The 72,089-nt window shown below is 40.2% G+C and overlaps 2 protein-coding genes and 1 long non-coding RNA gene across 8 annotated transcripts in view; all 3 read right to left on the bottom strand.

Moving 5' to 3' along the window:
* The window catches only part of LOC144616114 (uncharacterized), a 2,216-nt gene extending 1,644 nt beyond the window's left edge, over window positions 1-572 (bottom strand). The window contains exons 1-2 of one of the 2 annotated variants that reach the window (XR_013555060.2): window positions 328-570; window positions 1-94 (exon numbers count right to left, since the gene is read on the bottom strand). The exon at window positions 1-94 is cut by the window's left edge and continues 138 nt beyond it. This is a non-coding gene — a long non-coding RNA (uncharacterized LOC144616114). The other variant, XR_013555061.2, reaches the window with a different exon arrangement.
* A 19,186-nt stretch (window positions 573-19,758) lies between these two features.
* GINS4 (GINS complex subunit 4) lies at window positions 19,759-31,113 on the bottom strand. The gene is made up of 8 exons (XM_060653485.3): window positions 30,944-31,113; window positions 30,140-30,254; window positions 26,315-26,401; window positions 25,357-25,470; window positions 23,826-23,923; window positions 23,572-23,660; window positions 20,839-20,929; window positions 19,759-20,756 (listed from the first exon to the last, which is right to left on the bottom strand). Exons 2-8 carry the CDS (start codon window positions 30,233-30,235, stop codon window positions 20,660-20,662), a joined length of 672 nt encoding a protein of 223 aa, XP_060509468.1. The 5' UTR covers window positions 30,236-30,254; window positions 30,944-31,113; the 3' UTR covers window positions 19,759-20,659.
* Window positions 31,114-44,470: 13,357 nt separating this feature from the next.
* Window positions 44,471-62,165, bottom strand: GOLGA7 (golgin A7). 5 transcript variants are annotated; one of them, XM_060653490.2, is made up of 6 exons: window positions 62,014-62,146; window positions 61,673-61,804; window positions 56,496-56,648; window positions 49,672-49,773; window positions 48,534-48,601; window positions 44,471-45,881 (listed from the first exon to the last, which is right to left on the bottom strand). In XM_060653490.2, exons 2-5 carry the CDS (start codon window positions 61,781-61,783, stop codon window positions 48,563-48,565), a joined length of 405 nt encoding a protein of 134 aa, XP_060509473.1. In that variant the 5' UTR covers window positions 61,784-61,804; window positions 62,014-62,146; the 3' UTR covers window positions 44,471-45,881; window positions 48,534-48,562. The 5 variants fall into 5 exon arrangements, with proteins under 5 accessions (XP_060509473.1, XP_060509472.1, XP_060509470.1 ...); XM_060653489.2 differs by having other exon boundaries at window positions 48,534-48,596; XM_060653487.3 differs by lacking the exons at window positions 48,534-48,601; window positions 49,672-49,773 and having other exon boundaries at window positions 62,065-62,165.
* Window positions 62,166-72,089: the final 9,924 nt, after the last annotated feature.

Below are 72,089 nucleotides of genomic sequence, written 5' to 3'. Positions count from 1 at the left end.
GCGGGGGCCGCAGGGGCCGCTGCTGGGAGGTGCTGTGGCTGAGGCCGAGGTGCATGGGGGCGGTACGCAGAAGCCAGGCCTGCCGCGCGGGGACCTTTGGCAAACCGGGAAGGATGTTCTGAGGACGGGGCAGAAGGCCCTGGCGTTCTCCACGGCAGCCCAGCCCGCCCTTCCTCCTCCCTGCCACGTCACTGCACCTCTTCTCCCTCGGGGTCCCCTGCCTGCAGATGTCTGCAGAAACCGGGTCGAAAGCAGCACCGGCAAGCAGTGGCAGTGGGCTGGGCGCCGAAGGAGAGCCGGTCGGTTCCTGGAGACAGGGGCACTTACCCTACGTAGCTCCAGGCAGCAGCTCCTTTTCTCTGAGACCACTTTCTCGGCAGGAGCTATTTATGTGCCCTTGACCCCTAGAGAGCCAGCAGGCAGGGTGCACTGGCCCCTGGGAGGCAGCCAATCAGAAAGGCCTTTCACGTGGGACCCACTGGGGGAAATGAAAAGGATGTGACAAGAAGTGTGACTCAGGCACTTTGCCCTGGGCCGCCAGCCCTCTGCCCCCGACCGGGCACCCTTAGGCGTAACGTCACGCTTGGGTTATCTGTAGTTGTGGTCTGCGCTGAGGAGAGGCCGACCAGGAAGCAGACATACTCCAGGGAAGAGAGGGTTCCCACACGCTGCATGTGGTTTCCCCAGGGGGTGGGGGTAGGAACAGACTGTGCCTCTCCCTCCGCACCTCTATGCAGTGACATATTGCCCACTTTATGGCCTCTCTTAGCCCCACGTCATGGTTTCTTCCCAGCCACACTTCTGCCACTGCCTTCTTTCTGTGTTTCTGTTTCTGTGTTCATTTACTGCTCTGTACCCCTGTGGTGTGTGTGTGTGTGCGCGCGCGCGCGCGCGCGCGCGCATGTGTGTGTGTGTGTGTGTGTGTGTGTGTGATCCAGAGAGAGGAGGGTCACTGGGTGGGGCACTCATTGGCCAATATAGCTCCTACAGGGCCTTGGGCTCAGACCTCTGGTTCGGTCAGTTGTGGACAGAGTGACAGGGTCACAGGACACAAAGCACCTCCATAAGGAATCCCACCTGGTGTGCGTCCATGGCACTCCAGTGCTGGACACGTTCCTGTTGTCTCAGGTGATGGACAGCTTTCCTTGTGTTCTTACCCCTAGCATCCTGCTCAGTCTCCTTTGCAGATCACTGTATTCTCTCTATCCCTTAAATCTTTTTTTCAAAAATTTTAAAATGTTTATTTATTTTTGAGAGAGAGAGAGAGAGAGAGACAGAGAGAGAGAGAGAGAGAGAGCATGAGCCGGGGAGGAGCAGAGAGAGAGGGAGACACAGAATCCGAGGCAGACTCCAGGGTCCGGGCTCTGAACTGGCAGCCCAGAGCCGGCAGCAGGGCGGAACCCACCAACTGTGAGATCATGACCTGAGTGGAAGTTGGAGGCCCAACCCACTGGGCAAGCCAGGTGCCCCTCTATCCCTTAAATCTTAATTCACCCCAAGTCCTCAGCCCTCTGCATTTTCACTTTCCATAAAACCTTGGATTGTGATTAACTTGTTCTGCGAGTATTACTCAAGATGAGTAAACATTTCTAATAAATTTTAACTTGATAAACGAGCAATGTCTTGCAGTACAAGTGGTACCTGACGCGGAAGTCCCATGATCACAACCGAGCCAATGGTTCTTGAAATTTGCTTTGATATGCAAGTGCTTTGGATTATAAGTATGTTTCTGGAACAAATTATGCTCACAAAGCAAGGTTTTACTGTATACCTTTTCCTTGGAGATCTTCATCCAATTTTGACAGTTATTCAATTACTTTCATATGCTAAATACCACATCTGTATATAGCTTAGACTCCCCCCACCCCTGCACACCAGACTCCTAGATAATGGTTCTACTTTTGATCTGAGTGGTGGGACCACAGGTGAGTTCCCTGTGTAATTTTCTGTACCTATGTTCTACTTCAATCAAAAGTTAAAAAAAAAAAAAAAACTTCAAGAAGGTAAATTGTTAATTATATAGTGGTTTGGAGATTTGGTTCTTTCAAAAATGGCCTCGGAATGAATATATATAAAGGCAACGTGTATTTTTCACTTAATATATACAGCAGTGAACATCTTTTCATATTATAGATGTGACTCATTTTTCATCCATGGTACATGGTATTCCATTGTATGGGTCCACCATACTCTACTACACACATTTAGGTGATTCTCAAATTTTTTTTTTTTTTTTGCTAATAAAATGGTGCAGTTAAAACTCTTGCATACATACATTTGTGTACATGTGTGAGAATTTCTCCATGACAGATACTTAGAATGAGGACTGTTAGTTCAAAGGGTGTGTGCATTTAAAATTTTGCTGGTACCACCAAACTGCTTCCAGAAAGGCTGTGTAAGTTTCTAATTTTACCAGTAACCTTCAAGAGTTGCCCTATTTCCATATCTCCGCCATCACTAAAATGATCACATTTTAAAATATTTTTCAATATGATAGGTGAAAAACAATATGTCATGATTGTTTTGATATTTTTAAAAGAAAATGACATGTAGTATTTTCATATATTTACTTGCCATTTCCAGTTCTTCTCAGTTAAGTGCACAGTCAAATCTTTTGCCAATTTTTACAGTAAGCCATTTGTATATTTTAAAATGAAGTAGTAGTTCTTGGGTTAATAACATTGGCACCGTGGACTATCTATCTGAAAGAAAACAAAGGTAGACCGCTACTCCACACCAAACTAACTGAAGACGTTAATTTAAAAGTGATATGGGGCGCCTTGGTGGCTCAGTTGGTTAAGCCTCTGACTCTTGGTTTCCTCTCAGGTCATGATCTCACAGTTTCAGGAGTTGGAGCCCCGTATTCAGCTCCCTGCTGATAGCACAGAGCCTGCTGGAGAGTCTCTGTCTCTTCCCTCTCTGTCCCTCCCCCATTCATACTGTCTCTGTCTCTCTCAAAATAAATAAACATAAAAAATTAAAAAGAGGGCTATAAATTATAAGGAAGAGTTATAGGAGAGTATTGGTATATTTTGGGTAGGAGACATTCTGCATGGTTAAACCATAAGCAAAATCAACAAACAAGAGACTGGGAAAGTGTGTTTGTAAATATTGGACCACCCAAGGTCATGTTACTCCTTGTCTCAATTTTGATCATTTGTATTTTCTTTAAAAATCAGCCATTTCCTCTAAACTTGAAATTTAACAACATGAAGTTAAGCACGGTGTTCTCTCAATTTTTAAAAAACCTCCATGCTGTCTACAGTTCTTTTATTATTCCTAATACTCTTCGGTTGTGTTTTCTATTTTTTTCACGGTAAACCTGAGGTTTTCTTCTTTAGTTTGTTTGGCATATTGATTTTCTTGTTGTCTAGTCCGTTATTTTCTGTTTTCACAGTATGGTTTACCCCTTTTGTTTTTCCCCTTTATGTTTGTGCCTTTTTCAGTGGAATGCTTTTATTTCATTTATTTTCAATCTTTTGTGTTCTCTAAGAAATGCATTTAAGGGGCACGTGGGTGCTCAGTCAGTTAAGTGTCCGACTTCGGCTCAGGTCATTATCTCACGGTCCATGAGTTGGAGCCCCGCGTCGGGCTCTGTGCTGACAGCTCAGAGCTTGGAGCCTGCTTCAGATTCTGTGTCTCCCTCTCTCTCTGACCCTCCCCCGTTCATGCTCTGTCTCTCTCTGTCTCAAAAATAAATAAACATTAAAAAAAATTCTTTTTAAGAAATGCATTTAAGATCATACCTTTTCCACAAAGAAAACCCATATGCTTTTAAACACAGTGCTCTTATTGTCATTTATTTCTAAATAGGTTCCAGTTTTTATTTTAGTTTTCTCTTTGGTGCAAGACTTATTATTATTTTTAAGATTTTATTTTTAAGCAATCTCTACACCTGTCGTGGGGCTTAAACTTACAACCTTGAGATCAAGAGTAATATGCTACCGCTCTACCAACTGAGTCAGCCAGGCACCCCTGATATGAGAATTATTCTTAAGTGTGTTATTGAAATTTCTAAAGGATGATACTGGGGGAGGGTATGTTTTTCATCCTTTCTCCCTTATGCAACCAATACTCTGGATCCCTACAGCGTGGTAAGTGATGAGTTAGGTGCTGAGGTACAAAGGTGAACAGAAATAGCAAGGTTGCTGACCACATGGTTGTTTAATTTCTAGCATTCGGAAAATGTTGTCTTTATTACCTTTATTTTGGGGAATTTATTGAGATTTGCTTTGTTGACTAATATGTGATCCAATTTTCTAAAAAAAAAAACTGTTTTCTCATTTTGTTAAATTAAAGTCCTTCCACTTGAATTTCAAATACCGAGAAATGAGTGTTCAAGTCTTCTATGATTGCATTTTTCTCAAATTTGTGTATTCTCTGACAACTATGTTATATATTATTGCAATACTACCTTGTTTGGTGCGTGAAAGCTCAGTGCTATTGTATCTTCTTAGTGAGTCCTGAGCTGAAATCAAGAGTTGGATGCTCAACCAACTGAGCTGTCCAGGTGCCCCTGGACTGTTTTTTCTAGATTTTTCTTCTTTTCATCTTGTTGGTCCTTTCAATAAGCTCTAGGTTGGAAGAACATATTGAAACAAAGTTGGAAGTGGAAAAGATCTACCACAAGCTAAGCAAGCTTGCTACCTAACACAGAACACAGAAAGTGGGCAGTGGGGTAGGCATTGCCTATGTCAGTGCTCTCTGAAAAGCTCAGAGCTAAAACAGATTTCTACTGGCCAAGCAGTGTGGGGTCAGGAAAGAGAACTGGCTTTCTGAGTCCGAAGTGCAAGGTTCCCATCTTGGATAAATCATTTCCTGGAAATTATGAGCAGCCATGACAGTCTACAAATGGGATAGGGATCTCTGTCCACATTAATGTATTGTAGAAGAAGACAACAATAAATGAATAATTTACATATGGTTAATATTTTAGAATTTTCCAAACCCTTTGAACACCTTTATCTCACTTTTTCCTTGCAACAACCCTGTAGGTTGGTGTTACCATTCTCCTTATTTTACAGATAAGGAAGTGATTTCTCCAAGGTTCCTGAGTTAGTAAAAATTCAGATTCAGAACTTGAACCCAGTTTTGACTCCAAATTTCAGCATCATCTCCTGGTAACCTGTTACTTGTGAAAACATTTTGAAAACCAGAAAGCACCTTAAAAATGTAGATTTAGTGTTAATTTTCTGAAAGAGGCACTTGTGGGACTGTGCACAAATCTGCAGAAGGCTGCTGGGCTGTAGGCAGATTGAAAACTGGAGGGCAACTTGAGAGATTTTCTAGTCCAATCCTTTCAGGTGTGAGGCAGGTAATATTGAAAACTTACAGGAGCAGAAAAGTATCTATGACTCTTTTTGAATGTCCAAGACCATAGCTTCTACAACCTTCTTTGGTAGACCCTTTCAGTGTTTTATTACCTGCATGACAAAAAGCCTTCTCTTCATGACACCGTGTAGGTCTCTTTCCTCTTTGTAAAAAGTTCTAGGTTTGGCTTTCTTTGTCATTTGTCACTTTTCTGATTCTTTTTTCTTTATATATGCTTCTGAGTGTGCTGACTTATACTTTAGAAAAGCAGCTTGATTTTTACAAGACTCCATTTCTTTTCCATTGTTTTCCTCCTGCTAATCATAGTATTAGAGAATTTTGGTCCCTTTAACATTCATTTTTTTTTAAACTGCTTAATTCCTTCCTTCTTCCTTTTAATTAAATAATTCCCTAACCATTTTCTCCTGCATTTTTTATCCCATAAAACTAATTGTCCCTTAAAAACCAAGATCAAATTGGTCATCAGGTCGAGTTTATGCCTCTAATTACCACATGCAAATTGATGGCTTCATCATCAGTCATCATGTCTAAACTACTATTTGTTCTGTTTAATTCACTAAAATTAAGCAGTTTCATTTAAAAAATTAATTCCAGTATAATTAACACACAGTGTTATATTAGTTTCAGGTGTACAGTATAGTGGTTCAACAATTCTATACATTACTCAGTGCTCATCATGATAAGTGTACTCCTTAATCCCCATCACCTGTTTCACCCATCCCTCCATCCACCTCCCCTCTGGTAACCATCAGTTTGTTCTCTATAGTTAACAATCTGTTTTTTCGTTTGTTCCTTTTTTTCTTTGCTCTTTGTTTTTTTCTTTGTTTTGTTTCTTAAATTTCACACATGAGCAAAAGCATACGCCATTTATCTTAATCTGATTGACTTATTTCACTTAGCATTGTACCCTGAAGATCTATCCATATTGTTGCAAATAGCAAGATTTCATTCTTTTTGTGTTTGGGTAATATTTCACTATATATATATATATATATATATATATATATATATATATATATATATATATTTCCCACACCCTCCCACACCCCACTCTCATCCTATGATCTTGCCATGCCCAGCTCCTTGGAGTGCCCATGATGCTGTATGTGCCCCATGGCTCTGTGCCTTTGCTCATGGTATTTCTACCCAAAATAGCCATCTTCTCTTTCCTCCTCAGCCTGGCTAATTTCTCTAGTGTTTCAAGTCTTGGCTAAGCCACCCTTTCCAGGAAACTTTTGTGATTTCTTGTCTTTGGATTCCTTCCTGTGTTCTTTTGTACCACTCCATGCCCATTCTTACTTTTAAGAAAAGCATATTATTCCATGATTGTGTTCTTGTTCATCCCCCCTCACTGGATGATACACTTTCTTCCTCTGATGCACGAGTTACATACAAGTTACACACCACAGTGTCTGACCTTAGAAGTTTGCTTACCAAATGGAGTGGAGTTATACTTGGCATACTACTATTTTTTTATTTTAATTTTTTAAACTTCACATCTTTTTTACTATTGAATTTAAATGCAGCACTCAGCATACTACTATTTTGTGTTGTGTAATGTATATGATCTGTTCACTCTTTGTCAAGTTCTAGAGTGACAGGACACTACAACTCTTGCCTTCATTGCCTGTTTTGCTTATGTTCCTCACCTAGCAATTTGTATTTCATGAAATGGCTCATTCCTACATGTTTTAAATACTGGGAACAGCAGGTTACTAGTATATGCCTAAGTTACTACTATGTACTACTCATTCATTCTTAATTCTCCTCAAGATTTGGGGTAGCTTTTTAAATTAAGACAAAATAGTAAAGTTGTAGGTATAAAAAGATCAGAAACTATTTAAGGAAAGACCCAAGGCAATGTTATGGGAAACCATGGCGAGGTAATGAATACAGTAATTGGTTCTGAGCTCCATGGTAGGAAGGCTAAAAATGGGAACCAATAGGACTCCTCTGTCTGATACAATGAATCATAGAAGTCTGAAGAGGCACACTTTTACTTGTACTAAATTCTGAGAAAAATTTCTTACATGGATTCTTATAAATAAAACAATAGGTAATATAATTGAGAAAGTCCTCAACGATACTTTTTGGGAGACATGGAGATGCGATTCACATGGCCATTTCGCTAAAATCAAGGAACAAATACATTCCCATTAGTCCAGGGGTACTGCCTTCTGGGATCAAGTTTGATGCAGAAATAAAAGTTGTGGGAACCAAGAGAAAGAGACTGATATGGCTTTTAGTATCTCTCTTGTTTCGTTTACTAAGCTGTTGACGGGCCATGGTTAGCAGTCTATTCTTCATGACTGAGTTCACCCAAGGGTCCACGTGTGATCTTGTTGATGGAGATCAGAAAGCTTCAGATGCCGGGAGATGGCACAGTTGATGCTCTGTTATAAAAATGGAGGAGGTGGGCTGCAGTCTCCCCCAGACTGAGGACCAGCTGCCATGTCTGGAGGATGAGGGCAGCCGTGCCTGCAAATGCAGCCAAGTGGGTGTGCACGCACCGTGTGTGCTAACGAATGAAGTTAAATGAGGCATATGCCATTTTGCATTGTATTACTTTCATGATCTATTCAGGAAATTAGATTGCAGTCATGCCTAAGTCATCTTGTTTGTTCCAGTGTTCCTAATAGAAAATTCTTTATACCTCCCTTAATTCCCCACAGAATTTTGGTGGGATGTTAATAAACATAAAATAGTAAAACTGCAAGCATAAAAAGAAGATTAGAAGCCATTTAGAGAAAGAGAAAGAGCAATTTAAGCAGGAAGACCGGAGAGGGTTGTTATGAGGATTACACAACGTAATTTGTGGAGAGCAATTCATACACTGTCTTCACCCCAGATGCACACAAAAATATCAACCTCCTTTACCCCCTTCCTTTTCTGTAGGCAGTGGGTAGCCACTGAAGCTTTTTGAGAGAGGCAATGAAATGGTCAGAATTATACTTAAGGAAAATTGCACCTTCAAAGATAACAGAAGCAGCAATTTGAAGCTTTAAAAAGTTCACATTTGAGCTGGGAACAACTTTGGGTCCCAAGGAATACCCCACTCAAGAGGCTTAAAACATCCTCTGATATACAAAGCTTTGAATCCAAGCAAATCATTTTTTTTCAACCATCATAGTCCTGGCTCTTAAGAATTTTTTCCCTGAGTTAAATAATCCTGTATTTTCAGATTTACACTTAGGGGGTTCTCTTAGGATTCATTGTAAATTCCTCAGAGGTAGAAATTGTCATTCACTTTTATTCTTTTTTTAAAAAATATTTATTTATTTTTGAGAGAGACAGAGACAGACTGCGAGTAGGTTAGGGGCAGAGAGAGAGAGAGGGAGACACAGAATCCGAAGCAGTCTCCAGGCTCCATGCTGTCAGCACAGAGCCTGACGCAGGGCTCGAACCCACAAACCATGAGATCATGACCTGATCTGAAGTCTGACGCTCAACCGACTGAGCCACCCAGGGGCCCCAAATCCTATTCTCATAGAACCTAGTAGAGCTGGACACGAAGCAAGGCTTGGGTAATTGTGTGAATTTATTTTGAATAGCTTTCCTTAACAAGTTAGAAGAATTTGTCAGCATTGTGATATGCAGAACAAGATCCGCTTAAAGCAGAGAGCACTCTTATGTTAAGGAAAATGCCACTTCCTCTAAAATAATGTGAATGGCAGTGGTTATTCCCTCAAGGGCATCTTTTTGGAAGACGTGAACTTACTCCAGTACAGTTCTCATTTCTCAAAACATTTTTGGATCTTCTTTCCTTTTGTGGAGACGGTACTGCAAGGTATTAAGGGGCTGGACTCTGGTGCTCTAGGCTCACTGGGTTTTGAATCCATATCCTCTAATAGCTATGCGGCCTTCGCAGATTAGTGTGCTTTCTCATCTATCCAATGGGACTATCAGTGTTACCTATCTTATAGTAAAAAAAATTAAAATCTGTTAACAGGTGTAAGGTAGGGACTGTTGCCTCTCAGACAGATGTAAAACAAACATATGGCAAAGGTTTTCTTTAATTCACTATTTAATGAGAGGACCAGGAAAATGTTAAAATCAGTTCAAGTGAGGATTTGACACTCTACAGGACAAAATTCATTTGCACTGCCATGGATAGGAATTCTTTGCTTCAACAGTCAGGAGATATTCACATTATCAGTTCTCTATAAATTAACTTCTACCTTCACAGAGTTGTAAAATAGCCCAAAGACATGGGCACACACTCTACGTAAATCAGATATCCCACTTGCAGGATATCCAGGAATGTCTTTTGCTCATTTCAAAAATCTCAAGTTTTTCTCTTCAAAAGTTGCCGTGAAGATTTACAAATTTATCCACTTAACATATAGAATAGTATGACTCATAGTAAATACTTGATAAACATATTATTATCATTGTATTCAGAATCTATACTACATTTCTTTGAATACCCTGTTAATCTTAAAAAAGTAAAAATAGTTATTTTACCAGCAAAAATGGGTTTACTCAGGAATGACAAGAGAAGTATCATTTGGAACATGCAAACTATGGGAAAACAATAGGCATGTCCGACAAAGAAAGGAGAGGAATGTGGTATTATGAAGAAGGAGAAAGCTGGAAGGGGTTGTTTTGAACGAAAGTCTATTGGAGAAAAGCAAGAGTTCAGGGTGATGACAGTTCCTCGTCGGCTGAGTTGCAGGGGTAGATTTCTTGTGGGAGATGCAGTGTCCATCTTTCCCTATTGGGACTTGGAATTGATGATTCTTTCCTGCTGGGACTCTTCTGTTGGTGTCTATAATTGATGTTACATGGTACTGCTCTTTTTCCTGGCCTCCCAACTCTGCTTCAGTGAGGTTTTCCTTTATTAATTTTCACAACACTCAGTAGTTGTTTTTCAGCCATGGGAGGGATATTCACTTGAAACAGCTATGTTATTTGAAACGAAGCTGTTAAGTAAAGAATACTGATTTTGGTTTTAAAAAAATGAAGTTGTTTTGACAAGTGAGGGTAATTTCAGAAGTAGTTTATTAGATACATTTAAAGAAATCAATCCTCAGAGCATTTCTGGGAAGATCGTGAAGTAAGAAGCACCAGGAAACTGTCTCTCTGCCTAGACAACTATTGCATGGGCAGAATGGATCTTTTGTAACTATTTGGAACTCTGGGGACTACTGAAGGCTTGCAACTTCCAGGAGAAGACTTGGATGGTAAACTGTAGTTGATTTTGGTCAGTTTCAGTTCTTAGCTCAGTAGCAGCTACCCATCCTTCACTCCTAGTCATGTGGTAGGTGGCTGTACAAATGTCCCTGGAGCAGCTTGCACTCAGCTGATGGGAGCTAGGATGGGCAAAAAGGACCCTGAAATCTAAATATAGGGGGCTCTGTGCTCTGATGGTGATTGGTTCTTCTGATTCCAGAGGTACAAAGAGGCAGGCAGCCATTACAGAACCTCCCCACATTGTTGCAAGCCCCTTTCCCTCTGGTTGAGGTGACTTTCCAGGGATTTAAAGGGCTGATACCTTTTCTTTCCCCTTTTATTTTTCACTTTTTCCCTGTTAAGGAGCCAGACTTAAAGACTAGGGCATTAAAAACTAATTGCATATACAGGGAAGATTAGAAAGTGACCACACATGCCCAGGGGAAGGTTCAGAAAAGACCTGAGAAGACCTAAAGTTTACACCCCAGGGTGCTCCCTGGCACTGAGACAGCCTAAAACAAACAGAAAAGCAAAACCTATAAAAACAAACAGTAACAAAACTAGCAAACCTTGGGGAAAAGAGAGAGTCTGATTTACAGAGTCGCCACATCTTTAGTTTCAAATGTCCAGTGTTCAACATGAAATAACAAGGTATACAAAGAAACAGGAAAGTATGACGTATTCAAAGGAAAAAATAAGTTAACAGAAACTGTCCCTGAAAAAGACCTAATGATAATCTAGCCAAAGACTTTAAAATTGTCTTAAAGGTGCTCAGAGAACTAGAAGAAGATGTGTGGAAAGTCAAGAAATGATGTGTGAACAAAATGGAAATATCAGAGAAACAGAAAACTTAAAAAGAAGGGTGCCTGGGTGGCTCAGTTGGTTAAGCCTCTGACTTTGGCTTAGGTCATGATATCATGGTTCGTGAGTTTAGCCCTGTGTCGGCTCTGTGTTGACAGCTCAGAGCCTGGAGCCTACTTCGGATTATGTGTCTCCCTCTCTCTCTGACCCTCCCCCACTTGTGCTCTGTCTCTCTCTCTCTTTTAAAAATAAATAAACTTAAAAAAAAAAAAAGAAAATAAAACCTAAAAAGAAGCCAAAAAGAAACTCTGGAGCTGAAAATTTCAATAACTAAAACGAAAAATTAACTGGCAGATTCAAAGTCAGATTTGAACAGCAGAAGAAAGATTCAGTGAATTGAAGACAGGCCAATGGAAATTATTGAGGCTGAGGAAGAGGAAAAAAAATTGAAGGAAAGTGAACAAAACCTAAGGGACCTGTGGGACATGATGCCATTGAGAGGACCAATGTACATATCATGGGCATCCCAGAAAAAAAGAGACTGAAATGGAGAGAACATTTGAAGAAATAATGGCTAAAAACTTCCCAAATTTGATGAAAGGCATAAATATCAATATCCAAGAAGGTCAACAAACTCCAAGTAAGATGAATTTAAAGAGGCCCAAACTAAGACTCATTCTAATTAAACTTTCAAAGGCCAAAGACAGAGAATCTTGAGAGGTGCAAAAGAGAAGCAAATCATCATATAACAAGGGATCTTCAATAAGATTATGAATAGATTTCTCATCAGAAATTTCAGAGCCAGAAGACAGTGGGTCAACATATTTAAAATGCTAGAAGAAAAAAAAATGTCAACCAATCCTATATCCAGCAAAACTGTTCTTCAAAAGTGAGGGAGAAATTGTGACACTCCCAGGTAAGCAAAAGCTGAGGGAGTTTGTGACCTCTAGACCTGCCCTGCAAGAAATGCTCAAGGGAGTCCTGCAAGGTGAAATGAAAGGACACTAGATAGTAACTCAAAGCCACATGGAGAGATAAAAATCTAATAAAGGAAACATGGGCAATTATAAAAGCTAGTATTATTGTGATAATGGTTTATAACTGTACATTTTGTTTTCTACATGATATAAGAGAGATATATTTTAAGAGAAAACCTGAGTTAGGGGTGCCTGGGTGGCTCAGTTAAGCGTCCGACTTCGGCTCAGGTCATGATCTCACGGTTCATGAGTTCAAGTCTCATGTTAGGCTCTGTGCTGACAGCTCAGAGCATGGAGCCTGCTTCGGATTTTGTGTATCCCCCTCTCTCTGCCCCTCCCATGTTCATGCTCTGTCTCTAAATAATAAATAAATGTTAAAAAATAAAAATAAAAAAAACCCTGAGTTCTAGTGTAAAAGCCAGTATTACTGTAACTTTGGTTTGTATCAACAAATCTTGCTTCCTACATAATTTAGGAGACTAATGAATTTAAATGAATTATGAGTTTATGTTTTTTGGCACACAGTGTATAAAGATGTAATTCTGTGACACCAACAACTGAAAGGGATGAGACAGAGCTGCAAATACGCAAAGTTTTTATGTTATTGAAGTTAAACTGGTATGAACTAAAATTAGAGTATTTTAACTCTTGGATATTAAATGTAATCCACATGATGACCACAAAGTAGCTATAGAATATACACAAAAGGAAATAATAAAAGAATTTATTTGTTTTTAATGTTTGTTTATTTATGAGAGAGAGAGAGAGAGACAGAGCATGAGTAGGGGAAGGGCAGAGAGAGAGGGAGACAGAATCCAAAGCAGGTTCCAGGCTCTGAGCTCTCAGCACAGAGCCCGATGCGGGGCTCAAACTCACAAACCATGAGATCATGACCTGAGCTGAAGTCAGATGCTTAACTGACTGAGCCACCCAGGTGCCCCTAAAGGAATTCAAACATTTCATTGCAAAAATAAAAAAAAAAATCAACTAACCACAAAAGAAGGACAGGAAATAAAGGACAAAATGGCTGCAGGGCATATAGAAAACAAACAGCACAATGATAGAACTAATCAGTAATTACTTTACATTTGTAAATAGATTAAAACCTCCAATTGAAAGATTGGCAGAATGGATAAAAACACATGACCCCCAACTATATGCTGTCCAAGAGAAGCTCACTTGAGGTTCAAAGCCATGAACAGGCTGGAAGGATAAGGATGGAAAAAGATATTCCATGTGAATACTAATCAAAAGGGAGCACAGGTGGCTATGGCAATATCAGACAAAATAGAGTATTTTTATATTTTTTGAGAGAGAGCACATACATACACACAAGTCGGGGAGGGGGAAAGGGAGAGGGAGAAAGAGACTCTTAAGCAGGTTCTATGCTGGGCATGGAGCCTGACATGGGACTTGATCTTATGACCATGAGATCATGACCTGAACTGAAATCAAGAGTTGGACGCTTAATAGACTGAACCACCCAGGTGCCCCAAGACAAAACAGACTTTAAATCACAAAAGTTTATGAGAGACAAAGAAGAACATTATATATTAATAAAAGGTTCAATACAGCAAGAAGATGTAACAGTTAAAAATATTTGTACATCTAATGACTGACCATGAAAAATATATGAAGCAAGAATTGAAGGGAGAAATAGACAGTTTTACAATAACGGCTGAAGACTTCAGTGCCTCCCCCCACAATAATGAACAGAACAAACAGAAGTTATGTAAGGAAACAGAGGACTTAAACACAATAAACCAACTGGATCTAACAGACATATACAGAACACTCTACCCAACAGTAGCATACATATTCTTCTCAAGTACACATGAACATTTTCCAGAATAGACCACATTTTAGGCCACCAATTAAGTCTCATTAGATGTAAAAAGATGGATACCATACAAAGCATTTTCTCTGACCACAACAGGATAAAGTTATAAATCAATAACAAAAGTGAAGCTGAGGGAAGCCTGGGTGGCTCAGTCAGTTAAGTGGCCAACTCTTGACTTCAGCTCAGGTCATGATCTTACGGTTCTTGAGTTCAAGCCCTGCATTAGGCTCTGTGCTGTGAGACTCGGATCCTCTGTCTCCCTCTCTCTGCCCTTCTTGCACTCGCATTCTCTCTCTCTCTCTCTCTCTCTCTTTCTCTCAAAAATAAGTAAATGTTGAAAAGAAATTTTTTTAAAGTAAAGCTGAAAATTTCACAAAATTGTATAAGTTAAACAATACATGATTAAACAACAAATGGCTCGAATTAAAAATCATAAAGGAAATTAGAAAACAGATATAAGTGAAAAGTGAAAACACAACATACCAAAATTTATGAGATGTAGCAAGAGAAGTGCTAATGGGAAAATTTATAGCCATAAATGTTTACATTAAAAACAAAAAAGTTCTCAAATCAAAAACCTAACTTTACAACCTAGGAAACTAGGAAAAGAAGAACAAACTAAACCCAAAGCTGGCAAAAGGAAGGAAATAGTAAGGACTGGAGAAGAGAGAAATTAAATATAGAGTAGAAAGCAACAGGAAATCAATAGAACCAAAAGTTGGTTCTTCAAAAAGATCAATAAAATTAACAAATCTTTGCCTAGATGAGAGAGAGAGAGAGAGAGAGAGAGAGAGAGAGAGAGAGAGAGAGAAGACTCAAATTACTAAAATCAGAAAAAGAAGTGGGGACATTACTACTGATTCTAGAAAAATAAAAAGGATTATAAGAGAGTACCTGAATAATTGTACACCAAAATTGGATAACCCAGATGAAATGGACACATTCTTAGAAACACAAAATCTACCAAGACTAAATCATGAAGAAATAGAAAATCTGAACCAACTTATAACTGGTAAGGTGACTGAATATGTAATAAAAAATCTTCAAATCAGAAAAAGTCCTGAACTTGATGGCTTCACTGGTGATTCCTACCAAACAATTAAAGAAAAATTAATACTGGGGTGCCTGGGTGTCTCAGTTGGTTGAGCATCCGACTTTGGCTCTGTGCTCAGAGCCTGGAGCCTGCTTCAGATTCTGTCTCCCTCTCCCTCTGTCCCTCCCCCGCTCATGCTCTCTCTCTCTCTCTCAAAAAAAAAAAAAAAAAAAAAAAAGTAATACCAATCTTTACCAAATTTTTCCAAAATATGGAGGAGGAGAGAACATTTCCTTACTCATTCATTGAGGCTAGCATAACCCTGACTAATGCCAGACAAAGACACTACAAGAAAAGTACAGACCAATACTCCTTACAAACACTGATGCAAAAAGGATTATATACAACGACCAAGTGGAATTTATTCCTGGGATACAAGAATGGGTCAATATATGAACTTGATCATTGTAGTAGGCCACACCAACAAAATGAAGGAAAAAAGCCATAATATCATCTCAATTAATACAGAAAAAGCATTTGACAAAATTCAACACCTCTTCTGGATAAAAACACTCAACAAAACAGGAAGAGAAGTAAACTACCTCTGCATAATAAAAGCTACAGCAAACACCATATTAAATGGTGAAAGACTGAAAGCTTTTCCTCTAAGATCAGGAACTAGACAAGGATGACCGCTTCTACCACTTGTATTTAACACGGTACTGGAAGTTCTAGCTGGAGCAGTTAGGCAAGAAAAATAAATAAATAAATAAAAGATAGCCAAATTAGAAAGGAAGAAGTCAAATGATCTCTCTTTGCAGATAATATATTATATGTAGAAAACCTTAGACTTCGCAAAAAAGCTGTTAGAACTGATACATGAATTCAGCAAAGTGCAGGATACAAAGTCAGACACATTTCTATACACAGACAATGAAAAGTTATAAAGACAGTTCCATTTACAATAGCATCATAAAGAATACAATACTTAGGAATTAACCAAGGAGATGAGAACCTTGTGTAATGAAAACTAAACAGCATTGCTGCAAGAAATTAAAGACATAAGTAAATGAAAACACACTCCATGTTCATGGACTTGAAGACTTAATATTGTTAAAATGTTAATACTACCTAACGTGATCTACAGATTCAATATAATCTCTATCAAAATCCCAACATTTTTTGCAAAAATAGAAAAAATACATCCCAAACTCATATGTAATCTCAAGAAAACCCCAAATAATGAAAACAGTCTTGAAAAAGAACAAAACTGAAGGATTCACACTTCTTTGATGTCTAAACTTACTATAAAGCTGTAGTAATCAAAATAGTGTGGTATTGGCATAAAGCCAGACATATAGACCAGTGGAACAGAATACAGAGCCCAGAAATCGACCCTCACATATATGGTCAAATGATTTTTTCCATTCAATGGGAAAAGGACAGTCTTTTCAATAAATGGTGGGGGGAAAACTGGATATCCACAAGCAAAAAAAAAAAAAAGAAGTTGAACCCTTACCTAACTCCATATATAGAAAATTGACTCAAAATAAATCAAGGACCTAAACATAATCCCTAAAACAATAAAACTCTGAAAACATACAAGAAAATCTTCATGACATTGGATTTCACAATGATTTCTTGTATGTGACACCAAAGGCACAGGTAACAAAAGAAAAAATTGACAAAGTAGACCTCATGAAAATTTTAAAACTGTGTGCATCAAAAGACATTATTCACAGAGTAAAAAGGCAACCCATAGAATGGGAGAAAAAGTTTGCAAATCATATGTCTGATAAGGGGTTAATATCCAGAATACATAGAGAACTCCTAAAACTCAGCAACCAAAAAACCAACAACCCAATTAAAAAATGGGTGAAGAGGGGTGCCTGGGTGGCTCATTTGGTTGAGAATCCAACTCTTGATTTTGGCTCAGGTCATGATCTCATGGTTTGTGGGTTTGAGCCCCTCGTCAAGCTCCATGCTGAGAGTGCCAGCCTGCTTAGGATTCTCTCTCTCCCTCTCTCTCAAAATAAATAAATAAACTTAAAAAGTAAACTAAAAATAAATGGGTAGAGAACTTGAATAGCCATTTCTCTAGAGAAGATACAGGAATAGTACATGAAAAGATGTTCAACATCAATTAGGGAAATGCAAATCAAAACTATGAGATACCACTGCACACCCATTTGAATGGCCATTATAAAACAAAAATGGAGTGGTGCCCGGATGGCTCAGTCGTTTAAGTGTCACACTCTTGGTTTCAGCTCAGGGCATGATCTAGTGGCTCAAAGCCCCATATGGGGCTCCACGCGGACAGTGTGGAGCTTGTTTGGGATTCTCTCTTTCTCTCTGCCCTTCCCCTGCTTGTGCTCTTTCTCTTTCTCTCCCTCTCTCAAAAGAAATAAACTTAAAAAGATAAAACAAAAAATAAAACAAAAATGGAAAACAGCGTGAGGATGTAGAGAAAGTGGAAGTCTTCCACACTGTTGGTGGGAATGTAAAATAGTACAGCTGGTCTGGAAAGCAGAATAACATTTCCAAAGTGTTAAATAGAATTACCATATGATCCAGCAATTCCACTTCTGGGTATACAGAATTAAAAACAGGGTCTCAAAGAGATTAAAAAAAATTTTTTTTAATGTTTATTTTTGAGAGAGAGAGAGAGAGGGAGAGAGACAGAGTGTAAACAGGGGAGGGGCAGAAAGGGAGAGAGAGACACAGAATCCGAAGCAGGCTCCAGGCTCTGAGCTGTCAGCACAGAGCCCGACATGGGGCTTGAGCTCATGAACTGCGAGATCATGACCTGAGCCGAAGTCAGACGCTTAACCAACTGAACCACCCAGTCACCCCTCAAAGAGATATTTGTACATCCGTGTTGTACAAATTGGCACAAAGTAGAATGCAACGTAGTACAAAGTAGAACAGTGGTTTTCAAGGGCTGGGGGGGGGGGGGGGGGGGAGGGGATAACAGGGAGCTGTTGTTAAATAGGTATAGAGGTCCAGGTTTACAAGATGAAAAGTTAGAGATGAACAGTGGTGATGGCTGGACAATATAAATGGATTTAATACACTGAGTGGTACACTTAGAAATAGCTAAGATGGGAAATTGAATGTGTATTTTACAATATATAAAAAAAGTGAATTTCTGAGGAAATCTAGATATTTGGAATTTTAGCCTCCCATGAAAAATTAAGGAACATTATATTAAAATTGATATATAAGGTGCTTGCCTAACAATGTGCTCTGAAAGCTCTGTGGTCAACTCGTGTACATCACAGAAGGAAGTTTGATGCATATGAGGATGGCACTAAAGTCACGTTGCTGGCTGGGGCCTGCACACAGAGTAACTACAGCTGACCTCGTCGCAAGGTCACAGCTGAAGCATGAGTATTGCTGGCAAACTGGCTTTTCCCGAGAAGTGCCTGCAGGTCTGTAGGCACTTCTTGGGAAAAGCCAGTTTGCTAACAAGCTTAGGATGAGAGATGCTGCAATTATTTGAAGAAAACACGTCATGCGTCCATGATGAGTTTTTATCAGTAGAGCAAAATACGAACTGGAAAAGTTGAAGTCAATGTCACACTAAGCCACTTCACTTCCTTTGCTACTTGGTTTTGAAACCGAACTTCCCTTTACCTTCAAATGACTGATTTAAACCAGTCTTCCTTTAAAGAGGGGGCCTATGAAATGGAGCAATTCACTCTGTGGCTTTCGTTGAGACCTTGAACTCCTCCGTGTGGCCTGGCACGTTCAGGGCAGGAGCCAGTGATGACGTAGAGCCCTGCTACTCAAAAGCGTGGCTCCTGGATCAGTAGCAACAGCATAGCCTGGGAGCTGCTCAGGAAGGCAGAACTCCAGCCCCACCCATCTTCCTGAATCGGAGTCGGCATCTAAAATGATCTCTGGGCAATTGGTGTTCATATTAAGGCTCCGGAGGCACTGTTCTGGCTAATAGTGTCATAGCCCACATCCCTCTGTAGGCTGCTCAGAGCAAGGGAGGCAATGGGGAGTGAGCCTGTGTACATGTGATCAGGAGGGGCACATGGGTTCTAGTCTCAGACTTACCACTGAACATCCACTTTCCACCTATGACTTACTACCAGCCCTGTCTCCTTCTCAGGACTGCTGTGAGGACCAACAGGGATCCTTGCTAACAAAGCCCTACATGATCTGGGCCCAGCCTGCTCCTCAGACCCTCCTGTGTACCATTTTCCATTTTGCCCATTGTGTTCTGGGCACACTGACTGCAGCCAGAGCCCATTTCTGCCTCAGGGCTTTTGTACAATCTATTTTCTCTGCTGGGAATGACCTTCCCTTTGATCTGTGTGTCTGGCTCCTTCTAGGTGTTCAGGTCTCAGCCTAATTCAGTGAGATTAACTGAATTCGGTGAGAACCTCTTAACTCCAATCTAGATACTCTCTAGGGAGTCACCCTGTTCCAACCCTCTGCAAAGCACTTATCCCATGTGAACAGTGACAGTGACTGTCTTATTCTGGGTTGGAGCCTCAGTGCCTTGAACTGTGCTGGCACACTGTATGCTCAATACATATTTGTTTTATAAATGGCTGAAGAGGGTAAAGTCACTGTGGAAAAAAAGCACCGCATGAAATAGAAAATGTTTTTATTAATGAATAAAACCTTCCTTGCTTCCACTTTGTGATTTCTCTCGGAAATGATACCCATATTACATCGATTACTCTAAAAGCCTACATCATATAAACGAAAATCTGCTGCCTTCTCGTCAGCAAGAAAGGACTGGAATGCAGGTTCCTTTTTCTCATGTTTCAAGGAAAAGACGATTCATTCACTGTCTCTACATCCTCCCTTCAGGTATCCCTGTGATACTCACCCCTCATATTAGTTTAATTTCATCCACTTCCCTTGAGAAAGTAGAGCTAAAAACAGAAACGCTGCTGAGGTCACAAGATAGGATAGTTAACGTTGCTGTTAACATTCCTGGCCAAGAATGGCCAGATGGCCTGGAGGGTGGCTTGGCCAAGCTGCCTGAGATTCAGGGAAGGGCTGCAGCTTAGCAGCAGGGAGAACATCCTTCATTAGGCTACAAAATGAGAACTGCCCCGAGGCTCCTTCTGCCACAAAACAGAAACTTAATAATGGTTTATTGGTTTAGTTGTGATTCTCAGTTAGCCAGGACAGAAACTGTTATAAGTACAATATGAGAGGTTTCAGAAGGTTACTTCACACAATCTAGTGAGATACCCTAGAAGATATTTTATCTTCTGTTGGAATAGGCACATAAAGGGAGAATCTCCAGGTCCCTGCCCAGCACGTGGAATCAGCAGAGCGATGGCTCCATCTACTGACTGTGGCTAAAACAGCAGTCAGGTTGTGTGGCCAGGTAGGTCCTTGAGCTCCTTCTCAATGTCCAAGGGATCCACAGCACTGCGGAGGAGATCTGCTGTCCTGAGAGACAAAGTGGGAAGAAGTTTCTAAATATTTCCTTTAAGGTTCCAGCGCATCATTCTTGTTTATTTATTTTTGATTTTAAATCAACTGAACAGCTCCAGAAGCCACCAGAGGTGCAATGGTTTTATAACGGATCAAGTGCTGTGAGCCTTCCTCCAAGTCAATCACATAGTCCCTGAAAAAGAAGGAAAAAAATGTATCCACAGAGTTGAGCTGGTGCCCCAATGGAGTAAGATTTCCCATGGTCAAGGACTCACCTCTGCTCGTCTGTTTCTGGTTCTACCAGTATGTTTTCCTGTCGTACTTTTACTCTCAGAAACACGTATGAATCTAGATCTGGTTTGGGAACTGCCAGAGAAATGATAATGCAGTCAGAAAATGTTCAGCAGCTCACAAGATCAATATGGGAAAGTTGCTGGGATTAACTGTCCCGAGCACTAAGGGACCCCTGATGTGAAAGCATTTTGGGGGAGGGGTAACTTTGAGGAGACATCTGGCTCTTTATGGAAACAGCACACTTCCCATCCATGGTTTCACACAGCAACAGCTCGTGCAATAGATGACAATATGTAAAATGTGCTGGGAATCCCGCCACACACCATGGAAGACACAAGCAAGCGTAACACGTGGTCTCTTTGGAAAGGGCTACCAGCAGCATCTGATAAAGCCTCACAGTGGTGGCACATTCACTCAGGGAAGTGGGGAGAAAGGAGTCAATGCAGACTTAATGAGGAAAAGTGAGCCTGGGAGGTAATACCAAGGGCCAAGGTAGAAATATACATGACGTTCTGGGAGGACAGAGTGTATAAATCTAGTGAGCAATATTTTTATACAAGGGAGTGGGAGGAGGGAGAATAAAAAAGACTGGGTGACGGGATAGTCTTGAATGTCAGACTACGGAATACAGGCTTTCACCGTAAGTGGTCCTTCACTGGCTGATTACAGGGTAAGAGGCTGTTGCCTCTTCCACCATCAGCCAACATTTCATGTAAGGAGGTGCCCTGTGCTGGGTTGCTCGACAGCTCTTCACTTCCCAGAGCTCCATGTGTGCCCAGAGGACTCCCATCAGCTGCAGGTTCTGAGAACCTACTGGATAACTCTCAGTTCTAAGAGGCTAGCTCAGCATTCATGTTGCCCTTGATTCCCTTACCCACAGGTGGGGGTTCAGTATAATTGGCTCAAAGGTGTAAGGGGGTTCCCCGGGCCGCTCCACAGTTTGGGGCCTGCCAAAGAGACTCCAACTTCACAGGGTCAGTTGCCCCCACTGAGCAGCTCCTCATTCTAGGGAACCCAGCTTAGACTTCAAAATGCCTTCCCCCACTCTGCCAGTGGGGTCTACAGTACTCCAGAGGTCTGAGGGGGACTCAGGGCACCTGGGCTAACTAAGCAAGACTGATTTCACTGGGGCAGGCGGATCCCCCTGCAAGCTTCCAATTCCAGGGGGCCTGGCTCTAGTCCTTGGAAGGGATCTGGGGCAAGTGGCATGTGAGTGTTTTAGAAGGTGTCCGCCAGCAATGAGTAGAATTCAGTTCAAGTCAGTTTCAGGAATTCAGAAGCATGCTCATGGCTGTTTGAATCAACTAGATTCGATAGCGCTGGGCAATGATTAGGCATACGGTCCTTGCTTCATTCCTATTCTTCCAAGGTGCAGACAAAAGTGGCCGAACTGGACACGGACTGGAGCTTTTGTTTTCCTCAGGCAGGTTCACCAACTGACCACTTCAGAGTTCCACAAATCTGCTATGGGTCTGCCTTGCTCCTGGTGTCATAGGCTGCACTGTGTCCCCTCAACACTCATTTGTTGAAGCCCTAAGCCCAGTCCTTCAGAATGGGAATGTATTTGGAAACGGCCTTTAAAGAGGTAATTAAGCTGAAATGAGACCATTAGGGTAGGCCTAGTCCAGGATGACTGGTGTCCTTATAAGAAGAGGAGGAGACATGAGGGGTTTGTGTGCACAGAGCGGCAGCCATGGGGGAGGCCCCAGAGGAAACCAAGCCTGCTAGCACCCCAATCGCAGGCTTCTGGCCTAGAGAAAATAAATGTTTTTTAAGCCCTCCAGTCTTCGTACTTCATTATAGCAGCCTGAGCTGAGACGCCCGGGCAACGATCCGGCCCCCAGCACAGGATGCGTGGGAGATGAATTCCCAGGGCTCAGTTGTACTTAAACTTGTGGCCTCAGCACATTACATGCAGGTTGTGAACAAGGTGGATCCCAGAGAACGGTTTCATTTGGCCTGGCAATTTTGCTGGATGAGGTTCTGCTGGGATATGTCAAGCTACCACCAGCTGAGGGCCATGGACTTTAACCTACACGTCAGGGGTCCCCAACTGGCTGATCCAGGGTTGAGCGTGACTACCGTAACTCCCTTCCCTTGGCTCAGCAGGATGTTTGGGGGACTGTGCGAGATGAGCACAAAGGTGGCTTTGGCTGGGTTTCCCTTCTCCCGGCTGCCTTCCCTTTCTCCTCTCGTTCTCAGCCCTGCTCCCCTTTCCATGAGACACCCCACACAACAAAAAATACTGGGAGCCCTTCCTCTGGGTGGCTGGGAAGTGAGTGGCAATCACTGGAGGTCTGTTTAGCCTATTTAACTCCTCCTTGGTAGCTAGGGAGTCCCTGCATGGGTTGGAATCTGTGGAAAACCGTGAGCCCCTTGAATGTGGAGACCTTTGCCTCCTCAGTCTCAGAAGAGTGTAGCATGCTGTGGATGCCCAGCAGATACCGACTAAAGGAATGAATGACTGAACATGAGCAAGTCTACATTTTTAATGGCAGTCATAAGAATTTCAGCCTAAGCTGAAGACCACAAAAGTCATGCTGAAATGGCTACCCTTACACCTGCTTTTAATGATTTGTTTTTAATGCACAACACTTCCTCTCTTCCCTTTTCTGCTTATCTACAATACTTACTTTTCCAGGCTTGAGAGTAAACATGAAGATCTTATTCCAAGGCACCTGAAGCTATGTCTGAAAAGAGAGCGTTCTGCTCACCTGACCTCAAGAGGTCCACCATCTGTAAGTTAGGAGGCATATGCTTTAAGGCAACATTCTTGAGGTACGTCTCTGTGTTAGCCATGTACCTGAAAGACAGGAATCCAAATTGCTGTGACCACATGACTGGCAGGAGCTGCCGGGTTGGTGGACGCACACCATGGCCCAGTCATCGGATCCATGGAGACAACCACCAAAACTCATGCTCACAAGCCAGGGAAAAAAAGCAGTCCCCCTGTGTCCTGCTTACTCACTGTTTGGCAAAGACCAGCTCCTCTGGAGAAAGACTAGATAGCTCCCCTTCGTGGGCTGTTTTCTCCTTTTCGAGGATATGAGGGAAAAACTTCTCTATCTGAGGATAAATAAAAATTGTGAAAATGTGTCAGGATTCAAGAGTCAAATATCCTAGTTTTCTGAAATGGGTTGAGGTTAATCTAGAATTGACTTCAAAAAATGGCAAGTCTTGGGGTGCCTGGGTGGCTCAGTCGGTTAAGCATCTGGACTTCAGCTCAGGTCATGATCCTGTGGTTCGTGAGTTTGAGCCCCATGTTGGGCTCTCACGCCGTCAGCACAGAGCCCACTTCAGATCCTCTGTCCCCCTCTCTTTCTGCCCCTCCCCTGCTCGCTGTCTCAAAAAATCAAATAAACATTAAAAAAAAAAAAAGCAAGTCTTCATGGTCATGACCCTTTCTAGACTTTCAAGATTTCAAGAAGGCAGGTTTCAAAGAATTCAGAGCAAAGATAAGTGCTCTAAAAAGGAAGACCATTTAAAAAGGATGAGAGGAGGGGTGCCTGCGTGGCTCAGTTGGTTAAGAATACGACTTTAGCTCAGGTCATGATCTTGCAGTCCGTGAGTTCGAGCCCCGCATCGGGCTCTGTGCTGATAGCTCAGAGCCTGGAGCCTGCTTCGGATTCTATGTCTCCCTCTCTCTCTGCCCCTCCCCTGTTCATGCTCTCTCTCTGTCTCAAAAATAATAAATAAACATTAAAAAAATAAATAAAAATAAATTAAAAGGATGAGAGGCTTTCATGAAAGAAAATCTGAAAATACAGTTGTAAATGATATTTATGAGGGAGATAGGGGATATCACTTAACATTTCTAGGTAACTGTAAAGGTTGTTTTCTATGAGATAGAACATACAAAAGCTGGAAAGATGAATACAGAATGCACAAGCAGACAGAATAGTGACTCTTAATTATAAGAATATAACTAGCAAGGATGAAGTCCACAATGAGGTGAGCTTGGAAAAATGTGGAAGGAAATGCAAGTAGGGAAATGACAATGGGAAGGACCTGGAGCCGAGATAAATGAGCGCTTATCTGTTAAAAGGAGTTTAAGTTTTGCAATTTCACTGCAAAGTTAGACATAAGTTAGACGACCTCAGAACTATAGCTGAACGTCAAGTTATCAGGGTCAATTTGACACTGGCGACAAGATGGGTACAAAATAATTTCTGAAACTGGTTTTCCTTTGGTTATTATTCCCTGGCCAACTGATGCAAACAACTCTTCAGGACTGCCATGCTGTAATTCAATGGGGCACCATCCACACAGCTGATAAACAGACTATAAATGTGTCCTCAGAAGTGTGCAACACATGTTCCATTCATGCTTCTCCAGAATAATCTTTTGTCCTCTTTACTCTTTAGCTACCCTGATACTGGTCTTTGCAGCACCTTCAGGCCCCAGGTTCTCCCAGGCCCCAGCCCAACTTCTCCCCCAAGACACTCAATCTATATTACAAACTGCACTGCCTTAACGCCCACAGGATCTCCATGTCAAACCTTCATGAGCCGACATCGCAAGTAGCTGCTAAGGACATAGCGGATCCTCTCCATCTCCATTCGATGGATACTGACCTTCAGGTCCCCTTTCTTGGCTCTCCTGAGATTTTCTTCCTGTTAAAAGAGAAAATGAAGTGTATAAAAAAAGATGATATTCAGACTAAGTACCTTCTTTGTTTAATCTGCACAATTCCACAGGAACAATCATCCCTGGCAGTGTTGAGGACTCAAAGACTACATTTAGGTCAAAGGAGAACCAAAAAACTCCTGAGAGTTCTCATTTGCATACACAAATAATATAGATGTGACTACAGCCTCATTATAAAAAGTTCAAACAATTCTCATTTACTTTTAGAAAACAACCATCTGAATCAAATCTGAATATGGTCAGTCAGAAGGGCCTAGAAGAATTCTGGTCTAATTGTAAAGGAGAGAGTATAGCAGAAAAAATGTCCAAGAGCAGTGTTATATCACCAGTTGAGAAATGGTATAATACCAATGTTTTAAAGGTACTCTGAGGCTGATAAGGACTTAAGCTCAGCTCATGAAAGCCAAGGGCCACAAACTCAAGTGTCTGTGGGGGTCAGGCAGGCAAGGTATCTGAGAAAGGTGGGCAGTTAGGGACTGTGGGGAGCAGATAGCACATGAAAGGTGGGGGGGGGGGGGTTGCCCTTACCCAGCTCTGGTCAGCTGTTCTCATATAGAAATGTGGGTCTGGTATTGACAGGGTTTTAGACTTTTCATGGAGAGCTGATGTCTAGATATTCAAAGGAACACTCATGCTTTAGAAATGTAGGTAACCAACTCAATATTAAAAACAAAACAAAACAAAACAAAACAAAACAAGGCTGGGTCAAACAAAAAAGACTACAAACAAAACAGGCTACAACCTCTCACTATGCTGACAAACGCTTTTAAAGTTCTCTTCCTTTGTAACCCTGACATAAGCAATTCTTACCATGTGGTCTAGCTGTTCCATGACACATTCTACAATTTCAGACTTGCTTTCCAGCAGCTCAGGGGCAAACTTTTCATTCATCCAGGCCTAAAAAACAATGCCCCCCCCCACCATATATATCAGTATCATTCACAATGGAGCAAAATAACCCTGTGCATCTGTACATATCCCATGAAAACCACAGCTATTTCTGACAAAGAAAAATGTTTGCCTGTGAGTTGGAAATACTGGAAATGCTTTCAAAACAAGCTACGTTTATGATAGCTTTTCTATTTTTTTAGAAGGTAGGCTGTGTTTACAATCTTATAGTTAACCGACATTACAAAAAAAGAAAAATCACTTCATTCCAAAAATGTTGTCAGTATGATACCTACTACTGAGAGTAACACCACCTGGTGTTCAAACTGTACCTTTCACCAAATAACAACACATTTCTACTTCTTCACCTGCTACTTCCCACCAGGGGGCACCAGCACCATTCTATTGTAAGAGATGAAGTAACACATAAATCCACACATCTCCTCATTCTTGAAGCTTAGAGCCAATTTAAAAATACTTTTTCATTCATCACTATACCATCTGAGAGGAAATGGATACAGTTATCCTTATCTTATTAACGAGAAAACACAGATTATTTACTAACCGCCTAAAAGTATAGAGGATCACAATATAAAAGGATATTCATCTATTAAATAGTTTTGGAACAAGAGGTTAAATCCTTAATTTATGTATGACTCAGGCCCAGATGCTTGGTACATTTCAGAAATTACCAAGGCTTAGAGAACTGAAATATCCATGAGTGACTGAGGAAAACTAATCTTCTCTTTCAATTATAGGAAATTTAGTTTCAGCATAGCTCAGAATTACATGCCAATCAGGCTCACTTTATTCCTTTTGATGTCCTTGAGTCTCTGCATCTCCAATTATCACCACGAAGACACATTATTAAATACTAGGTACTGGTACTATCATAAAAATGTTTCTCACATGCTCAAGCACCTGCAACCAGACAGTCTGTATTTTCAAGTAGCATTATACGTAAGGAAAGCCCAAATTGTCATACAGGACTAATAAAGCAGGAGTTTTTCTTTTTAACTGATTTTATTAAATACTGAATAGGTACAGTAATATTTAGTACATACAACATGAATGGAAATATAAATACCTGTGTGCACAGAACTTCATTAACACGTATTATCATTACTTTAAAAGTCTCTGTGTCTCCCTCCCTCTTCAAAGGTATTCGTTAGCCTGACCTTAGTATTTAATTTTCTCCACAGTGTCACTACATTTGTTTGTATCTCTACATAACAATTCCCAATGATTTCAAAGAAAATGAAAGCACTTTCTGGGTATACACTGGGGTGAAATGGGGTAGATAAGGGAGATTTCTCATTGACATTATGAAATTATTTTGATAAAAATGTACAAAACATTAGGAGAAAATCTGTAGAAGTGTAAAACCTTCAAAAAAAAGTTTTTAATATATTTAGTGAGAAACTTACATTTAAATCCATGGGCTTTTTTTAACAATCAGGTTCTATGTTTGAAATAGCTGTATCTGGTTCCTGATCAAAAATTTTAATGACAAGCTGTTCATCATTATGGACTAAATTGTGTCCCCAATCCATATGTTCAAGTCCTAACTCCTAGCACCTCTGAATGTGCCTGTATTTGGAAATAAGGTCTTTACAGAGGTAATCAAGTTAAAATGAGGTCATTAGGTGAGCCCTAATCCAGTGGCCTATGTCCTTACAAGAGGAGGAACTCTGAACACAGACACACATGGCAGATCATGTGAAAACACAGGGAGAAGATGGCCATCTACAGGCCCAGGAGAGAAGCCGCAGAAGAAACCTACAGTGCCATCACCTTGATTTCAGACTTCTGGCCTCCAGAGATGAGAAAATACAGGTCTGTTGTTTAATCCACCCAATCTGTGGTGCTTCATTATACAGCTTTAGCAAACTAATACAATCATTAAAATGAGAAAATCTGCACTGTAGGTAATAACTTTTAAATCATTTTTTTAACAGGTATTCATGAGTATCCTATACATGCTTCCGGAGCTGTGTTTATCAATGGCCTGTCAGGCTGCTCCTCAGGCCATGCTGTGCAGCCTCTGAGTCTGTGTCCGGCTCTGGCAGCTGTCCAGGTGGTGGACCCATGCCATGGCATACTCGGGGCACTGCAATGGAGCTTCAGGCCCGAGATGTGAGGCATGCTCACCTTCTGCCAACCGGGGCTGTGTTGTCAGACCCCACTATCCTCAGGCTTCCTTCCAAGGAGCCCCTCGTACCCACAAGAGGCAACCAGCCTGGGTTGCCTCTGGCTGTCCCAGAGGGTAGATGGTTAACATGATATGGCACGGCAGTGCACTAGTATGTGCCACAAGCTCGGCCTCGAACAACAGTTTTGCAAATGGTGGAGCTTAACATAAATTGTTTCTTCAAAAACTTACTTTTTATTGTTCTACATTATTCTCTTGAGAGTGACCCATGTTGTGGCAGGAGCTACCTTTCACTCATTTTATTGCTGGTTTTTTCCCTGCTGTGTGTGTGTGTGTACACACACACACACACACACACACACATACATATATATATCTATATATCTATATCTATATCTATATATATATATCTCATGATTTTTATTCATTCTATTGTTGATGGATATTTGGGCTATTTTTGGTTTTTAACTTTTGCAAGCAATACTATTAACATTTTGTGCATGTCTCCTGGAAGTTTTCTCTAGGGTTGTCCCTGGGAGTAGAATGATTGGGACACAAGATATGTATGCTTTCAACCTGACAATACAAGAACAAATTATTTTCCAAAGTGCACCAATTCACCACAGTATATACAGGTGTGCAAATGGCCCTACGTCCTTGCTTTATATTGTTCACCTTTTTCATTTCTGCCAATCTGACGGGTATGAAATGGTTACCTTCTTGGGATTTAAATCTTCATGTTCCTGATCACTAAAAAGATTGAACATCTTTTTCATGGTATTACTGGCCATCCGGGTTTCCACTTCTGGGAGATGCCTGTTCGGACTTCATTTTTTCTATTGAGTAGTTTGTAAAGTTTGTTTAGATACTGTGGATACTAATATTGTGAACAATTTTCTCCCAGTTTTGCAGCGTGTCTTTTTACTGTCATCAAGGTGTAAAAAAAAAAAAGTTCTTAATTTTAATGCAGTTGAATGTATCTGTTTTTTCCTTTATGCTTTGTGCTTTTGGACTTTTGTTTAATGAATCCTTTCCTAACAAACAGGGGCTCTTAAACTAGGTGGGCAGATTTCAGGGTGTCTGTGAATCTCCTGAAATTATATGTAAAATTTCTGCATGTGTGTGTATGCATATATTATTCTGGACAAAAGAGCCAGTTTTCACCAGATATTCAAAAAGGTCTGTGATATAAAAACAAATTAAGAATTACTCCTTAATTATCATCATAGATTATCATATAAGGATACAGTTTTAAAATTATCCTTCTTTTGTCAGTCATAACATGCATGGTAGGACACAATGAAGAATACTAAAGTAACAAACATGAGGCAGTTCTGGAAAGGGGCTGTTAAAGGGAGAAGACAAGAATAAGGCAACGAGTGTAGTAGATGAAGAGCACACATTTTGGAGTCAGAGACTTGATTCACATTGGACAGTAACACCTACATTATTGGATTATTGTAAGAATTATTACTACTCACAGCTAACATTGAGTGCTAATCTTGTGTCAAACAATATACTAAGTGTTTTACATATATCATTTCATTTAACCCTCACAGCAACTCTGTGAAATAACCACCGTTATTAATGCGTACCTGCTCCAGCCTTTCAATGAGCTCTGCAGGAGTCAGGACCACCTCTTCACTACCCCCATCAGAGTCCTGTGCTGTGGGGTCCAGTTCCTCTGTCATCTTCTCTGAAACCAGGAACCTAATGGGAATAAAAGAACCAATACCCTGCAATGTGTTTTCCATATATTTGCAATAATATGCAACTGTATATCTACAACTGGTGTTATAGAGGCTCCCTGGCAGTGGCTAGTCAATTCATAGGCTTTGAATTTTTCCAACTCTTTGCCTCTTCTTTTGAACCTTAAGTCAGGTATCAGTTCCCCAAAGAGGTTACCCCTTAAAAAGTGTTTCCAGGTACATCTCGGATTGAGCATCTATCACACCAGGCAGTAACTGTTTGTCTTCCTGGTAGAAGTCCTTTCCTTGCGGGCTGTGTTCACTTCAGTTCAAATATAAATCACGCATCTGCTTTGTCCCCGGCACTTCTAAGTACTGGGACATCATTACCTGTGTACTCCTGCGCTTAGCGCCGTGCTTAACTCACTGGAGACACTTAAAACTGTTGGAAGAACTAATGAATGCTTAATTTCCTAGAGCCACAAGGCCCAGCAACATCAGACCAGTGATCCCAAAGGCTAAGAAGGTGGGCGGCGGGGACGAGAGGATGCCCTCGGAGCATCCGGGAAAGTGAGCATATTCCTCCCGCTCCTCTCGTCTCTCGGTGTCACAGGAGCACAGTTATCCCCTCCTCCAACACACACACACACACACACACACACACACACACACATACACCCAGATGTCCCACTCGCCCACTTGGATGCTCACCTGGGCACCGGGGAGGCAGAGAGGCACTCCCAGGTAGCAGGCGGTACTGGAAACTCGTGGGGAGCTGCCCCAAATTCCCAAGGAGCAACTGGCGGTGGAACGACAATCTCAAGGCCTTTCCCGGATGTAGCCGACCCTTCTCAACTCCCGCGCTCTTCTCCCAAATTTTCCGCCCCCCGCACGACGTCACCACGCTCGGGCGGCGCTGACCAATCACGGCCGGGGGCGGGGACTCGGCTCCGCGTCTAGCGCGCCCTGCGGCTTCAGGAAAGGAGGTGAGCCCCGCCCACCTCGCTCGGCCGCCTTCCTGTGAGTTCGCGTCTGACACCGCCCAGGGGTCTGGAGGGGGCGTCTCGTGACTGCGGGAGTGCGTCGGAGGCAGCCTTCGGGTCCCTGGAATGCAATGCCCCGAGAGCGCGCCCTGGCCAGCAGGGAGGCCATCAAGAGAAATGGGCTTTGTTAAAATCAGGCCACTTCCGTCTCTTGGGTCATCTTCTCTGCCCACCGCTCTTGTGGCCCTCTGGTTCCTTCATCCTTGCCAGGGCTTCACTGTGGCCACTACGTCCAGGTCTAAAAACCTTGAGGCTAGTGGTTCTTAAAGGGTGGTACCAGACCACAAGCAGCAGCATTGCCGGGAAACCCGTGAGAAATGCAAGATTCTCAGGCCTGACCTAGACGTACTGAGTCAGAAACTCTGGGGGTGTTTCAACAGGCTCTCCAAGCCAAACTAACGCAGGTGAGGTTGTAGAACGCTGCTTTAGGCTATGCTTCTATCCTAGCTGCTTCACTCTCCAGGTTTTGACATTTACTGTACTGCTATGCCTTATACATTTTTTAAAACGGTTATTTATTTATTTTGAGAGAGAGAGAGAGAGCACTCAGGGAGGGGCAGAGAAAGAATCCCAAGCAGGCTCCACGCTGTCAGTGCAGAGCCCGACATGGGGTTCAGTCCCACCAAGGGTGAGATCATGACTTGACCGGAAATCAACAGTCCGTTCCTTAACCTACTGAGACACCCAGGCGCCCCATCTACCTTTAATGTAGGACAAAAGCATATATATGTATATATATATTTTCTTTGCGTGATGTCAGGTTTTCTCTGAATTGCTGATTCTGTTCCTCTGCTCTGTTTTCTGTGCAAAGTGCCAGTCGCTGCTCCCCTGAAGTGTCACTTCCCCAGCAGTCAGAAGACTCTTTTCCTTGTGATGTTTCCTATGCCATACTCATATTAGAAAAAGAAGTTTGGCTAATTGACAGGTGGGTAGTACCTGCCTGATTACAACCATGTTTTGAAAATGGAATATACTGATTGGAAGAGTGGGAGTATTTACAAAGGGCTATAGAAGCTGGGGGGACATCAAAGAGGGATTCCAAAAGGAAGGGACATTTACATTTGAGCTTGTCTTCTCAGAATGAGTTTTGTTAGTGACAAATGGATGGCCTTTTCAAGGTCCCTTTCAACTCTGTTTCAATGGTTTGGTAGTCCAATGGTTTTCAGTCGTGACAGATTATGTTTTCCAAAGACAGATGCTCTGGTATAGATCTCATCCCATCTATTCTTCTTACAATGTTGATGCTCTTCCACCGAGAGGTGGGGGTCTGTGTTCTTGCCTCTTAAATCTGGGAAGACCTTCTGAGACCACTATAGAAATGTAAAGATGGATGGAAATCAAGATGTAAACACTTCAGCAAGGCTTGACTTTCAACTGAACAAATTTTTCTTTTCCTAATTCTTGAAGCCTCCTCCTCCCCTTCACTTGTTTTTCTGTAGAATCCTTTGTTCCAGGAACTTGGTATTGATGCTGACATCTCACTGATCTCAGCGCATACTCAGAAATGAGACTGGGATGGCCAGTGCCAGTGCTAGTCATGAGACCAGCTTGAGGGCATAATGAAGGTGGCTGGCAGCATGTACCAGATTCCTATTGAAACTACCTTGATCCTGTATTTTCTTGTGAAACCCTTCAGCCTTTTACTGTGGGTGGGCTTGCAGTCCTGGGGGACATTAGCCTGCTGCAGCCTCTATTCCCTGGCAGAGTAATAAACTATCTTCCTTCTTTGTACCCAGACTCTGTCTTCATGTTACATATTTTGGCTCTGGAGCCAAGAGGTCAGTTTTTGACAACACTTTGTAATTGTCTTGATCAGGAGAATGTGGCAGAAGTGATGCTGAATGACCTCCGGAGTTAAGTCATAAATGGTTGTGCAGGCTCCACATGATTCTCCTTCTTGAGCTACATCCCTTGGGAGCAATGAGCTGATACGCAAGCTTGGGTCTCCTGTAGCTGCCATGCTGAAAGGTCCACATGGAAAGGTCACATGGAGATAGAGACTGCTGTCTGACGAGCCACAGCAGTCCCATGTTCTGTCCTCCAGATGCCTGAGTTGAGTGACCCTTGAGATGATTCTAACTCTCAGACTGTGAGCAATCCCAGCTAACGTGGAGAGATGAGCTGTCCCTGCAGAACTCTGCCTGGATTGCAGATTTGTGAGCAAAATATTGTTTTCAGCTCCTAAGTTTTGGGGTGGTTTATTGTGCAGATTTAGATGATTAAAACATTAGTCTTTGAGCTCAATCCCATTCTTCCATAATTTTCATTACTGCATAGCTTTTTAGAGTCATTACTAATATTCTTAAGTGTTGTAGATTTGAGTCCAAGCCCTGATAACTTCTCCACACAAGTACCAATTAATTAATTTACTGACCCAGAGACTTCCCTTCTCTGGTGCCAACTGCCTTGTCCAGTCTCCCTCTTCTCCTTAACTGGGGAGCAGGGGTCCAATTCCTGCTTCCTTACTCAGTAGAGGTGTAGCCATAAACAAGTCACTTCTCTGGGCTTTAGTTGCGCTGCCTGTTAAGTAAGAACAATAGGTGTCTTCCTGAAGTCACAGGGATAGATAAAAAATCGAGGGGCCCTCTTTTACTTCTAAGATCTTTGACTCCAACTAACATGCATCAGACAAAATCACATTAGTAAAATGAGTTTTCAGAGAAAGATTTATACTGCATCAAAAAGGAGAATTTAAGATGTCCAAAAAAGAATATATAGAACTACCTGGGGAGAAGCAGCACAAACAATGATGAAACCGTTGGTCACATGGCAATGTCAAGTTCAGGAAGGTGGGAGAAAAGACACGTCTTAAGTTACATTATGGACAATGAAGACAGCAATCAGGAACACCTGGTTCGTGTGCACCCACTGTCAAGAAATTAAAAAAAAATGACTACATAACCATATAAATGGAATGCCATTCATTAAAACAATCACACGCAGAAGAGAATCACAGAGGCTATGATAGCAGTCGGGTGCAGTTTGACAAATGCAAGGCAAGTTCTGATGATTGAAGGGATTGAAGATGCACACGCTAACCTGGATTCAGACAAGTTCAACATGAAGCCACAAACATGGCAAAAGAAGGGAAAAGCTACTGCCCAAAGTTCCAGAAAATAGGACCCTGTACAACTGAAGAAACTGAAAAGTCCATGTAGTTTCTGGGTGTTGCTTAGTGAAGAAATTAATTGCAGGTATAGACACAGCAAATAGAAATAGCCAAAATATTTGTGGATCGCTATGGAAATACACATTAATAAGTATGAATCTACTTTTTTTCAATCACCAAAGATAAGAGACAAAATATACATAATCAATACTGTATGGCAAACCTTTTGGAGTCGGTTGCTTAACTGACAGAGCCACTCAGGTGCCCTATTGTGTCTCTTGTTGAGTTCAACCATTCTGACAGGTGTGAGGTGATACCTCATTGTGGTTTTTATTTGCATTTCCCTGACGGTAATGATGACGAGCATCTTTTCACATGTCAGTGGCTTCTGCATGTCTTTTTGGAAAAATGTCTGTTCATATCTTCTGCCATTTTTAAATTGGATTATTTGTTTTTTGGGTGTTGAGTTGTCTCAGTTCTTTATGTATTTTGAATACTAACCCTTTATTGGATATGTCATTTGAAAATACTTTCTCCCATTCATAGGTTGCCTTTTATTATTATCATTATTTTCTTTTGAGAGAGAGGGAAAGAGAGTGCGTGCACATGTGCAAGTGCAAGTGGAGGAGGGGCAGAGAGAGAGGGAGACAGAATCCCAAGCAGGCTCTGTGCTCTGCACAGAGCCCAATGTGGGGCTCGATCCCATGACCATGATATTATGACCTAAGCCCAAATCAAGAGTCTGATGCTTGACTGAGCCACCCGGGTGCCCTTTATAGGTTGTCTTTTAGTTTTATTGATTGTTTCCTTTGCTGTGCAGAAGCTCCTTATTTTGGTGTAGTCCCAATAGTTTATTTTTGCTTCAGTTTCCCTTTCTCTACAGACATATCTGGAAAGAAGTTGCTATGGCTGATGTCAAAGAAGTTATTGCCTGTGCTCTTTTCTATAATCTTTATAGTTTCAGGTCTCACATTTAGGTCTTTAATCCATTTTGAATTTATTTTTGTGTATGGTGACAGAAAGTTGTCCAGTTTCATTCTTTTCCAAGTGGCCATCTGATTTTCCCAGCACCATTTGTTGAAGAGACTTTTTCCCATTGCATATTCTTTCCTGCTTTGCTAAAGATTGACCATAAAATTGTGAGTTTATTTCTAGGTTTCCTATTCTGCTATTTTACATGGTTGACATTTTCCTTAGAGGAGAGTGAACAGAACACCTGTAAGGCCAGCACCTCCTTGCGCTTAGGCCTAGACTCCCGCACTGGAGCAGGCTGTTGGAGGACAAAGTAGACTCCCTTGAGAGAAGTAGGGAGGCTGGCGGGTGCCGGTGTGATTTTAGTCATTCTCTTGGAAAACAGTGCTGCTGATTTTCTTGTAGGATAGGTCTTCCTCCCTTACACCCTCTTTGCTCCAGTCCTGTTGAACTACTCAAGGACGCGAGGGATTTTGTCTCCTTTCTTTGCACATGCTGTTCCCTCTTTCCAGACTTTTCTCTTTTTATTTAACCTTGTCTGATGAACTCCTGTGCATCCTTCAAGACTCAGCCAAAGTAACTATTCCTCTGTGACTGCATTCCTAACCTATCCACCCCTTCTTCAGGTCACCAATATACCTTATACTATTCTGGTATTACATTTATCATGCTACATTGCAGATTTAACATGTGTGTTTCTTCCAGTAGATTGTGAATTCCCCGAAGGTAGCCCTCAAATCCAGCACAGTGCCCATCATTCATGCATGCATTAGTTTCTTCATTCAACAAATATTTCTTGAGCATCTAGTGATATGAGTATCCGCTGTCAGGCTCTGTGTGGGTACTAAAGAAAAAGCAGTGAATAGGAAACACAGACTCTATGGTGGAAGACAGACAGTAAACAAATAACTATTTGTCAGGTGGTATAAAATAAAGCTGGGTAGCAGAACGTTGAGGGTGGGAACATTTTAGAAGGTTGGAGTAGGCATCTGTTTCAGTCCATTTGGGCTGCTGTAATAAATTGCCATAGGTTATGTGGCTTATAAATAGCAGTGATTTGTTTTTCATAGTTATGGAGACTGGGATGTCCAAGATCATTGTGCCCACAGAGTCAGTGTCTGGTGAGGGCCCACTTTCTCGAAAGCTGTCTTTTCACTGTAACCTCACATGGTAGAACAGGCAAAGGAGCTCTCTGGGCTGCTTTTATAAGGGCACTATTCTCATTCATGAGGGCTCTGAATTAGGGGTTAGGATTTCAATATGAATTTTGAATTTTAAGGGGACACAATCATTTAGCCTATAGCAGCTTCCCTGAGGAGGTAGCATGTGACACAGTTTGCAGAAAGAATGAATAAATTCTGAGAGGGATGAATGGGAAACACTGTGGTGAGATATAAAAACAGTACTGTCACGTGCTCATTGCAGAATACACAATGACCACGCCTTTTCCTTTCTTTATTTTATTTTTTATTAAAGTTTATTTATTTTGAGAGAGAGAGAGAGAGAAGGAGAGAGAGAGAGGCAGAGAGAGGGAGAGAGAGAGAGAATCCCAGGCAGGCTCCACACCATCAGCGCAGAGTCCAACCTGGGGCTCAAACTCATGAACCATGAAATTGTGACCTGAGCCGAAGGTGGATGCTTAACTGGGCCACCCAGGTGTCCCACATTTGCCTTTTTTTTTTTTTAAGCGATTTATCTTCTGAAAAATTATGGCCAATATACTACTTATCAGGTTACATAAAACTATTTTCTAAATTTCTGGATAAGAGTCTGCAAAGAGAAATGTCATCTTTCCATCAAAAAATTCATGTGATTTTAGGTCATGGGCATCTGATGAGAAGCTCATATGTCTAAGTGCTGGCAGGTCTTCGTGTTTATTAGGGTCTATGTTATTTATTTATTTATTTATTTATTTATTTATTTATTTATTATGAAATTTATTGTCAAATTGGTTTCCATACAACACCCAGTGCTCATCCCAACAGGTGCCCTCCTCAATGCCCATCACCCACTTTCCCCTCCCTCCTACCCCCCATCAGCCTTCAGTTTATTCTCAGTTTTTAAGAGTCACTTGTGGTTTGCCTCCTTCCCTCTCTGTAACTTTTTTTTTTTCCTCTTCCCCTCCCCCATGGTCTTCTGTTAAGTTTCTTAGGATCCACATAAGAGTGAAAACATATGGTATCTGTCTTTCTCCGTATGACTTATTTCACTTAGCATAACACTTTCCAGTTCCATCCACGTTGCTACAAAAGGCCATATTTCATTCTTTCTCATTGCCAAGTAGTATTCCATTGTATATATAAACCACAACTTCTTTATCCATTCATCAGTTGATGGACATTTAGGCTGTTTCCATAATTTGGCTATTGTTGAAAGTGCTTCCATAAACATTGGGGTAAAAGTGCCCCTTTGCATCAGCACTCCTGTATCCCTTGGGTAAATTCCTAGCAGTGCTATTTCTGGGTCATAGAGTAGATCTATTTTTAATTTTTTGAGAAACCTCTACACTGTTTTCCAGAGTGGCTGCACAAGTTTGCATTCCCACCAACAGTGCAAGAGGGTTCCCATTTCTCCACATCCTCTCCAGCATCTATAGTCTCCTGATTTGTTCATTTAGCTACTCTGACTGGCATGAGGTGATATCTCAGTGTGGTTTTGATTTGTATTTCCCTGATGAGGAGTGATGTTGAGCATCTTTTCATGTGCCTGTTGGCCATCTGGATGTCTTCTTTAGAGAAGTGTCTATTCTAGGGTCTATGTAATTTAGTGAATTATCTTTAGGTCTAAATGAAAACCAGGCCAAACTCAGTATTTCTAAATACTTACAGCTTAGGACAGTGCACTTTTGTTTTTGTTTTTGTTTTTAAGTATGTAGCCATAGGTAGAGGTTTGATGATAGTCATAGGAAGAGGTTTAAAAGGTAGCTTTGCTCGAGTGCACCTTGTATCAAAGTTCCGTTCATTGGTTTTTATTTGCCTTACTTTTTTGCATGTTAGTGGATCTTGGACATGGCACCATTTTGAGAACTTCATATGACTAATGAAATGGGTCATTCCACTTCAGAGTAAAGTTTATTGAAGTAATTTTTCTGTGTAGGGACAACTTTTAGAATACAAGTGAGACTCATCTGTATATATGTAATGGTTTTCCTGAGCTGACCAAATACATTAAGATTTATTTAAATTTTTTTTTTAAGTTCCAAACTTTCTAGTTAGAACTACAGAGATGAAGTTTTATTGTCATTATTACCATTTTATTTTATTTGTACATGGAACATTAATATTACACATCTCTGCAGATGTCAGTGCTTGAAATAATAAGGAATAAGAGCCTGGATAAATATAAAAGTGTGAAATTAAAAAATTTATGACATCTTACAAACCTTGGCATATGTCTAGGTTTCTTCATTTAAATACTTCTTATAGGGGTGCCTGGGTGGCTCAATTGGTTAAGTGTCTGACTTCAGCTCAGGTCATGATCTCATGGTTTGTGAGTTTGAGCCCCGCATTGGACTCTGTGCTGACATCTCAGAGCCTGGAGGCTGCTTCAGATTCTGTGTCTCCCTCTCTCTCTGCCCCTCCCCTGCTTGCACTCTGTCTCTCTGAAAAATAAATAAGCATTAAAAAAAAGTTAAAAAACCCCACTTACAGGTTTCTTGTTGGAGCACTAAAGATTTTAATTGAGTGTTCATTAATTGAGTGTTCATCCTCTATCAAAGGCTAAAGAATAGATGATTAACTGTATTCCATATCACAGAACATTATCTGGGTATTTTACTATTAAATTAGCTAGCAAAGATAATGTAACAACTCCACCTTTAGAATAGTATCTCAAAGTGACAAAAACTGTTAAAATTTTCAGTTTCTGTTAGATCCAGTTCAGTTATAAATATTATCAGCTGAAAATACTGAAGTCTGGTCATGAAATTGTGTTAACTGTTGATATTAAAAATTATTTTAAGTGTTTATTCAGAGAGAGAGAGGCAGAATGTGAGAAGGGGAGGGGCAGAGAGAGAGGGAGACACAGAACCCAAAGCAGGTTCCAGGTTTTGAGCTGTCAGCACAGAGCCCCATGCAGGGGTTTGAACTCATGAACCCTGAGATTATGACCTGAGTTGAAGTCGGATGCTTAAACAGGTGAGCCACCCAGGCGCCCTAATGTTGATATTTTCTGAAACAAGACCCAGAAGCTTTGGGTCACTTGGTCTATTGCAGCTGGTGTTGCTGTGAGCACTGTCCTATGAGCTGCTAACTTGTTAGAATCAGTAAGCTTTGGATGTGACCCATGGAGCTCTGGGAAGGCTGCAGTGACTTTGGACTTGTCCCTCTTTATGGGGAAGTGAGATCATAAGTTTCCTCATCAGCCTCTCTTTCTTTCATCTTAGACATGTTTACATGAGAAATTCAGCTTAACCCTGAACTTCCTCAGCTATATACTGCTTCTAGGCTGGAAGTTTAATTCATTTATTTTAAAGAGCTCTTCACCTGTCTGTAAGCAGGAAAAAGCCATTTGTCCATACTTTTCACTTTTTTGGGGGGGTATAATTAGAAGTAGCAGAATGCAGAGGCCCGTGCTTCTTGACAATGAGACCAACAAGACAAATATGCTAGAATGTTTAGAGAAAATTGAAAATAGAGACCTAAGTGAAATCCCAGGGGGTGGTGGGTATTGTGTCCAAATTATCAAAGCCCATGGTGATATGAGGATGTTAGCTGGTGTGTATACATAGTAATTTGTATTGACAAATACATGTGGTTGTTTTTGTAATAAAATTTATAAAATTTGTAAACGTATAGAAAATAATAAGCCATTTCACATTACAAATTCAATCTAAGCCCTATGCTCCTTTTTCATACCCCATTATCTTTCCTCCCTCTCTGTGGGTAACCACCAGCTTCAGTCAACTTAGTGTTTATTGTTCCCAGGCATATGGACATATTTTACCATATATGTGTGTATCCAAAAATAACATGGTAATAATGCATGAATTGTGTGTACATATATCAATTAGTATAACCTATGGAATGTCAGCATAAAGCAACTTTACTTTTGTCTCCAATATTATTTTTGTGCCTTTACATTGATTTGTTGGGTAAAGTTCTTCCCCTGCCCATGGATGAAAACTGGGGAAGGTCCATGATTACTCTTGTCACTTTTGGTTGAAAAAAAAAAAATCCCATGATCATTATAAGTCACAAAACACAATCCCAATTCAGTAATTAAAATGTCTAGGGGACACCTGGGTGGCTCAGTCGGTTGACGTCTGACTCTCGGTTTCGGTCAGGTTGTGGGATCGAGCCCCATGTCGGGCTCTGCACCGAGTGTGGAGCCTGCTTAAGATTCTTTTTCTCTCTCCCTCTGCCCCTCCTCCCCATCTTAAAAAAAAAAAAAAAAAAAGTCCAGTTTGTTATTATCAGAACCCCCTCTGGAGAATAGTGCCCTGTTCGGGGCTTAGCATTGACCTCTGTTTGCCATTCGGGCACTCAGCAGTGGCAGTACCCAGATCAGTCACAATGAGAGGAAGTCTGTGTTGTTGAGTCATAGGTAACTTCCACCTGTGCTGCCATGATTAGTTTACATGGTCCCATGGTCCCATGGGGCTGGGAAGAGGCTGACTGCCACCAAAGGACTCTCCACTTCCACAGTGAGAACCTCTTTGCGGTGGATGCTATATCTAGTGGGCATTTACATGGCATATGGATTTCTTCACACTCTGAGACCTTTCCTAGAGGTTCTTCCAGAGTGTTCCTCTACTCACCAGCCTTCCACTTTTGTCTTCCTACATCCCCAAGCAGCTGGCCAAGTAGCCACCCCCACAAACCAGTGAACCATGCTTAGATTTCCTGCTCATTCATTCCTCTCATTGGAAGCCAAGAGAGCCTGGCTGATGCAGTCCACAGGGATCAGTTTTCTAGAACATAAAGGAGCACAAGGAGGAGAAAGAATCTAGAGGGGCAAAAGGAGACTATCCAGCCCACCACACATGCTTGAGTCTGCATCTGGGTCTCTATTCTGTTCCATTGTTCTGTGAGTTTATGCTTGTAACAGTGCCCCATGCTAAGTACTGCAACTTAATAGATCTTGCTAGTTGTAGGGCATGTCTCACATTTTCTAGAACCAGCATGTCAAGTCCCATAAAAAAATTGTATTAGAACTTTGCCAGGCAAATAATTCTTTAAGTTCTTAATAAGCCTATCTTTGGAATGAATTGATTAGGCTAAATTTGTCCCTAAGTGCTCCCTCTAGTCCCAGAGGCATTTTTCCTTTCTGTCTTTAACTGTTCCATATAGTTAATATGCAGCTGCATTGTTATCCTGACACCACACATTTCCTTGATAAATAGAAAGATTGTGGTGAATTCCAAGTCTACATAGAACTTGGGAATAGAAATCAGTGTATACAAGCAACTTTTTCTCCCTCCTCAGAGTTTTCTCACAGAATCTCTATCAAGGATGATATTTTTAATATGTAGCTCTTGCCGGCAGGGTTTGGTGAAGTTTCTGTCAATATGGTTTCTGTTGGGAATTCTGGTTACTTAAAAGGCGATTTCTCCTATCCTGATGTAGTCCCTCCATATCATTAGACATTAAGTGAAGATCTTTTTCTGCAGTATTAAAAATGCCCACAACATGCTGTTAGGCCTTTCCTAATGGTTTAACTGAAGCATCACTCATTTTAAAAGTAGACAGCAACATCTATAATCATGTTGCTTTTTCAAGCACATAATCCTAAGAAATTAGGAATTAGACTAAAACATTTGTACATTGTATGAGATATTATGCAAATGTGCACACCAATCCTTTAATTGGAAAGAAAAGGTCACATTACATCTGTTTTTGAGTCCTTATATATCACAGAATCTAAGCCTCTATGGTTATGTTGTTTGACATTTGGCTGTTCTCAGAAGACTAATTGCCAAAACATTTTGAATACAAATTATGATGTTCATTTCCTAGCAATAAATGGCTCTGTGAAAATATGGGGTAAGAACATATATACATGGACAGAAACATTAAGATCAAGAGCAGATCTGGCAACCAATGGACTAATTTTTTAGCTCCCCCCTGCCCACCTTCTTTTTTAAAAAAGAACTCTTTGTAATTGAAACAAAAAAATTCTTCAAAGACAGGTGATTTACGATTCTGAAGATTAAAGATTTCACTACCAAAGCAAAAAGTGGCAGTACAAAGTTAAATAAGTTTTTATAAGGTCAGTAAATACTTCTATTGCTCAGATGCTACTTTAAAAAATCAGAAAATTCTGCTGGCATAAATTCATTTTAACTTGACAGGGACTCTTAACCAAAAATCATTGGTTGTGCCTGATTTATAAAATTATTTCTTTTTGCACAGTAGAGGCTTTTTTTTTTTAAAGCAGACATTCAATTCCTACAGGGCTTCCTGGTTGTAGGTAGAATTTCATAGAACTTCACATCTGCACCATTTGAGATATATGGGAAGAACTTAGGATACAATACAGAAGAGCTATAACCTTTATTAATAATTCTGTGTTTACTCATTTTGAAGCTAACGATCCTAGAACTTAGGTGGTTAAAGAACCTACCTTTTGGCATTTATAATTCACAGCCCATGTTTGCTACCCTGTACACATTTCCAAGTTTTGAGTACTGTGGAGTACTGTTGTAAAACCACTTACTACAGCTTTGGTGGGAGGAAGAATAAAATCCCTCACACCTTACACATTTGCAGATTAAAGTTGGTTTCTGTGTAACGCTTATATTTATTGTTTATCCTCCAACCAAACACAGATGAGGACGAGGATCACTTATTGGCAACGTCAATGATACACAGAATAATAAAAAGGACAAAGTAGGAGTTGGTGGCTTATTCATTATTTACATACCAGTGTACTTCAGATTTTTTTGAATGTAATTCCTTTCCTTTCCCTGGGAATTCTTATCTACAGGACACTGGAATCCTCAAGAGTAGTTATCTCTATGCAAGTCTACTTTAGTGGAGTTTAAACCGCAGAGATCTTTCTAGTCTTAGAACTTTACAAGGGGAGTATACAAATCACTATATTATCAAGTCAAACACCTTACTAATCAAGATGTAGTGAAGTAACTCTGCTAATGACCAGTCAGCCTATATCTTACTCACTTAACAAACCTGTTAAATAGATTTAACACCCTGCATGATGATGCGTGGTTAGGGATAGATCCAAGGGTAGGTAGAAACCACTTCTGCCCTCATGGAGTCTGAAGGGTTAGGGTGGGGCAGGGAAGAGCAGTGTATAAATGAAATCTAGCACCAACACTCTGACCTCCCTTATATGGACTTAAAACAACAAAACAGGAAACAAAGCATGTTACTCTTGACAAACTGTGACTTTAGGCTAGGAGCCAGGGCCAAGTGGAATACAGAAGGAACTTAATTCAGGTCTAATGACCTCCTTTCTGAATACTGGCCACCTGAGTACTATTTACTATTTATTAGTGTAATTGGGAAGCTGAAAATCTTATAAAGAAAAATAATTTCACAAAAATCAGAATATGGACTATATAAGCAGTTATTCTCTACAAATGCACTTCATTTTAAAAACAGTCATCAGATGATCCAAGATAGCTAACAATAACTGATTTTTTCCTAATGAAACATCCTAATCTTCAAATTTTTTAAATGTTTAATTTTGAGAGAGGGAGAGAGAGAGAGAGCGCGCGCGCACGCGCGCAGGAGTGGAGGAGGGGCAGAGAGAGAGAGAGAGAGAGAGAGAGAGGGAAATACAGAATCCGAAGAAGGCTCCAGGCTCTGAGCTGTCAGCACAGAGCCCAACGTGGGGCTTGAACCCATGAACTGTGAGATCATGACCTGAGCCGAAGTTGGACGCTCAATCGACTGAGCCACCCAGGCACCCCAAACATCCTAAACTTTTATTTCCTTAATCGAATACATTTTTTACTATTAGGGACTATTTCTTGGTGTTTATATTTAGCTGAAATATCTGCCTCTTATGAGATAAAGCATATAAACTGAAAAGTGTGATGAATGTAAGGTGTTTAAAAATCGTCTACACAGATTCTACAAGTATTATCTATCTGCCAAATTTAATACTGTATCACTTTACCAAATCACAACAAATACGACACAGAGACAATTTGTTTAAGAAAAGTTTTACTAATGTGTTATTATTTCAGCAAAGTTATTGCAACAGGTTTAAAAGGCAGAGAGATACACTATCACAGGCTATAAAGTAACAAAGGAATTTTATACAATTAAAATATTACACAGACTGATGGGATTTACTGAATAACAGATCCATAAAAGAAACTAAATCTGAAAGATTAAATCCAGTATTAGCACCTACAGTATCTCTGAAAGTAAAACTTTTAACTGTTTCATTCTTTCCTAATATATCTCTTAACTTTCTTGCAAATACAGTGCTCTCAAAACCCCGAAGATGAATGGAGGGCATAAGAAACCCTGACACTAAGAACATACAGCCAGAAGAACTATAAACACGAACTCGGACTTGAGAGTTTTAGTTGGAAATCACTGAACTTACTGTACTTGAACCAATCCTAAGATTTCTGTGCACTGAATACTGTATATGAGGAAAAGTCTATGAATCATAAGGTTTGCCAGTAGGGACAGTTAAAAATTAGCAATATACGGTATTATTCCTATCAAATTTTTTTCTCATAAGTTATATTTATAACAAAACTATAATTAAAATATTTATTATACTTGCTTATTACACATTCAGGGACACAGCAGGGACATTTATGTGTTTGATGGTTTAGCATCCACTTTATTGTGCTTACTTATTTTTGTAAGGAACACGCAACACATACTACATCTTCCCAACATTCAAGGTAATGCAATAACAAAATTCTCCAAAGAAAAATAACTGGAAATTGCATTAAATACTGTTTTAATTAGGAATAACTGTTATAATAGAACAAGTAACATTATACATTGTTTTTCCAATGAGCTTCCGTTGGAGAAACTGAACAGCAGAAATAGATCTTTAAGATTTTGGCCATGGCAAAACCGGTAGGTCTATGAGATCTGGGAGATGCGTTAGCAAAACCACAGACACGGCCTACCTTTCACCAAAATCCCGGAGAAAAGCATTTTCTGAATTTGGGGGAAATAAGACTGAACACTGGCTAAGATGGGACTCGCTGAAGTCTCAAGCCACCTGGGAAGCTGGCCCCAGGAATGAGAGAACCACTGTCCTGGTGGCAGATAAGAAATGAATTTTGTGTTGGGCTGACCAACGGCTTATTTTATTAACGGCTTTGAATAAAAAAAGTGAAATGCTTCATTATGTTTTCTCAGAAACTAATTAAGAGATTACAGAGTCCTACACAATTTGGAGACACAAAGTGGATGCTGAGTGACCAGAGGTCACTCCAGGTGTGGAATTTTAGAAAGTTAGTCCTTGGAGTAAATGGCACCGTGGCTCTGGCAGCAGATACAAAGGAATGATGCTCTGGAGAGGAGGTAGGGGACACTCTGTGATCGGCCAGTGGATAGATGAGGGTCCCAGCTGGAGGAGGGATCTGTAGTTAGGAAAAGGAGGAGTTTTAGAAAGGGATGCTAAAAATAACCTCTAAAACAAGTCTCTCACACCAACTGATCAGAGGTCCTAATAAGTGCGCTACGGTCTATCTAACAGAATACTTGGATCTGTACTAATTGACTAAGCAAGTACATAGCCCAGCAGTCCAGAAATGCAAGCCCTGTATATTTCTTATTCCTTTTTTTAAGAAGGATGATTCTTTTTATTTATTTTGAGAGAGAGAGAGAGAAAACAAATGAACACGAATGGGGCAGAAAGTGAGGGAAAAAGAGAATCCCAAGCAGGCTCTGCACTGTTAGCATGGAGCCTGACATGGGGCTTGAACTCATGAACTGTGAGATCATAACCTGAGCTGAAACCAAGAGGCAGAAGCCTAATCAATTGAGTCACTCAGGCACCCCAAGCCCTCTATATTTCAATCTCTGACCAATCACACCATAAAATATAGTACAGCACAGGGTGAAGTAGCAAATCTGGGGCCAGGCTGCCTCAACTGCTGCCTACTAGTTTTTAGCTTTAGATAAGTAACTTAAGTTCTCTGTGCCTGAGTTTCCTCATCTGAAAAAACTGGGATAATACTACTACTTTGTAGTGTTGTTGTGATGATTAAAATTAAGCATTTAGAATAGTGCAGGCACATAATAAACACCAACAAAAGTTAGCTATTTTTATCATCACTAATTTATTGTGACAGAATGATACATTCCAATTTTTTAAATAAAGAAGATAATCCAAAGAGAAAACACCATCAATCTTTAATAAAGATATTTTAAGTGTTTTTTTAATAAAGGCCATCTCCATGATTTGTGTATTTTCTTTTTTTGTTGTTGTTAAAATCATTAGCTCTCATATAATGCTTCAACCTGCAGAAAACTTAGAGACTTAAGAAAAATGGCAGAATCGAATTAATTATTCTTACAGTTTCTCCCCCTCCTCCAAGACCTCAGCCCATGCTAGATCCTGGCCCGAGGAACACACAGCTCTAAAAACCAAATTGAACAAAAATATTTGCATTCATGAAACTATCCAGAAGTTCCTAAAGTAAATCTTTCCCATTTCAAAATTTCACAGTTGCCTAACTATTGATAGATTAGTCTCTGGTGTGTAATTGCTCAAAACCCCACACCACCTCAGAAAGACATTATATTTAGCAATAATAGCTGCAAAACGAGTCATGACAAATGGGTTGTGCCAAGTCAACACAGCTGCAATTGATAAAATAAACTTATTCCAATGGCACATAACAAAAACCACACTTTAAGGTTCCCGGTTGCTCAACTGAGAAATGCCAGTTTGGAAATTGTACACGAGAAAGTGTATGAACAAGTAACACTAAGTGTTCCCAAACAAGCCCTTTTTAAAAGAAATGAAACACATGGCAGAGGATGTCATTATTTAGATTTTCGGCTTTCAAAGTCAAAGAATTCAGGTGACAATTTCACTAGTGCTAAAAGGCGGCAGCCTTGGAATGCTGGTTGGTTTATAGGGTTTGATAAATTGTGCAGGGGCAGACAAAATGTATTTTGAAAGAAAGTCTTGAAAAAGAAAAGGGGAAGATAAACAATAATCTGATGAACTCTTCCCTTTCCCCATGTTTCTGCTGCTGCAAGTACTTATACGAAGTATGGTGTAAAAACTGGTTTTCCAGTCAATCAGGCTTGGGTTCATATCCCAAAATGTGTTAAACTGAATGATTTTGAGAACACCATATAATCTGTTTGTACCTTGGTTTGCTCATCTGTGAAATGGAGAAAATACTTTGCAGAATTCTTGTAAGAATGAGAAATACCATTTGTATAATACCTGGCACAAAGCAGGTGCTCTCAAAGTGGCAGTTATTATTGTTGTTGCCCTGGAAGGAAGAGTATGTCTGCTTTGGTAGCATCTGTTTCTGTGCTGTGAGTTAGTGACACATACCTGCAAACGGCCAATCAGGAAAGTACGGTAGCAGAGCACTGCAGAAAGTGTGCGTGACTGAAATCAGCAGAAACCATGAGGTACGATTTTCTGTTACTTAGAAGGCTATGCTCATGTACTAGGCTTCCACGTGATTTGCTTACAGACTCCCATCAGTATTAACTAATGTATTTCTCACTTATTCAGAGTCATTATATGGATATAGAAGAACATAAATATTCTAAACAAAAGAATTACATTTATGGTTCTACCCACTAGGGGTATGGTTTCTTCTACAGGGCAATGAAGCCACTTAAATAAATGAAATATTCAGAATCTCCCCCTCCACTCTGAAATGTTTCTTTGGTTATTAAAGCCATTCATCATATGGGCAGGGCAATCACTGAAATGATTTTTATATACAAAATCCAACTATTTGAATGTCTAGGATTGCCTTGAAATACTAAAACAAGAACCCCTCTCCCCCCAAAAAAAAAAACCAAAACATGCCCTAAAACAAAGTAAGAAAACCAGTCTGAAAATAGTACAGGGGGAAAAAAATCAGGATTAAATTCTAGATCACCAAACGGAATTTGGGCTAAATACACATTTTAAATATAAAGCCAAAATAGGGACTATGCCATAATCTAAAGATTTATTTACCATGCAGGAAAGAAAATTCACGCATGCTATAAATGATAAAAACTGCATATACGTCATATAATTTTATTTTTACCTTTAATTCGATGGTTTATCTCCCACTGCTCATGCCTCTGTCTTCATAAATGGTGATTTCAATCTAAACAGCATGGCTGTTAAGAAAACACACTGTAGAATGGAACATATAAAAGGGGACCATGGCAAGATGGTGTGTGTGATCTGTGCAGACTTTGCTGTCAATTCGCTTTGCTCATTTTTAAATTATTAAGGATTTCTCCTACCCAAGTTAAACATGATGCTTTCTCCATCTTGCCAAAAACTTCAAGAAATGTAACTGCCTGCAGTACTCCACATGTCCTCCCTCTCAAACACTGATTATTTATTTTTTGAAGAAAGAAAAAAAAAATTCTGGAAAAAGATGCTATAGTGTAGAAGCTAGAGGGTTCTGGGCTGAGAACTGAAGGAGGTAATGAATTCAGGGGTTCAAAATGCCCTGAAATTATTTGCTAATAACTTTTTCCTGGGAGAGGGTTCATGACCTCTAAAAGTTTAAGAACCACTGCTGTGGAAGATAATAAAACTGCTGAAATTATTATCAGCTGGAAGGCCTGGGATTATCTGACCTAGGTTTTTAAAAAAATTTATTTTACTCATTACTCCAGTTATCAAGTTAAATTAGTTTTCTTGCAATTTTATTTACCAAATTCACTTAGTGAGTTTCAAAGCTTACTGCCTCTAAAAATATGCACAGTATGTCAAAGGTAATGAAATGATACATCTGGCAGCTGTAACTGATTTCAACTAGTCAGATGAACCCCCATGGAACTGCAATTCATTTGGATGACAAGTCTCACCACACATTATGAGTTTATGCATTTCAAAGAGGCTATAGGTTCAGAGTTTCTGCAGCTGAAATGCATTACTCATACCACCCCCATTATTACTACAAGATGCCCTCAGAACCACCAAGAAAGACGGTAACCAGAATATTAAACAATCCAGAGACCTGCACAATTGCAAAGGAAGGAGACTTGCTTTAAGAAAAATGTTGGAGACAAGAGGCTTATGGTAGGTATGCAATTCACACAGAAGATTCCTAGGGCAAATAAATACATGAGAAAGGAGTTAAATTCTCTCCAGGTGATGCCCAAGAGTACCGTCAAAATTTTCTTTTTATAGATATTTAGACCTTATGATCTGGACTAAAAAGATACAACTCGAAGTCCTCTCTCAATGGGATCTGTCAGGAGGAGGCCTTGGGGAGCATATATCTTCTCATTCTGCTCTTGAATGTATTTGGACACTTTCTTCAGAACCTGACAGAAAAGAAACACCACAGCTTTTTATGTCATCATCAGATTTTACCTTAAGTAGCAGCTGGATCTCCAAATACTCAGGCAGTGGAATTAGTTTTCAAAATCAGAAATAGATATTCATATGGAGGGATACAGCTCTGAGTATGTGGCACACACCAGTTGTACACAACATTCAGCACAGTTTGATGGACTCGGCGAGTCACAAGTTATCTTCAATACGGTGAAAGTGCAAATGCACACAAAAGCATGAGTGCCGGCCCCTCCTCCCTGCCCCCTGTCATCTCAATCCTGGATACAGAGAAATAAGTGGATGCTCACATACACAAAAGTTAGTTGTACTTTTCCCTTTCCCACTCATAAGGTGTTGTCAGTGTGATACCTTCTAATACCAAGAGTAGTTCTTGGCCTTCCGTCCCCTTTAACACTGAAGAACTGCTGTTTCTCTTGTTTGTATGTTTTCATCAATTGTAAGTAATGATACAAAGTTAGCCCATAACAAAAGATAGAAGATAGCCCAGTTAGTTTAAAACGGAAAAGTTTATTTCCTTTGTAAAGCACGTGACTGTCAGTGGCTATGGAGTTTCTGATGACAAGTGTCTTCCATCATTTCCGTGTCTGCATATAGTGCTACTCTGTAGTTTGCTCTTGTGTCCTCGATGGGAACTTCAATTTATAAGTTTAGCATTAAGGTTGTAAAAGTCAAAGCAAATGCAGACAAAAACCAGATAGGATACAAAGGAACTTCTGGAAATTGCCAAATCTCCAGCTTTAATAAGGGCAATTTTGAGACCGATAAGCTAGGGGAAAATAAATCTTAAAAGTTATATACAAAATCAAAGAGTTACATGTTTTATTTCAGATTCAAAGTCATCATAATAACCCTTTTTTGGCTCTAATGTTCAAAAAGGCTTTGATCCAGTTAATTACTATACATTTTCTTAAATTCATACTACCAGAATACAATAAAGTCACAGATAAGCGCAATCACAACATAAAGGGGAAAAAGAACTGTATGAAAATAGTTGGAAATTAAGAAACAATTTAAGAGTGGGTCTACAATGCACCGGGGCAAACTAACAAAATTAGGATGTTACAATTTAGGTACTTTCGTATAAATTGATTTAGAATTTTAAACACTAGGTAGTCTGTATAGTGGATTTTCTTACTGAAGGAAAGTGAAATTTAAATAAATTCATTCAAGTTACATCTTTGGGAATACTACAATCTCATGTTCTAAAAGAGCATGATATCATTAAAAGAACAGTCTGCAGGGTTAAGTAGTGAATTAAGAATACCACCACTTCTGGGGCAGCTGGGTGGCTCAGTCGGTTAAGTGTCTGACTTCGGTTCAGGTCATGATCTTGCAGTTTGTGGGTTCGAGCCCTGCATCTGGCTCTGTGCTGACAACTCAGAGCCTGAAGCCTGCTTCACATTCTGTCTCCCTCGCTCTCTGCCCCTCCACAACTCATGCTCTCTCTCGAAAAATAAACATTAAAAGAAAAAACTTAAAAAATACCACTTCTAAAGAATTTTTTTTTTTTTTTAACCTAATTACCTGAAGTAATACAAATATCATTCTATTTTCAACTCACAAAGAACCTGAGTAATGCTTGGTCTTTATGGGCAAAAAAAATCTTAGGTACATTTTATCAGTTTATCAATCATGCTAAAATAACAAATGTAAGGAAGTAGCCCATAAAGGTGCCCAAGTCAGGACGCTCAATCTTCTGTCCAATTTCTTTCCCAGCTTATCTGACAGAACTGGAAATTGGAGAGTCGGTGTACCCTCACTCCAGTACCTTTACACTAGGGGGTGGCAGTCAGAAAAGCGTCTGCATGGCTGGTTGCAAAGAAAGGATTCCTTCAGAACAGCTTTCCTCCCTCACTCCTTGGGCACAGGTTACGGGCAAAGAAATAGCATGCCTTTATTTGATTCAAGCATTAACTTTGATGTGCAAAGTTTTTACTTAAACTTTAATAACATTCATGTGCACTTAGGTATCAGTTCAGAAACAAAACAATGTCTTCTTTTTGCATAAGCTCCAAATCCTCTTAATATTGCTCTGGGGAAGGCAGGACTGTCTTAGTCTCTTCAGCAACAAGAAAGCTTTAACATGAGTAAACTCACACTGCATCCCAGGCAGGACAAATCAGCATGCTCACTCCTAGGAAACTTTATGTTGACGTTTTGCTCACAGTTTATTATTTTTGGTAAATCAATGTCAAAACAAACAAGAATATTGGACAAAATTATCTGTTATCCTCAAACCCTCAACAAAACCTCAATCTGTGTAATATTTACAAAGCTGAAGACAATCCAACCTCAGCAAAGACTATTTATTATCCTCCTTGAGAATATTAAACTGGAGAAAGCCCCAAGAAGAAATACAGACCTTTAAGAAAAACTATCCTAAGTGCGGCTAAGCAAGAACAGCAGGATCTTAGTATTTTCAGAAAATATCTAAGTTCCTTCTAATTTGTTCCTTTTACAGATTACAGCACATAAGCAGAAAGGATGTTATGAACCAGGCAGACAGCTACTGAGAGGAGAAGCTTCTACAAGCCCATTTGTTCCCCAATTATAATGGCCAGCAACAATAGAGAAATAACACTGAAGTCTTTATCTTCATTTTAAATCAATAAATAGCACATTACAGGGGAAAAAAGCATGATTGTTCTAGTGAGTTTTAAAAGGCTTATTTACAATTTCAAAAAATTTAACCCACATGACAAAGCGTAAGTACTATTATATTAGGCTTTCTGTTTGTAGGTTAAAAATTTTAGTCTTTAAAACAATACCGACTAAATGACTCAAGCCTGTTCTTTCATAAAGTAGAAAATAATAGCACAGAAATTCCTAAGGGACAAACTGGAGGGAGGGAGAAGGCAGCTGTTCTTACACTTTTATCATTTTATCAAAACTACAAATATACATTTAAAATTTTTCTTTTGAAAGTATAAATACATTATATCTTAATTAGGACCATTCCAGCTGTTCACTTTGCGTGATCTAGTTATTCATTGTCCAGTAAAATCACCTACTTAAAACATGTAGCCACACCTTAAATTTTGGTTTCTTGACTAATTTTATTTGGTCTTTACTTGCTTTATAAAACCCCGTAAAAAGAAACTTTGGTTAGACATATAAAGTAGTGCCTTCTATATTGCCTATGAACCCAAGTGAAAACATATATTAGGATCAATTTCCACTTTATTTCTGATACCGAGAACTGCCTTTCAAGACTAGTAATTAAAGGGATATATATATATATATATTTTAATTTTAATTAATCAATTTTTAGTAGGCTCTGCACCCAATGTGGGACTTGAACTCACAACTCTGAGATCAAGAGTTGCATCCTCTACCAACTGAGCCAGGCAGGTGCCCCCAGTCAAAGGGATTTTAATTAAAAGCTACCAAATGTTTTAGCAGCTAAATAAGCCAGCAGCTGCTAAAAAAGATTACTCATATTTGAAAAAAAATTGTATATGAGTTCACAAATACCTGATTAAAACATGTATGTGTGTATATATGTAAACACTTAAGTTAGTGTATGTGTATATATGTATATACACTAAATTCTCACTTATTTTAAAATTTTATTTTTATAATAATATCTCTATTTTTATTTTATTTTAGAGATAGAGAGCACATGCACACACTTGTGCAAGGAGAGGGCCACAGGAAGAGAGGGAGAGAGAGAAAGAGAGAGAGAGAATGAGAGAATCTTAAGCCGACTCCACGTTCAGTGCAGAGCTCAACATGGGGCTCGATCCCACAACCCCAGGATCACGTTCTGAGCCAAAATCCAGAGTCAGATGCTCAACCAACTGAGTCACCCGGGTACCCCTTAAAGATTTTATTTTTAAGTAATCTTCACACCCAACGTAGAGCTCGAACTCGCAGCCCCAAGATCAAGAGTCGTTCGCTCTACTGACTGATCCAGCCAGGTGCCCCTTATATTTATCTTAAGAAAACACTATTTATTATTAAGCATCTACCATATGTAAGGAAATACATTAATTCTAATACCCATTTTATAGTTGAAAGAATTCAGATTAATTTGTCCATGATCCTATAATTAGTGAATGAGTTGGCTGGAACCCAATTACCCATTTCTTTTTACAACTGATATTAGAAGGAGGTTTCTGTATCTATTTCAGTAAATGCACATGGATAAATAAAAGCTAACTGAAATTGTATTAACAAATGTGAAATGTAGTGAAATGACAACTCTACCAGGCTTGAACAAAATACTCTCTCTGGAGGATGTAATTCTACTTTAAATTGGCAATATTACATACTTCTTTAAATGACCATCCCCGGATGACCTAGTTTCTATCCATATGAATTCAGCCTTACCCTCCCCTCCTACATCCAGCTTCTCATTCAATCTTGGTTCTACTATCAACATATTCCTTGAATTTGTTCACTTCCTTCTATCTCTACTGCTCTGTTCCCTGTCCAAGCTATCGTCATCTCTTGTCTGGATTTCTATGGAGCATTGTACCTGGTTTCCCTACTTCCACTTTTGTATCTTTTTTTCCCTCCAGAGCAAAGAAATTGCTTTAAAATGAAAATCTGATCATATCACTCTCCCGCTTAAGACCTTGAAATAGCTTCCCCCCTGCACTGAAAATAAAGTCTGAATATCTTTCCATGGACTACACACTCCTACATGACACAGCTCCTTCCTTACCTCTCCAAATTCACCTACAGCCCCTCTCTTCCACACTGGCCTTCTTACAATTCCCAGGACCCATCATGCTCTTTGGGCCTTTTTATTTACCATCTCTCTGCCTGAATGGTCTGGACGATTTGTAGCCTTCACTTAGCAGCTTAAATGTTACCATTTCAGTGGCCTTTTCTGACCACACAATCTAAATTAGGTCTCTCCTATTATTTTCTATCATGGGAAAGTTTGTTTTTTTCAAGACGTTTATTGCCATTAATAATTTAGTTGGTTTTGTTTCCTTAACATCAGTTGTTACCACTAAATTATAAATACTACAAGGTCAGTAACGATGTTTGTCCTATTCCATTATATCCCCTGTGCATTGTTTAGCACATAGTAGGCTTTCGATAAATATTTATCAAATGAATGAAACCCTTGTCCCTTCACTCAGCAAGTGTACTATTAAAGAGAAGCTGCTAAGACAAAACACAGACTGAAAGCTGATACTGATCCTTTACAACTTCTGATTTTGAATATTAAACAGGAATGAAAGTTGGCTGGTTCTCTGTATAATATGGAGAAAAATATAACAACTAATTTAGTTATTTAGATATACCCTTTTTAGTAAAACTAACACAATTCACGTCAGGATGCTAATGAATATGGCAGCATCTCCAGCCAGTAACTCACAAAAATAATTTAGCTGCAACTCTCTGCTCTCTACTACACAGAGTGCAAGACAACCACGGGGACAGTTCTGTTGCGTGGGGTATAGTACAGATACCCGTATAGCATTTCAGTTGCTAAACATGCTCAAAATTAAACGATGTATTAGGGGTTTACTCTGATTGACTTAAATTCATTCAATACATATTCAGTGAGCACCTAATGCACCCAGGGCATGGTGTTATGCATGAAGAGGGACACAAAACAGTTAAGGCACTGTCCTTGACCTCAAGAAAAATACATACTTAAAGGGAAAATAAGAAAGCAAACTGCTACATTCAAAAGTCCAGAGAGGTAAGTGCCAGGAAAAGAGACATAAATAAAATGCGGGGATACATAGGTCAGAAAGATACTAATTAGAAGAGTAAGGAAAGGTTACAGGACAGAGGCACCTAAGGGTTTGGTGAGACTTGAACACAGGGAGAGTGGCACTATAGGTGGAGGAAAACCTAGGAGGGTATGCTTGGTGCCCAGCGAGGAAGCGGGTTTGGCCAAAAGATACAGTGAGAAAGGGGCGGGAGAAAGCTGGAAAGGGAGGCCTGAGGTCAGTTGGAGAAAGGGCTTGAGCTCTACTCACTGGCAGTGAATGGGAAGCCAGGAGAGGCCTCCGAATTTATAGGAGTGCTAGAGGAAATAATGCAGTGTCCATGAAGGCAGCAATAGATGGTTTGGACAAGTGAAAGAATGGAAGAAATGAAACTCATCACACTATTTCGACAGTCTAAGAGGTAATAAGGGCGTACATTAGAGCATTGGCAGAAGAAATCATGAAAAGTTAATGAATGGGAAAATGGCAGATATTTCAGTCTTTGACAACTGATAAATTTTTCCCTCTTCTTCATCCCCCACACCTAAAGATGGTACTGAAAAAGGAAGGGTGTTATTAAACAAAATGGGGAGGCGTGAGGTTTGCCTTTTGGACATCTACATTGACAAGCTGGCACCTCCAGGTCTAGCAGGCAGTTGGAAAGAAAAGAGAAGAACTCAAGCTGGAGGATAAGACTGAAGACAGAGACTTGGGGAAAAAAGTAAAAGGATTCTCAAAAAGCTAGATAGAATGAGAATACAGATCTTCTACAATCTTAAGTGTAAGTCAATTTGAACATTGGTATGTCAACTCTATGTTAACAGATGAATTTTGACTGGTTTCTGAAGACTCAGGAATCTCTACTATGTGCTCTCTACACAGGAGCAATGACAGAATTTGAATTATTATTATAAATGCCCTTGAAATTTTATGGCAACTGTTATAAACATGGATATATCAATTCACCTTTTTTATGATTTCAAGAGATTTTGTGAAAACAAAGGTTGGCTCACCTTCTCATAATGAGTTTCCATGCATAAGAAGATGGTGTAGGCTGTTAGGCAAGCCAAACAGCCTTCAAGATATGATTGGCCCCCAAGCTTCTCTGCTTCTGCATAAAGGTTATTTAGAGTTCGAACTGTTTCTTCAAACTGCTGCCTATCAATCTGTATGGAAAAAAGAATTTAAAGTAAGTTTTGGAAAAAAGATCAGCCACTCACTAATGCTGGCTATCACTAATTGATTCTGCTGTTCTGTCAACATTCTTATCTAATAGTTGGCAAACCTCCTGGATGATTAAATCAGGACCTATGTTACTGAAACTGCTTAGTTTTTTTTTTTTTTTTTTTTTTTTTTTTTAAATCTTATCCCTCTTATGGACACTGGATATCTTCAAGGCTCAGTATGGTGTCTCTTTATTCTCTATACTGAGTTTCAAGTAACTTAATAAAATTATACAATCCTTCCATTTTCCATTCACTTATATTCACATTTACTGAGCACCTATCATCAGATGTTAGGACAGGCCTTTGAGGAAGATGAACAAGACACTCAGTCCTCCAGGAGTTGACAAGTCATGTAAGCAGAACAGGTATGTAAACATAAAGACATAATAAATTGATAAAGTACTACAGTGGGCACATATATAAAGTATGGCGGGAGCACAAAAGGAAGGAGAAGTTCTCTTTATCTGGAAAGGACAGGTAATCTTTTTATTGTTTTAAAGTTTTTTTTAATCTAAATTCCAGTTAGTTAACATACAACGTAATATTAGTTTCCGGTGTACAACATAGTGATTCAACACTTCCATACATCACTTGGTGCTCATCACAAGTGCACTCCTTACTCTCCATCACCTGTAAGTTGGTTTGCCTCTCTCTCTCAGAGCAGGTAATCTTAAATTGAGTCCCTAAACACTGGAATTTACTAAAAGCTCACACTGAACAAGGCAAAATCTCAAACTATCACACAATTCTTCACACCAAGTCATTCCTGTTACCCTTCTATTCAGTGACACCATTATCTCACATTGACCCTAATACTACCATTGTCTTCCATTTTCACTCTAATCATCTGCTTTCACTTTCTTCTGCTAACAGTACTTTCACATCTCAGTGCTCTACCCTAGGATTTTCATCCCATTAGTAGAGTATTTCATGCCACACTATCATTCTTGACAACAAAGGACAACTTATCTGTCCTTACTATAGGGCCCCTCTCACACAAACTCCCTTATTCCTGAAACGAGTAGAGTAACTCCTTACATATGAATTCTCTCCTTTATGAAGTCTATACATATAGACTCAGAAAAAAGTCAAAGGACTTCAATATACAGTTTGAGACAAAACAGTCCCACGAACATAATTTTTTAAAATGTAAAACAATTTATGGTCATCATCCTTAAGCTATTAAAACCCTTTAGGTTAGAGGCAGTTGTGATCATTGTTTTGTTCTGAGCGTGGAAAAACTGTGAGGATGTGGTGAGCCAACGGCATGAAAAACTTTAATGTGAACTTTAAAATGGTGGTGGCTCTCCTGCTTTTTCAATAGGAACTACTTTTAATTTCCTAGAATATTAAGAGTTTCTGAAAAGGGCTGGATGGGCAGAGATGGCGTGGGAAGCCGCCACTTGAAGAACGGTCATTTGGAGAATTGACGTCAGAGTTCTCATTCCCTGAAAATGAATTCTATTCACTCTGCAAATAAATATTTGTAACAAATTGTTATCTTTACCCAATTATACCTAAAATAACACCTTCAGTTTGTCACATCAGCAAATCCACAAAAGTCTAAATAATTTCAAACACTCACAATTGATTTACTTAAATGTTATGATCTGATAAGGAAGGTTCCATGAATTATTTACATTTCTTTGGCTTTGTGATTCAAAACCATGGGCTCCAACCCAGAAACATCTTCTTTCAGATCAGAATTACTGATCATACTAGAAACAAGAATTCTTAAAAAAGCTATTCCAAGACAGTAATGCTTTATAGGATGGAAACAAATCATAGATCATTAAAGAAAAACAAACCAACCAACCCACCAACATGAAGGACTTTTTTAAAAGGTTAAAAAAGAAATTTAAAAAGTCAGGAATTTCTTTGAAAGATTACTAAAAAAGGAAAGGGGAAAAAAGGTAAACAGCATGGTAGACAGCAGCAAGAGCAAAGGACCTAACATATGAGGGTTCAACAGAACAAATGTGGGCATTTTTCTTTCACTCCCTTCACTATGAAAAATACCTTTCAGTATTCTCTCTTGGGTACCTGAAGACTGATACAGATGCTATGACAAAATTGGGAGATTTGTGAAGTGGGAGCCCAACATAAATTTGGACTAATAAACATTGAAAATCAGAATGGAAATAGGAATCAGACTCATTTTCCCAGAAATTTTGTTTCTTGTTGAATGATGTGGTAGAAAGCATGGGGCTGAAGCTTAAAGTGATCACAAGTCAAAGGTAATTTCTATGAACCAGATGCAAACACATATTTTAAAGGTATGTAGGGGAACAAATGCTTCAATTATAGTTGACTCATTTCTCTCCTACCCAGACCCAGGGTGTCTAGATGTCTGTATTTTGGCTAAAGTTAGACTAAGGCTTTTTTTAAGAATTGTCCTGGCAACAAAGTACTTAAGCATCAAAGTATTACATTCTAACAGGCAACGGAAAAAGTAAACTTGTTAACAGGCAGAACGTGCCCTCACTCTCAGATTAAAGGGTACAAATGCCTCTGTGTGTGTGTGTGTGTGTGTGTGTGTGTGTGTGTGTGTGTGTGTTGCTTTAAAGTAATACAAAACATTGTATATTAGTTTCTTCCTCTATTAAATTGCCAAGTGTGATGTTCTCACAAAAGGAAAATCAGCCCCAGTGGCAGAGCAATCAGTACAACTTCTAGGGTAAGGAGTAGAGAAACAAAGACAGAAACCTTCCAATTTTCCATCAAACAAAGCAAGGAAAATTTAAACCTGTAATTTAAATTTGATTTCAACACATTAAAAGGAAAATCAAAAGCTCTCCCAAGCAGTTTAAAGCATAAACTAGTGTTTTAACCCAAACATTTAAAAAGAAAAAAAGAAGAAAAATCCCTCAAAGACACAATTGAACAGCACCAAATAACACTCCGTATAGTACTCAGAGTCATAAGCAGTTCTGGTCTATAATCTGAAGTCAAAGAAGTAAAAAGGCCTCCAGAATTTAGAAACATCAATTTTCTATAAAAATCAGTGGAGTACTGTGACTACATTGTGTTTCTGTATTCAGACTATAAAATAAAGGCTCTACCACACAGAGTGGAAGGCTAATGTGTTTCTGCATACATATATTTGGCTTAGTTATGAGTTAGAAGTTTGACTTTAAAACCTTTAAACAAAGAAATCTTGTAACATCCAAGTAAGTGTATAGTTTACACTATGATTTGAAAGTACATAAATAGTGTACATCAGACTTTCCATAAGAGGCTTGCAAATAAAACATTTGATCCATTTCATACAAACCCTAACACAGAAAACATGTATGTTAACTGTGATGTTAAATTATTTAAAGAAAAAAAAAAAAAAAAAAAAACATTTGGTAGCTCTAGCCAGCAGGCATCGTGCTCAATTTCTACCTCTTCAAACCACAGTGGAAATGTCCAGCCAGTGTCAAGCTGAGTTAACTCATAACATTGCAATGATAAACTGTAGCATTTATGTGGCATTTCACAGACAAACTAATATGAAATCTTCTTTAAAAGGCATATCTGATCTGGGGCACCTGGATGGCTCAGTCTTATTAAGCGTCCTACTGTGGCTCAGGTCATACCTCGCAGTTTGTGGGATTCAAGCCCCGTGTGGGGGCTCTGTGCGGACAGCTCAGAGCCTGGAAGCCGGCTTCCCACTCTGTGTCTCCCTCTCTCTCTCTGCCCCTCCCCTGCTCATGCTCTGTTTCTCTCTCTCTCTCTCAAAAATAAATAAACATTCAAAAAAAAAAAAAAAAAAAAAAGAAAGAAAGAAAAGCAAAGCATATCTGATCTTTCATTTGCATTTAAAGAAACATACTTGGGTCACTAACTTGACCACAGTGTTGAAGGACACTATAATTGATATACATTGATTTCCCAAACTTGGCAATCAGGTAGAACAACCTACCTTGTTACAAGCTGATTTTAAAGGACTGCTACACATTTCTCTAGCACAGAATCATCTACACCCACTTATCCCATGACCAGTATTTCTTACTCCCACACCCACAGCACACCTCATCACCTCAGTCGCTCACTTCCCAATCAAGGAGAAAAGAGCACAAAACTCTGCTCCCATCTTACCAGAAACTGATCTCTGAAAAGTAAACTGAATGTAAGGTAACATGGCTCAAGACCCAAAGATCTTTCTTTGGGTAGGTGAGCACATGCGGGCCCAAGAAAACACACAGTCACATATGCTCACTTCATTGTACTTTTAAAATAAAATTCACTGATTTTTTCCCCCTAACTCTTAAGAAAGAGGAAACAGTGCCTTCTTCCATTTCTGTGTGCAGAGTTGTCTAAGGGACCTATATCCTGAGGACAGTTTCAATATGCAAGCATCAAAACGCAGGTGGCTCCCAGTGATCTTAACTGGGAACAACAAGTTGAAGGCCTTGTTCGGAGATATTTCCCTGTCCAGGCCGATCTACTGTTCTAGGTTTTTCAGGTTCCAAGAAAGCCTGTCTGTAACTGTCTGGCACAGCATTTAATAAACCCTTTCTGCTGAGCAGTGCGACCAGCACAATGGCCACAAACGCCAGTCACAAGAATGATGATGATTACTCTTGCGTGGCGAAGTAGGAGGTCATAGTTTACAACATGCTGAGTTAGGTGGCTTGGAACCTCAGGAATTAGTTCCTCATCACTGTTGTCAATAACCCGGGTGGAGGTGTGGAGACGGCCGGGTAAGAAGACAGCTGGCCGGGTACAGATTCCCGGCACTCGGCACCACCGAGTTCTATAAGGCCATCACACTCAGGGGCTTGGCTTTATTCGTCCTCCTCCAAACACCGCATCTTGCTTAGTGGCTCTCCTTTGACCAAGGCACCTCCTTTGCCTGCCCCTCCTCAGAACCGCGAGGCAGGCATCAAACGGGTCTGGTGTCGGCCCATACTCCCTCCCGTCCCTGAAGAGTCCCCCTCCCTCGCCCCAGAGCAGGTGTGGGGAGCCAGTCTGCGTACCCGGTTCTCCAGCTCCGCGGGGAACTTGGTCTGGAACTGGCAGCGTGTGCCACTGCTGTAGTCTCGCTGAATGAATACCTTCCCGGACACCGGCGCCTGCTGCGGCCTCATGGCGAGGACAGGACGGGCGCGCTGCGGGTTCGGGGAGACACCAACCACGGGTCAGATCCCCGGCCTGGACCAAAGACAGCCCCCCACCCCCCCCTCCCACCGGCCAAAGCAGCCCAAGGCCTCTTCCGCCCCACTCCCCTTCACCCATGCTGTCACCGCGGGCCTTTAGCTACAGCCCCGGCCCAGGCCCCGCGCCCCCCACAGCCCGGTTCGGCCCGGGAAACACGAACCCGCCTCCTCTGCCCTCCAGCTGCAGTCGCACCGCCTACGCCGTCACTTACGTCTTGCCGCAAAAGACCTCTTTCCCCGCCCCTCAGCTCGGCGTCCTGCCTCGAGGCGAGGACCCACCCTCTTCTCGGCCGTAAAGCGACTCTGGTGAGGCTGCGCGCTGCGGGGTGGAGGCGCGCTCAGCGGGCGGGGCCCAGGCTGACTCCGCCTCCCGCCCCTCCCGGAGGAGTCAATAAGGAAGGAAGAGCCTGGGCGGGGCGGGGAAGGGGAGAACTTTGGAGCGCGGTGTCTTGCCGACGGTTGCTGAGGTCTAAAACTCGGGATTTTCCACGTTGTGTCATTTCCTTGTCACATTGTGTCATTTCCCTATTCATCGTCCAGGTAGTTTTTGATCACTGATGTAAGGTGTTATTTTCACTCTTGATTGGATGTCCTAGCTTGCACGTGGGACACCACCCAACTCTATACCAAATAAACTGCTCACACAAATTTGTAAATAGAAAGCAGAAGCCTAGGGACTTCTTTTGGCAAAGGGGTGGGAGGAAGAGAGGACAAAGAACCTGCTTGGGCTTTGTCATCCAGCATCCTTCCTCCAATTCTCTGAGGTGTTACTGATCCTCCTACCCCAAGATTTTCATCCAGTACCCCAGTCTACATCCCTCAGGTGGCCTGAGAGGACAAGCAGTTCTCATTTCCTTGACCACTGGGGCTCTCACTTAACTCAGCATACTTTTGCAAGGCAGCCAAGGAGACCCCACCTTAAACTTGTCTGCTGGTGCTGGCTGATATAACTTGTTAGCACCACTATCTATCTCATCCTGAATTTTATATATTTTAAGAATATTCTCTAACTGTATTTTTAAAAGTTTTATGGAAATATAAATAGCATACAATAAACACAATGTATTTGAAGTGGACAATGTAATAAATTCTGACATATATATACAACCATGAAATCATCTCATCATCTCAATCAAGATTGTGAACATTTATCTCCCTCAAAATTTGAGATTCCTTATGCTCCTTTGTAATCCCTCTGCCCTACCCTTTTCCCCAGGCACTGATCTGCTTTCTGTCACTATATGTTAGTTTGCATTTCCTTGAATCTTACGTAAAATGAATCATACCATTTGCTGTCTTTCACATAGACAGTATTTTGAGATTCATCTGTTGTTGTGTTATTATGAATTCATTCATTTTTGTTGCTGGATAGTATTGCATTGTATGGATTTCCTATTGTTTGTTTATTCATTCATCTGTTGATGGACTTTTGAGTTGCTTCCAGTTTGGGGCTATTACAAATAAAGCTGCTATTGGACATTCATATTCAAGTCTTTGTATGGACATATGATTTCATTTCTCTTGGCTAAATATCTAGTGTTTAACTTTTTAGGAAACTGTCGAACTATTTTCCAAAGTGGTTGTACCATTTTACATTCACACCAATAGTATATGAGGGTTGCCCCATGTTTGTATAGAGATATCCTCTTGTAGTTATACATTTCATTTTTCTATGACTAATGATTTTGAACATCTTTTCATGTACTTATTTGCCATTCCTATATCTTCTTTGATGAAGTATTTGCTCTAGTTTTTTTGCAATTTGTGTTTGTTTTCCAATTATTGAGTTTTGAGAGTTTTGTTGTATATTCTAGAGAATAGTCCTGTATCAGATATACAATTTGCAATCTTCCCCCCCCCCCCCCCCCCATTCTGTGGCTTGAGTTTTCACTCTCTTAACATATCCTTGGGTTTGGAACACATTAGGGTGCAGATATCTCGGGAAGGGCATTATTATGCCTACCACAGGTATGGATTTAAGTTCATTTTTTCTCCTCATATAATTATCCAGTTATTCCAGCATTATTTGTTGAAAAGACTCTCCTTTCTCCACTTCATTGTCTTTATAGCTGTGTCAAAAATCAGTTTTTTATATGTATATATGTGGCCATTTCTGGATTTTCTATTCTGTTCTATCATCTGACCCTGTTTTGCATTAAAGACTAGGGTTTATCTCTGAAGTTGATACTTTTTTACTGATTCAGTAAGACCTCCTTGACCTCTAGCCCCTAGTAATCACCATTATACTGTCTATTTCTGTGAGTTAGACTTTTTTTTTTTTTTTTTAGAGTCCACGTATCACTGAGATCATACAATATTTGTCTTTTTGTTTGACTGATGTCACTTAGCATAATGTCCTCTAGATTCATTTTAGGTTGTTGTAAATGGTAGGGTTTTCTTTCTCATGGCTGAATAATATTCGTATTATATATATTACATATAATATACCTATTATATATATGTATTATATACATATATATGTGTGTGTGTGTGTGTGTGTGTGTGTGTGTGTGTGTGTATATATATATATATATATATATATATATATAATTATATATGACATTTTCTTTACCCATCCATCTGACTATGGACATATAGGTTGTTTCCATATCATGGCTATTGTGACTAATGCTGCAATTAACATAGGAGCACAGTTTTGTCTTTGAGATACTGATTTCATTTCCTTTGGATGTATACCCAGAAGAAGGATTGCTGGACCACATAGCAGTTCTATTTTTAATTTTTTGAGGCAACTCCATGCTGTTTTTCATAGTGGTTGTACCAATTTACATTCTCACCAACAGGGTACAAGGGTTTCCTTTTGTCTACATCGCCCCCCACCCCCCACCCCAGCACTTGTTGTGTGTTGTCTTTTTGCTAAAAAGCCATGCTAACAGGTGTGCGGTGTTATATCATTGTGGTTTTGATTTGCATATCCTGGGTGATTACTGATGTTGAGCACCTTTTCATGTACCTGTTGGGCATTATGTGTCTTCTTTGGGAAAATGTCTATTCAGATCTTTTAATCCATTTTACAATTGGATTGTTTACTTATGCTTTGCTATTGCACTGTATGAGTTCTTTATCTATTTTGAGTATTAAACCCTTATCAGATATGTGGTTTGCAAATATGTTCTCTTATTCTGCAGATTACTTTTTAAATATATTAATTGTTTTGTTTAGCTCTGCAGAAGCTCTCTAGTTGGATATAGTTCCACTTGTTTATTTTCGTTCTTCTTGCCTGTGCTTTTGTTGTCATGTTCAAGAAATCATTGCCAACACCTATGTCAAGGAGCTTCTCCCAGTGTTTTCTTCTAAGAGTTTTATGGTTTCAGGCCTTTTTTTCTTTGGCAGCATTCCATGCAGCCGAGGAAGCTGGGCTCTCTTTCACATGCTCTCACTTTCCCTGAGGGAGAAATCACAGGCTGGGAATGTCTCTCTTGGCAATTAGCTGTGCATCTTTTGGGGGAGAGGTGGTGTAGGCAAAGTGAATCTGTTCCTTTTATCCTCTTCAATATGTCCAGTCTTGGATTCTTTCTTTCTTTCTTTCTTTCTTTCTTTCTTTCTTTCTTTCTTTCTTTCTTTCCTTTAAAGGTGTGCTGGAACTTCTCCACTGGACTCCCAGACTTACCCAAAAACACTCTCATCCCTGGATGACTGTCAAAATTGGTGTTCTTTGGGGGAAAAGACAATAGAAAACTCCTATTTTTCTATTTTGCTGATGTCACTCATTTCCTGTAGGTATTTTATTATTAAAATTTTTTTTTAACATTTTATTTATTTTTGAGACACAGAGACAGAGCAGGAGAAGAAAGGGGCAGAGAGAGACGGAGACAGAATCTGAAGTAGGCTCCAGGCTCCAAGCTGTCAGCGCAGAGCCTGACGCAGGGCTCAAACCCATGAACCATGAGATCATGATCTAGGCCAAAACCAAGAGTCAGATGCACAACTGACTGAGCCACCCAGGCATCCTGAAACAAATTTCTTTAAAAGTACAGAGTAATATAATGGCAGACAAATCCTCTCTAACTAAACTGTATACTCTACCAAGAGTTTTCCTTCCTTTAAATTGCCCTGAGCACTTGTGAATACCATGTGTGCTACATAATCATGCACTCACTTTTGTGACTCCTTGAGATTGCTTTCTTAAAAAAAAAAAGTGTATATATATATATATACATATGTATAAAAGCTGTGAGAATGGACATTGTTAAAGAAATAATTGAACTCTAGAGTGAGAAAGAAGATGTTAGATGTTACCTGCCTGTCTTCCATTTTGTGTGGAAATTCCTTCTACAACCTCTGTTTGAGTACTAATTCTAGAGACTGGTAGACTACAGCTGTTTGATCTGGGTCCACTTGTTTTGTTAGGAAGATAACCTCTTACTGATGGGAAATCCACTCCTGTGTAACTTCTGAGATGGTATGTTACAATGAAACTTAGAATTCCACCAAGCAGATGCTAAGAACAGTAGCTTAAGCTGGGTACTTGACTATCTATATGGACTTATTTAGGAAATTGAAAAACCTACCCTATCTGCATTAGCCCATCACCCATCTCTCTGTTACCCTTGAGAACCTTCTTTACTGAAGGATTAGTAGAGCGCTGTGGTATCTCCTATCAAACAAAACTAGAGGGGATTCAAGACACTTGAATTCAAGACTAATATTTTGAGAGCTTTCAGTGTGTTCCCTGGCGTTTGAGGACATCATTCCTGAAATGTTTAAAGGCTGGAGGCTGTGCCCATAGCTGCCCCTTTCCAGTGACCTACTTGAAGAGGCTATGTTGGGAAGGAGCTTCACTTTCTCTGTTTTGGTGCAGCAAAGGTACGTATTTTCCAGGGGTCCAATGGTCATGTGGTACGGAACTGGTGTGGGTTTCCTAAAAGAGATCCAATGGAAGAGGAACTTCTGGAAAGGCAAAGGGATCCCAGTAGACAGTGGTGGCCAGGGAAAGCTGTAAGCCACTCATGGGAGGAGAGGCATTGACTCAGTCAAAGGAGCTCAGTGTGACACCTGAGGGGAAACCCCCAAGTGCTTGTGAAAGAAACATAATTGTCCTTCTGCCCCCAAGAGGGCACTATTACCAGATGTCACCTATATCTACCACTTTGCCCTTTGTCTCTAATCTCCTTTCCCCTTGGGTTTGCCCTGAAAGGAGGAAACATGGTGACTTGGCAATCTGGGGAAGGAGATGGAGCAAAGAAGAGAGACTAAGCCCCAAGCATCCGTCTCCAAACGTCCTGTTAGCTTCCACGTTGCAAAGGGAGAAGCCCTAAGTTTAGATGAGCTTGGAGAGTTGATGTTACACTGAAGGGATATTTTAATTACTGAAACAAAACTGTTCAGTTGATCAAAAGGGCCCGAAAGCTAAGGGGTCTGCTGGAGATTTCACTGAGGGATGGGAAAGAACAAGCCCTGGAAGTAGCCTGGGAGAGGCAATGGGAGGAAGAATACCATTATTCATTCTTCTACCCAATAAAACTTCCAATCCCTGATCTCTATTTTCTCCCCAAAGTATCACAGAATCAATCTACTTTCTCTTCAACATTTTGACAAATCTTAGATATCGTAAGAGTTCACAGACTCGTGCCCCTCCCCATCCTCTCAGATTAAGTACTATCTCCTGTAACAGAGTTTTGGTGTGACATTGTTATCTCCCAGCTACTTGTGCAGGAGTAGTATTACTGCCTGGGGCTCGAACACCAGACCCTTATCAATGCAGGGCATCACATGGTTGATTTTTACTCAGTTTTGTTTCTTTAGACCCTCTGAATTTTTCACATGAGCTGCTTTTAAGTCAAGCCTTCCCTCTTGTTTGTGTATTTTTAAAAACTCAAATGCAGGACTTTATATGTTTTTTTTTTTTCCTGTGAAGTTTTATTTTAAAGATCAATAGATTTTGAGTCATGCCTGTTGAAAGTATTCTGGATCTTGATTCTGGCATCCATGGCAAGAAGTCATCCTTCCTGGCTTGGTGTCATTGGCCGATCTTAAAGGCAATCCTTCCCTGACTTCATGGAAATGATTGAGAGGGAAGATGTTGTGGTGGTCATGAGAATGGACTCTGGAGCCAGATTCCTTGAGTTGAATTCCTGGCTCTTTTAGCTATAATTGTGGCACATTACTAAACCTCTCTGGGCCTCAGTTTCTTCATATGTAAAATAGGAAACTAATAATAATACGCTATTATGATTGTACCTACCTGTGTCCTCTAGCTAACAAAGTACCTCGAAACTAAGTGGCCTATGACTACAATCATTTACTTAGTTTATAATTCTCAAGTTGGCAATTTAAACTAGGCTCTGCTAGTCAGTTTTTCTGGTCTGAGGTAGGCTCCTTCATTTGTCTGGGGCGAGCTGCAGATTAAGTAGGAGGTCTGTTTTTGGGGGTGGGCTAGCCATTAGTTGAAATGTCTTAGCTCATTTTCCAGCAGGCCAGCTTGGGCCTGTTTTCATGACATGGAGAGGGAAATCATGGAGGGCCTCAAGAGGGTGGAAGAGGGAGGGGATGGTTATAAATTCTTTCTCTCTCTCTCTCTCTTTCCTTTTTTCTTTCTTTCTGTCTGTCTTTTAAATACAGTGTTATATTAGCTTCAGGTGCATAACATAGTGATTCACAATTCTATAAATTATTCAGTGATCATCATGATAAGAGTTCTCTTAATCCCCTTCACCTATTTCACTCATCTCCCTCATGAATTGGGACCATTTTTGTAATCAATCTTCCCTTTGCCTCATATGAGGTTAAGAAATAAATGTGTTAATATATATAAGGTGCTTAAATTGTGCTTGGCACATTGTAAGTGACATAGAAATATTAGCTATTATCAATAATATTCACTACTTGGCAAACAGTAAAAGAAAGAAAAAAGGAAAGAAAGAAAGAAAGAAAGAAAGAAAGAAAGAAAGAAAGAAAGATTATCATCAGAGAACTCTTCATGTTGATATCAATATGCTGATTAGCATTCTTGGATGGCAAAAGATAAGCCAGCTGTAAATCTATGGAGCAGTCTGCATGTTAAGAACATGGGCTTTGGGGTCAGATAGACATGAGCTGGGATGTGAGTTCTGCACTTCACTAGATTTGTGTCCTTGGCCAAGATGTGTAACCTCTCTACATCTCAGTTTCCTTACTGTAAATGAATGTAATAATTTCTACTGTATTAGTTTCCTAGGGTTACCATGGCATTACCACAAAATGGGTGGCTTAAAAAGCCAAAAATTTATTTTCTTACAGTCTGGAGGTTAAGAGTCTAAAATGAAGGTGTTAGCAGGAACTTGCTCCATTTGAAGGCTCTAGGGAAGGATCCTTCCTTGCTTCCTTTAGCTTCTAGTTTCTGATCGTTGACTAGCCTGTTAACTTGAAACAGGTGCACCTCTTGGTGGATGTCGAGCCAGAAGACACAACCAAGCCAAAGAATGGGAAAAGGGAGTTGGGATGAGCACTGGGTGTTATATGTAAGTGATGAATCACAAAGTTCTATTCCTGAAATTATTATTACACTATATATTGACTAACTTGGACTTAAATAAAAAAAAATAAATGATAAAAAACAAGAAAAGGGAGCGTTTAACTTGCAACAAGAAAAGGAGAACCCTAGGAATATTTCCTAAAACAGTGTATTCTTGAACAACAAAGCTGGGGAAGTTTTAAGCTAAGGGCACATACATGTTCATGAAGGGGCTTGTGCAATGGGGCATTCAGGATGGAACTGAGGTAAAAAATCATCTTAAGATGACAGTGTCCAGGTCTTAGTTTGTCAGAGTGCCAAGGGTTAGCAAAGGTCAGCATCAACAATTCTCTGGCTCCAGTTGGTCTGGTATCTGAGTGCTCAAAGGGGTTTAGATCCTGCAAAGATAACTCAAGAATGTATGTCAGGTCAATCTTTACTTTTGAATCAGCACTGGGAGTTCTCCACAATACGTTGTTCCTGATAGGATTAGGTTCTCTCCTGGCCCCATAATGGCTATTTGTTCTTACAGCCTTTTGTTCCCTTAAGGTAATTAACTAATGAGGTCTATTCTGCAGTTTCAACACGTCTTGGGAAGTTCTTGTAAGACACAGGCTTTGAGCAAGTCATGCTGGTGAGGCATAGAGTACAAGACGACCAAGTGGCCCAAAGTGACTTTTTTTGTGTCAAGAAAGCTATGTTTCATCTTTCTTTTTCTGGGGACCCCTAACTCCTTCTGCTTAGAATTCATGGCATTCCTTGGCTTGTGACCGCATGACTCCAGTCTCTTTATGCAGACTTCTCCCTTTTGTCTCCTCCATGTCTTCAAATTTCTCCTTCTAGGACACCAATCATTGGATATAAGATCCACCTTAATCCAGTGTGACCTCGGTTTACCTTGATTACATTTGCAAAGACCCCATTTCCAAATAAGGTCACATTCCGAGGTTCCTGATGGACATGAATGTTTGGGGACGCTATTCAACCCAGTTTGCCTAATTGCGGGGTTTCAATATGATATTGTATGTAAAACACTTAGGATGTGTTTGTCACATGATAAATAAGAAGTAGTGGTCATTGTTTTTATGATTATTGCTGTTATATCACTAGAGTTAGTCAAATATCTTGCTGAAATCAACATAATATACCAATAGCTATCATTTATTGAGCTACTAGTGTCAAGAACTAGGTTGAGTAGCCTATATGCATGATCTCATATAATCCTTACTACATCTAGGAATCTAGTACCCCTGGCCAAAGAATGATAATAATATGAATCAGAGACTATCTGTGATCCATGAACCTGTGCTAGCTCCAAACAATCATCTTATTCTTTTATATGTTTTAAAAATCTTTTAAGATTTTAAGATGCTGAAGTCAATCTTTCACCAGTTAGACTCCAAGCAAGACCTGAGCTTTACTGCCCACCTGCTTATAATCATAGACATTTGTCCCACAGTTTTTCTTAAGCTCTTCTTCCCAGCTTATCACTTAACTCAGGCAAATGGAAAGCAAAGCTGCCCCTCCAGCAAGTGATAGCAACTGCTCTGACAAGACCACCCGCTGGCCCAGACCACCCAGACCAGTTTGAGCTTAATACCTGACTCACACAGAGGCAGATGGACCATGGAGAGACCTCTAGAATGACTGATGACTATCTTTACCTAATTATACTAAAATCTCCACCCAAGGAAAAGCCTCGGCCTCATTTACATAACATACGATCCATAAGACACACGTGTGACCTCATGCTTGCCTCCATATGTGATGACGAGGCATCCCTATCTAAATTTTCATCCTAACCCTAAATGAAAGGAACTCATCCACCCTTGCTCAGAGAGTCATGGCTTTGGAAGTTATTCCTCATGATCTCCTTATTTGCTGTAAATAAAATCTTCCTTGTGTGACAACTCCATCTGGTGCAGTTTCTGACTCACCAAGGAACAAACTCACATTGGTTCGGTTACAAAGCTACAGGTCTATAGTTTTAAAAATTCATTCTTTCCTCCCTGTTGGAATTTGAGTTCTTTGTATCTCATTTTTTTGAACCCTACATATTTATTACTCTGTTCATGATAGATTTTCAAGAAATGATTTGAAAGTAAATTCATTCAACAAATATTTATTAAGCACTTACTCATAACAGCTGGGAATGAAAGGACAAATAAAGCCTGGAATAAGTCCAATCACATTCTCATGGGGGCCAGGAGGGTGGGGAGACACTCAGCATCACTCATCAGGGAAATACTAATCAGAACCACAATGAAGTACCACCTCTAAAATCAACAACACAGGAAACAGCAGCAGTTGGTGAGGATGTAGAGAAAGGGGAACCCTCTTGCACTACTGGTGGGAATGCAAAATGGTGCAGTCACTCTGGAGAATAGTACGGAGGTTCCTCAAAAAGTTAAAAGTAGAACTACCCTACAACCCAGCAATTGCACTACTTGGTATTTAGCCAAAGAATACAAAAATACAGTTCAAAGAGGAACATGCACCTGGATGTTTTTAGCAGCATTATCAACAATAGCCAAACTATTGGAAGAGCCTAAAAGCCCATCCACTAATGAATGGATAAAGAAGAAGTGGTATATATGAACAATGGAATATTACTTAGCCGTCAAAAAATGAAATCTTGCCACCTGCAATGATGTAGCTGGAGTTAGACTGTATTATGCTAAGTGAAATGAGTGAAATAAGTCAATCAGAGAAAGACAAATACCATATTATTTCATGCATATGTGGAATTTAAGAAACAAAACAAGTAAGCAAAGGGGAAAAAAG

This window comes from Panthera onca, chromosome B1 (genome assembly GCF_046562875.1).
Source record: "Panthera onca isolate mPanOnc1 chromosome B1, mPanOnc1 haplotype 2, whole genome shotgun sequence".
Taxonomy (NCBI): Eukaryota; Metazoa; Chordata; class Mammalia; order Carnivora; family Felidae; genus Panthera; species Panthera onca.
This window is presented reverse-complemented; position numbering and strand designations above follow the sequence as displayed.

Coding starts and splice junctions, on each gene's coding strand:
- GOLGA7 (XM_060653487.3), bottom strand. CDS start 61,783: ATGAGGCCGCAGCAGGCGCCGGTGTCCGGGAAGGTATTCATTCAGCGA. Junction 56,649..61,672: donor CCGCGGAGCTGGAGAACCGG/GTACGCAGACTG, acceptor TTTTCCATACAG/ATTGATAGGCAGCAGTTTGA. Junction 45,882..56,495: donor TGGAAACTCATTATGAGAAG/GTGAGCCAACCT, acceptor TCCTAACTACAG/ATCCCTCCTCCAGCTGGGAC.
- GINS4 (XM_060653485.3), bottom strand. CDS start 30,235: ATGACAGAGGAACTGGACCCCACAGCACAGGACTCTGATGGGGGTAGT. Junction 23,661..23,825: donor GAGCTGGTCTTTGCCAAACA/GTGAGTAAGCAG, acceptor CCTGTCTTTCAG/GTACATGGCTAACACAGAGA. Junction 20,930..23,571: donor GGTGGACCTCTTGAGGTCAG/GTGAGCAGAACG, acceptor TTTCTCTGGCAG/TTCCCAAACCAGATCTAGAT.